The sequence below is a fragment of the Lissotriton helveticus genome, chromosome 3_1 (assembly GCF_964261635.1).
Source record: "Lissotriton helveticus chromosome 3_1, aLisHel1.1, whole genome shotgun sequence".
Taxonomy (NCBI): Eukaryota; Metazoa; Chordata; class Amphibia; order Caudata; family Salamandridae; genus Lissotriton; species Lissotriton helveticus.
This window is the reverse complement of record NC_136061.1, coordinates 706,629,296-706,701,384: the sequence shown is the minus strand read 5'-3', so window position 1 is coordinate 706,701,384 and position 72,089 is coordinate 706,629,296.

Sequence of the window (72,089 nt, the reverse complement as noted above, 5' to 3'; positions counted from 1 at the left end):
AGTTTGTACCGTTTTCCAGTGCTGGAAGTGCTAGGAGATCCTAAATGACTACACACTGGAAATTACTCAAGGTTTTTCCTGCACTTTCAATAATATCCACTTGGTGGCGCTTTGTGACTTTTAATACACATCGCTGTGAAATGCTATTCTGTGAGAAGGCTACTTGGGCGTATTAATTAATGAAAAACGTTGATGATTACAGTCAGTTCTCAATCAAACATTGTCTGTGACGAAATAAAATAACTCATGCTTGGTCAAGCAATTATGTTTTGGAGCACCAGCTCTCTGAATGTTCAGTTTTTCTAGTAGAGGCTGTCCAGACATAAACACGAGTAAAAAATGACCACGGCAATTGGAATACATCAATCGGTAGGCTCCAAGGCGCACGAAGCCCAAATAGGTACAGACCTGTCCGACCTCGACCATGCTGTTCTGTAGAGGGAGCTTTCATGTTACAGACGGCACTTCCTGCAGAAATCTGTATCTTTCCCCTGCATACATTTACTTAATTCTATCATCCTTCCAAGTAGTGAAAGCGAGTTTTATTGAACTGGTTTGAGAGCACCACTTTTCTTTGGCTTGTTAAATCAACTGTTTGTCCTACTATAAAACATGGAAGTATTTTCATTCATGTCAAAACAAAATACATCAAATGTGGTCAGCAAGTCGATTTTATATACATTACAAAATATATGTATTTTGCAAGTTTAAAAACCGACGAATACAAAAATAAAGAAATCCACACTTTTGTTTGTTAAGGATGTATGACATTACAACGCATGCATTTACAAAGCATTCCTTTACAACGTAAGTATTACAACGCAGTCCATTACAACGCATAGTGCTTTGGGGTGCTGGATAGTGAATAGTTTAATTTACTATTCCAACTCCAGTCCCCGTGGACACTAGGGAAGGTTATTGGATAGTAAATTAACCTATTCCCTATCCTAGAGAGCCCCCCAGAGCAATGCGTTGTAATAGTTTGCGTTGTAAAAGTTGCGTTGTAAAGGTAGTGCGTTGTAAAAGTTTTGTTGTAAAGGCTGTTCACGGTTTGTTAAGTACCCAACAAAAAAGCTTTTCCTTTCTGGGTAGCAGGGTTTTGCTATTTCACAAAATTACAATAGCTGCAGGTTGGCACATAAGCTCCTACTTTGTATCTACCCAAGTGTGGTTTCAGCCGATATTGCTAACGCCAAACATAGACACCCGCAGGAGCTTGTACCACTGACATTTATAGGTACTTAAGAAAAAAAGAATATATTAATAAAGAGCCCAGCTATTTGCAAAGTCTCTCCAGACTGAGGTCTATATTTATCAATATTTCAGACACCGCAATGCAGCAAGCCATCTTGATGCACTGTGCTGCGTGGAAGGAATGCGCTGTGTTTACCATTAAATGGCACATTCCTGCTCATTACCTGCACTGATGCACAAACTGTTGCCTAGCGCCAATGCAGCGTTGTAGGCAGGATTGTTTTTGTGCAGGAAGGGATACCTTCCTGCATTGTCAGATTCTGCAGTACACTTAGAAAGAGGAAACAACAAGAAGAAATAAATATATATTTCCTCATTGCACCTCTGGAAGGGAGGTGTACAATTCTGACACCTTCACAGGTTTACCAGTTTTGGCAAATCTGGGAATGTGTCAGAATGCATGGGTGGATGAGTGGGAACATCCATGGTCCACTCATGGCACGTTTCCCTGCTGCAGAGCAACGCAAGGCAGAGATTTGCGCTGTGTTACTCTAGGTTTATCAAGCCACGCAGGGTCATGCAAAGTGGCCTTGTGTGGCTTGATAAAACTCCTTTAGGATTTGCATCACACTTGCGTCCCCTTGTGTGCTGCAAGGGCGACACAAAACCTTGCTTAACATGGGACATAGTTTATTTCTCAATAAACAGAAATAAACAAAAGGAACCAGGACAAAATAAAAGAAAAAACCCAAGTTTCACAAATATTTGACCTTGTATCAAAAACATGAGAAACCAAATCCTATGAAAAACTATGTATTCAACGACCAATTTATATCGCTCTGAACACGTGCCGTACAGCTGATACAGCTGATACTTTACCTAGTCAAATTGTGTGTTTGTTGGACCACATAAATGTCAAAACTGTGCAAGACTGAATCTAAACACACCATCAGGATATGTTGGCCTATGTCCTGCTAGCTCACAGTGCACCACGTGTACCAAATACCTGACAAGGTAACAGATGGATTGTGCAAACTCCGAACATGACAACCATGACTCTATAAGGATATTGTGGTAACATTTCTTGTAATCTTTTCATTTGGTTACTTATGCATTTCCCAAGAGGTCCAGATGATATACACAGTAAAGTGTTGAGGTAGGTCGCTCCCTCACCACACAGCTCCGCCTGTGTTTCCCTGCCCCAGCTGCCTCTGCTGAGGAAGTTCGAGACCCTCCTACACCCGCAGGCTACCACCTGCGCCTCATCCCTGGTGGCCAGTGGTAGGCTGTAGGTATGTTCATCTTCCGCTTTATTGTTTTATTGTATTGCCTGTATTTCATTGTTGTGTCTGCTGTTGTTCTGTCTGTCCCCGCTGCCTGTTCGTGGTCCGTGCCCGTTTTCCTCCCTCTGTTCCCCTTGCTGTCCCCATGTCTCTCTGCCCGGTTTTTCCTTCTCTACCCCTCGCTCCCCCTGTGTCTCTGCCTGGTTTTTCCTCTGTACCCCTCGCTGCCCCCGTGTATCTCACCCGGTTTTCCCTTCTGCTCCCCTTGCTGCCCCCGTGCCTCTCTACCCGTTTTTGTCTTCTGTTTCTCAGCTGCCCCTGTATTCTTGTGCCCTTTTTGTGCCACTTTTTCCCCTGTATTTCTGTGCCCTCTTGCTTCTGTGATACTCATTTTTCCTGTATTTCTGTGCCCTTTTTGCCTTCTGTGCCACTCATTTTCACTGTATTTCTGTGCCCTCTTGCCTTCTGTGCCACTCGTTTTTTTACTGTATTTCTGTGCCCTCTTGCCTCTCTGACACTCATTTGTCCTGTGTTTCTGTGCTCTTTTTGCCTTCTGTGCCACTTGTTTCTTCCCTGTATTTCTGTGCCCTCTTGCCTTTGTGGCACTAATTTTTCCTGTGTTTCTGTACCCTTTTCGCCTTGTGTGTCACTCGTTTTTTTCCTGTATTTCTGTGCCCTCTTGCCTCTGTGACGCTCATTTTTCCAGTGTTTCTGTGCCCTTTTTGCCTTCTGTGTCACTCGTTTTTTCCTTGTATTTCTGTGCCCTCTTGCCTTCTGTGCCACTCATTTTTTCCCTGTATTTCTGTGCCCTTTTTGTCTTCTGTGACACTCGTTTTTCCTGTATTTCTGTGCCCTCTTGCCTTCTGTGCCACTCGTTTTTTTACTGTATTTCTGTGCCCTCTTGCCTCTCTGACACTCATTTGTCCTGTGTTTCTGTGCTCTTTTTGCCTTCTGTGCCACTTGTTTCCTCCCTGTATTTCTGTGCCCTCTTGCCTTTGTGGCACTAATTTTTCCTGTGTTTCTGTACCCTTTTCGCCTTGTGTGTCACTCGTTTTTTTCCAGTATTTCTGTGCCCTCTTGCCTCTGTGACGCTCATTTTTCCAGTGTTTCTGTGCCCTTTTTGCCTTCTGTGTCACTCGTTTTTTCCTTGTATTTCTGTGCCCTCTTGCCTTCTGTGCCACTCATTTTTTCCCTGTATTTCTGTGCCCTTTTTGTCTTCTGTGACACTCGTTTTTCCTGGATTTCTGTGCCCTCTTGCCTTCTGTGCCACTCGTTTTTTTACTGTATTTCTGTGCCCTCTTGCCTCTCTGACACTCATTTGTCCTGTGTTTCTGTGCTCTTTTTGCCTTCTGTGCCACTTGTTTCTTCCCTGTATTTCTGTGCCCTCCTGCCTTCTGTGCCACTCATTTTTCCCTGTATTTCTGTGCCCTCTTGTCTCTGTGACACTCATTTTTCCTGTGCTTCTGTGCCCTTTTTGCCTTCTGGCCACTCGTTTTCCCTCGATCTTGTGCCCTTTCTGCCTCTGTGCCACTCGCTTCCCTTGTTTTTTGTGCCCTTTTGCCTTCTGTTCCCTCGTCGTCCCTCACTGCCCCCGCCGCTGCATCCCCTGTGGCCCGCCCCTCCTGACTGCCCACTGCCCACTCGCTGCCCCCGCCTCCCGCCTCCCAGATGCTCCTCCCTCCCACCTCCCCATATATGGCGGCCGCTGTGCGGTGAGGAGAGCGACCCTTGACCACACCAGGTAGGTCGCTCTCTCACCACACAGCTACGCCTGTGTGTCCCTGCCCCAGCTGCCGCTGCTGAGGAAGTTCGAGGCCCTCCACCACCCGCAGGCTACCACCTGCGCCTCATCCCTGGTGGCCAGTGGTAGGAAGTAGGTTTGTTCATCTTCCGCTTTATTGTTTTATTGTATTGCCTGTATTTCATTGTTGTGTCTGTGACTGCTGTTGTTCTGTCTTCCCCCGCTGCCTGTTCGTGGTCCGTGCCCATTTTCCTCCCTCTGTTCCCCTTGCTGTATCAGTGTCTCTCAGCCCGGTTTTTCCTTCTGTACCCCTCGCTGCCCCAGTGTCTCTGCCCGGTTTTTCCTTCTCTACCCCTCGCTGCCCCGTGTCTCTGCCCTGTTTTTCCTTCTGTACCCCTTGCTGCCCCGTGTCTCTCAGCCCCGTTTTCCCTTCTGTTCCCCTCGTTGCCCCGGTGTCTGTGCCTGGTTTTTCCTCTGTACCCCTCGCTGCCCCCGTGTATCTCACCCCGGTTTTCCCTTCTGTTCCCCTTGCTGCCCCCGTGCCTCTCTGCCCGTTTTTGTCTTCTGTTTCTCAGCTGCCACTGTATTCTTGTGCCCTTTTTGCCTTCCGTGCCACTCATTTTTTCCCTGTATTTCTGTGCCCTCTTGCCTTCTGTGCCACTCATTTTTCCCTGTATTTCTGTGCCCTCTTGCCTTCTGTGCCACTCGTTTTTTTACTGTATTTCTGTGCCCTCTTGCCTCTCTGACACTCATTTGTCCCGTGTTTCTGTGCTCTTTTTGCCTTCTGTGCCACATGTTTCTTCCCTGTATTTCTGTGCCCTCTTGCCTTCTGTGTCACTCGTTTTTTCCTTGTATTTCTGTGCCCTCTTGCCTTCTGTGCCACTCGTTTTTCCCTGTATTTCTGTGCCCTTTTTGTCTTCTGTGACACTCGTTTTTCCTGTATTTCTGTGCCCTCTTGCCTTCTGCGCCACTCGTTTTTTCCCTGTATTTTTGTGCCCTCTTGCCTCAGTGACACTCGTTTTCCTGTGTTTCTGTGCCCTTTTTGCCTTCTGTGCCACTCGTTTTCTCCCTGTATTTCTGTGCCCTCCTGCCTTCTGTGCCACTCGTTTTTTCCCTGTATTTCTGTGCCCTCTTGTCTCTGAGACACTCGTTTTTCCTGTGCTTCTGTGCCCTTTTTGCCTTCTGGCCACTTGTTTTCCCTCGATCTTGTGCCCTTTCTGCCTCTGTGCCACTCGCTTTCCCTTGTTTTTTGTGCCCTTTTGCCTTCTGTTCCCTCGTCGTCCCACACTGCCCCCGCAGCTGCATCCCCTGTTGCCCGCCCCCCCTGACTGCCCACTGCCCATTCGCTGCCCCCGCCTCCCAGATGCTCCTCCCTCCCACCTTCCCATATATGGCGGCCGCTGTGCGGTGAGGAGAGCGACCCTTGACCCCACCAGGTAGGTCGCTCTCTCACCACACAGCTATGCCTGTGTGTCCCTGCCCCAGCTGCCGCTGCTGAGGAAGTTTGAGGCCCTCCACCACCCGCAGGCTACCACCTGCGCCTCATCCCTGGTGGCCAGTGGTAGGAAGTAGGTTTGTTCATCTTCCGCTTTATTGTTTTATTGTATTGCCTGTATTTCATTGTTGTGTCTGTGACTGCTGTTGTTCTGTCTTCCCCCGCTGCCTGTTCGTGGCCCGTGCCCATTTTCCTCCCTCTGTTCCCCTTGCTGTCCCCGTGTCTCTCAGCCCGGTTTTTCCTTCTGTACCCCTCACTGCCCCAGTGTCTCTGCCCGGTTTTTCCTTCTCTACCCCTCGCTGCCCCCGTGTCTCTGCCCAGTTTTTCCTTCTGTACCCCTTGCTGCCCCGTGTCTCTCAGCCCGGTTTTCCCTTCTGTTCCCCTCGTTGCCCCCGTGTCTGTGCCTGGTTTTTCCTCTGTACCCCTTGCTGCCCCCGTGTATCTCACCCCGGTTTTCCCTTCTGTTCCCCTTGCTGCCCCCGTGCCTCTCTGCCCGTTTTTGTCTTCTGTTTCTCAGCTGCCCCTGTATTCTTGTGCCCTTTTTGTCTTCCGTGCCACTCATTTTTTCCCTGTATTTCTGTGCCCTCTTGCCTTCTGTGACACTCGTTTTTCCTGTATTTCTGTGCCCTTTTTGCCTTCTGTGCCACTCATTTTTCCCTGTATTTCTGTGCCCTCTTGCCTTCTGTGCCACTCGTTTTTTTACTGTATTTCTGTGCCCTCTTGCCTCTGTGACACTCGTTTGTCCTGTGTTTCTGTGCCATTTTTGCCTTCTGTGCCACTAGTTTTTTCCCTGTATTTCTGTGCCCTCTTGCCTCTGTGACACTCGTTTTTCCTGTGTTTCTGTGCCCTTTTCGCCTTCTGTGTCACTCGTTTTTCCCTGTATTTCTGTGCCCTCTTGCCTCTGTGACACTCATTTTTCCAGTGTTTCTGTGCCCTTTTTTCCTTCTGTGCCACTCGTTTTTTCCCTGTATTTCTGAGCCCTTTTTGTCTTATGTGAAACTCGTTTTTCCTGTATTTCTGTGCCCTCTTGCCTTCTGTGCCACTCGTTTTTCCCCTATATTTTTTTGCCCTCTTGCCTCAGTGACACTCGTTTTTCCTGTGTTTCTGTGCCCTTTTTGCCTTCTGTGCCACTCGTTTTTCCCTGTATTTCTGTGCCCTCCTGCCTTCTGTGCCACTCGTTTTTCCCCTGTATTTCTGTGCCCTCTTGTCTCTGTGACACTCATTTTTCCTGTGCTTCTGTGCCCTTTTTGCCTTCTGGCCACTCGTTGTCCCTCGATCTTGTGCCCTTTCTGCCTCTGTGCCACTCGCTTTCCCTTGTTTTTTGTGCCCTTTTGCCTTCTGTTCCCTCGTCGTCCCTCACTGCCCCAGCCGCTGCATCCCCTGTGGCCCGCCCCCCTGACTGCCCACTGCCCATTCGCTGCCCCCGCCTCCCGCCTCCCAGATGCTCCTCCCTCCCACCTCCCCATATATGGCGGCCGCTGTTCGGTGAGGAGAGCGACCCTTGACCCCACCACGTAGGTCGCTCTCTCACCACACAGCTACGCCTGTGTGTCCCCGCCCCAGCTGCCGCTGCTGAGGAAGTTCGAGGCCCTCCACCACCCGCAGGCTACCACCTGCGCCTCATCCTTGGTGGCCAGTGGTAGGAAGTAGGTTTGTTCATCTTCCGCTTTATTGTTGTATTGTATTGCCTGTATTTCATTGTTGTGTCTGTGACTGCTGTTGTTCTGTCTTCCCCCGCTGCCTGTTCGTGGTCGGTGCCCATTTTCCTCCCTCTGTTCCCCTTGCTGTCCCCGTGTCTCTCAGCCCGGTTTTTCCTTCTGTACCCCTCGCTGCCCCAGTGTCTCTGCCCGGTTTTTCCTTCTCTACCCCTCGCTGCCCCCCTGTCTCTGCCCAGTTTTTCCTTCTGTACCCCTTGCTGCCCCGTGTCTCTCAGCCCGGTTTTCCCTTCTGTTCCCCTCGTTGCCCCCGTGTCTCTGCCTGGTTTTTCTTCTGTACCCCTCGCTGCCCCCGTGTATCTCACCCCGGTTTTCCCTTCTGTTTCCCTTGCTGCCCCCGTGCCTCTCTGCCCGTTTTTGTCTTCTGTTTCTCAGCTGCCCCTGTATTCTTGTGCCCTTTTTGCCTTCCGTGCCACTCATTTTTTCCCTGTATTTCTGTGCCCTCTTGCCTTCTGTGACACTCGTTTTTCCTGTATTTCTGTGCCCTTTTTGCCTTCTGTGCCACTCGTTTTTTAACTGTATTTCTGTGCCCTCTTACCTCTGTGACACTCGTTTTTCCTGTGTTTCTGTGCCCTTTTCGCCTTCTGTGTCACTCATTTTTTCCCTGTATTTCTGTGCCCTCTTGCCTCTGTGACACTCATTTTTCCAGTGTTTCTGTGCCCTTTTCACCTTCTGTGCCACTCGTTTTTTCCCTGTATTTCAGAGACCTTTTTGTCTTATGTGAAACTCGTTTTTCCTGTATTTCTGTGCCCTCTTGCCTTCTGTGCCACTCGTTTTTTCCCTGTATTTTTTTGCCCTCTTGCCTCAGTGACATTCGTTTTTCCTGTGTTTCTGTGCCCTTTTTGCCTTCTGTGCCACTCGTTTTTTCCCTGTATTTCTGTGCCCTCCTGCCTTCTGTGCCTCTCGTTTTTTCCCTGTATTTCTGTGCCCTCTTGTCTCTGTGACACTCATTTTTCCTGTGCTTCTGTGCCCTTTTTGCATTCTGGCCACTCGTTGTCCCTCGATCTTGTGCCCTTTATGCCTCTGTGCCACTCGCTTTCCCTTGTTTTTGTGCCCTTTTGCCTTCTGTTCCCTCGTCGTCCCTCACTGACCCCGCCGCTGCATCCCCTGTGGCCCGCCCCCCCCTGACTGCCCACTGCCCATTCGCTGCCCCCACCTCCCGCCTCCCAGATGCTCCTCCCTCCCACCTCCCCATATATGGCGGCCGCTGTGCGGTGAGGAGAGCGACCCTTGACCCCACCAGGTAGGTCGCTCTCTCACCACACAGCTACGCCTGTGTGTCCCTGCCCCAGCTGCCGCTGCTGAGGAAGTTCGAGGCCCTCCACCACCCGCAGGCTACCACCTGCGCCTCATCCCTGGTGGCCAGTGGTAGGAAGTAGGTTTGTTCATCTTCCGCTTTATTGTTTTATTGTATTGCCTGTATTTCATTGTTGTGTCTGTGACTGCTGTTGTTCTGTCTTCCCCCGCTGCCTGTAGGTGGCCCGTGCCCATTTTCCTCCCTCTGTTCCCCTTGCTGTCCCCGTGTCTCTCAGCCCGGTTTTTCCTTCTGTACCCCTCGCTGCCCCAGTGTCTCTGCCCGGTTTTTCCTTCTCTACCCCTCGCTGCCCCCGTGTCTCTGCCCAGTTTTTCATTCTGTAACCCTTGCTGCCCCGTGTCTCTCAGCCTGGTTTTCCCTTCTGTTCCCCTCATTGCCCCCGTGTCTCTGCCTGGTTTTTCCTCTGTACCCCTCTCTGCCCCCGTGTATCTCACCCCGGTTTTCCCTTCTGTTCCCCTTGCTGCCCCCGTGCCTCTCTGCCCGTTTTTGTCTTCTGTTTCTCAGCTGTCCCTGTATTCTTGTGCCCTTTTTGCCTTCCGTGCCACTCATTTTTTCCCTGTATTTCTGTGCCCTCTTGCCTTCTGTGACACTCGTTTTTCCTGTATTTTTGTGCCCTTTTTGCCTTCTGTGCCACTCATTTTTCCCTGTATTTCTGTGACCTCTTGCCTTCTGTGCCACTCGTTTTTTTACTGTATTTCTGTGCCCTCTTGCCTCTGTGACACTCGTTTGTCCTGTGTTTCTGTGCCATTTTTGCCTTCTGTGCCACTAGTTTTCCCCCTGTATTTCTGTGCCCTCTTGCCTCTGTGACACTCGTTTTTCCTGTGTTTCTGTGCCCTTTTCGCCTTCTCTGTCACTCGTTTTTTCCCTGTATTTCTGTGCCCTCTTGCCTCTGTGACACTCATTTTTCCAGTGTTTCTGTGCCCTTTTTGCCTTCTGTGCCACTCGTTTTTTCCCTGTATTTCTGAGCCCTATTTGTCTTATGTGAAACTCGTTTTTCCTGTATTTCTGTGCCCTCTTGCCTTCTGTGCCACTCGTTTTTCCCTGTATTTTTTTGCCCTCTTGCCTCAGTGACACTCGTTTTTCCTGTGTTTCTTTGCCCTTTTTTCCTTCTGTGCCACTCGTTTTTTCCCTGTATTTCTGTGCCCTCCTGCCTTCTGTGCCACTCGTTTTTTCCCTGTATTTCTGTGCCCTCTTGTCTCTGTGACACTCAGTTTTCCTGTGGTTCTGTACCCTTTTTGCCTTCTGGCCACTCGTTTTCCCTCGATCTTGTGCCCTTTCTGCCTCTGTGCCACTCGCTTTCCCTTGTTTTTTGTGCCCTTTGGCCTACTGTTCCCTCGTCGTCCCTCACTGCCCCCGCCGCTGCATCCCCTGCGGCCCACCCCCCTGACTGCCCACTGCCCATTCGCTGCCCCCGCCTCCCGCCTCCCAGATGCTCCTCCCTCCCACCTCCCTATATATGGCGGCCGCTGTGGGGTGAGGAGAGCGACCCTTGACCCCACCAGGTAGGTCGCTCTCTCACCACACAGCTACGCCTGTGTGTCCCTGCCCCAGCTGCCGCTGCTGAGGAAGTTCGAAGCCCTCCACCACCCGCAGGCTACCACCTGCGCCTCATACCTGGTGGCCACTGGTAGGCTGTAGGTTTGTTCATCTTCCGCTTTATTGTTTTATTGTATTGCCTGTATTTCATTGTTGTGTCTGCTGTTGTTCTGTCTGTCCCCGCTGCCTGTTTGTGGTCCGTGCCCGTTTTCCTCCCTCTGTTCCCCTCGCTGTCCCCATGTCTCTCTGCCCGGTTTTTCCTTCTCTACCCCTCGCTGCCCCCGTGTCTCTGCCTGGTTTTTCCTCTGTACCCCTCGCTGCCCCCGTGTTACTCACCCCGGTTTTCCCTTCTGTTCCCCTTGCTGCCCCCGTGCCTCTCTACCCGTTTTTTTCTTCTGTTTCTCAGCTGCCCCTGTATTTTTGTGCCCTTTTTGCCTTCCGTGCCACTCATTTTTTCCCTGTATTTCTGTGCCCTCTTGCTTCTGTGATACTCGTTTTTCCTGTATTTCTGTGCCCTTTTTGCCTTCTGTGCCACTCATTTTTCCCTGTTTTTCTGTGCCCTCTTGCCTTCTGTGCTACTCTTTTTTTACTGTATTTCTGTGCCCTCTTGCCTCTCTGACACTCATTTATCCTGTGTTTCTGTGCTCTTTTTGCCTTCTGTGCCACATATTTCTTCCCTGTATTTCTGTGCCCTCTTGCCTCTGTGGCACTAATTTTTCTTGTGTTTCTGTGCCCTTTTCGCCTTCTGTGTCACTCGTTTTTTCCCTGTATTTTTGTGCCCTTTTGCCTCTGTGACGCTCATTTTTTCAGTGTTTCTGTGCCCTTTTTGCCTTCTGTGTCACTCAATTTTTCCTTGTATTTCTGTGCCCTCTTGCCTTCTGTGCCACTCGTTTTTTCCCTGTATTTCTGTGCCCTTTTTGTCTTCTGTGACACTCGTTTTTCCTGTACTTCTGTGCCCTCTTGCCTACTGTGCCACTCGTTTTTTCCCTGTATTTTTGTGCCCTCTTGCCTCTGTGACACTCATTTTTCCAGTGTTTCTGTGCCCTCTTGCCTACTGTGCCACTCGTTTTTTCCCTGTATTTTTTTGCCCTCTTGCCTCAGTGACACTCGTTTTTCCTGTGTTTCTGTGCCCTTTTTGTCTTCTGTGCCAATCGTTTTTTCCCTGTATTTCTGTGCCCTCCTGCCTTCTGTGCCACTCGCTTTTCCCCTGTATTTCTGTGCCCTCTTGTCTCTGTGACACTCATTTTTCATGTGCTTCTGTGCCCTTTTTGCCTTCTGGCCACTCGTTGTCCCTCGATCTTGTGCCCTTTTTGCCTCTGTGCCACTCGCTTTCCCTTGTTTTTTGTGCCCTTTTGCCTTCTGTTCCCTCGTAGTCCCACACTGCCCCCGCAGCTGCATCCCCTGTGGCCCGCCCCCCCTGACTGCCCACTGCCCATTCGCTGCCCCCGCCTCCCGCCTCCCAGATGCTCCTCTCTCCCACCTCCCCATATATGGCGGCCGCTGTGCGGTGAGGAGAGCGACCCTTGACCCCACCAGGTAGGTCGCTCTCTCACCACACAGCTACGCCTGTGTGTCCCTGCCCCAGCTGCCGCTGCTGAGGAAGTTTGAGGCCCTCCACCACCCGCAGACTGCCACCTGCGCCTCATCCCTGGTGGCCAGTGGTAGGAAGTAGGTTTGTTCATCTACCGCTTTATTGTTTTATTGTATTGCCTGTATTTCATTGTTGTGTCTGTGACTGCTGTTGTTCTGTCTTCCCCCGCTGCCTGTTCGTGGTCCGTGCCCATTTTCCTCCCTCTGTTCCCCTTGCTGTCCCCGTGTCTCTCAGCCCGGTTTTTCCTTCTGTACCCCTCGCTGCCCCAGTGTCTCTGCCCGGTTTTTCCTTCTCTACCCCTCGCTGCCCCTGTGTCTCTGCCCAGTTTTTCCTTCTGTACCCCTTGCTGCCCCGTGTCTCTCAGCCCGGTTTTCCCTTCTGCTCCCCTCGTTGCCCCCGTGTCTGTGCCTGGTTTTTCCTCTGTACCCCTCGCTGCCCCCGTGTATCTCACCCCGGTTTTCCCTTCTGTTCCCCTTGCTGCCCCCGTGCCTCTCTGCCCGTTTTTGTGTTCTGTTTCTCAGCTGTCCCTGTATTCTTGTGCCCTTTTTGCCTTCCGTGCCACTCATTTTTTCCCTGTATTTCTGTGCCCTCTTGCCTTCTGTGACACTCGTTTTTCCTGTATTTCTGTGCCCTTTTTGCCTTCTGTGCCACTCATTTTTCCCTGTATTTCTGTGACCTCTTGCCTTCTGTGCCACTCGTTTTTTTACTGTATTTCTGTGCCCTCTTGCCTCTGTGACACTCGTTTGTCCTGTGTTTCTGTGCCATTTTTGCCTTCTGTGCCACTAGTTTTTTCCCTGTATTTCTGTGCCCTCTTGCCTCTGTGACACTCGTTTTTCCTGTGTTTCTGTGCCATTTTCGCCTTCTCTGTCACTCGTTTTTTCCCTGTATTTCTGTGCCCTCTTGCCTCTGTGACACTCATTTTTCCAGTGTTTCTGTGCCCTTTTTGCCTTCTGTGCCACTCGTTTTTTCCCTGTATTTCTGAGCCCTATTTGTCTTATGTGAAACTCGTTTTTCCTGTATTTCTGTGCCCTCTTGCCTTCTGTGCCACTCGTTTTTCCCTGTATTTTTTTGCCCTCTTGCCTCAGTGACACTCGTTTTTCCTGTGTTTCTGTGCCCTTTTTTCCTTCTGTGCCACTCGTTTTTTCCCTGTATTTCTGTGCCCTCCTGCCTTCTGTGCCACTCGTTTTTTCCCTGTATTTCTGTGCCCTCTTGTCTCTGTGACACTCAGTTTTCCTGTGGTTCTGTACCCTTTTTGCCTTCTGGCCACTCGTTTTCCCTCGATCTTGTGCCCTTTCTGCCTCTGTGCCACTCGCTTTCCCTTGTTTTTTGTGCCCTTTTGCCTACTGTTCCCTCGTCGTCCCTCACTGCCCCCGCCGCTGCATCCCCTGCGGCCCACCCCCCTGACTGCCCACTGCCCATTCGCTGCCCCCGCCTCCCGCCTCCCAGATGCTCCTCCCTCCCACCTCCCTATATATGGCGGCCGCTGTGGGGTGAGGAGAGCGACCCTTGACCCCACCAGGTAGGTCGCTCTCTCACCACACAGCTACGCCTGTGTGTCCCTGCCCCAGCTGCCGCTGCTGAGGAAGTTCGAAGCCCTCCACCACCCGCAGGCTACCACCTGCGCCTCATACCTGGTGGCCAGTGGTAGGCTGTAGGTTTGTTCATCTTCCGCTTTATTGTTTTATTGTATTGCCTGTATTTCATTGTTGTGTCTGCTGTTGTTCTGTCTGTCCCCGCTGCCTGTTTGTGGTCTGTGCCCGTTTTCCTCCCTCTGTTCCCCTCGCTGTCCCCATGTCTCTCTGCCCGGTTTTTCCTTCTCTACCCCTCGCTGCCCCCGTGTCTCTGCCTGGTTTTTCCTCTGTACCCCTCGCTGCCCCCGTGTTACTCACCCCGGTTTTCCCTTCTGTTCCCCTTGCTGCCCCCGTGCCTCTCTACCCGTTTTTTTCTTCTGTTTCTCAGCTGCCCCTGTATTTTTGCGCCCTTTTTGCCTTCCGTGCCACTCATTTTTTCCCTGTATTTCTGTGCCCTCTTGCTTCTGTGATACTCGTTTTTCCTGTATTTCTGTGCCCTTTTTGCCTTCTGTGCCACTCATTTTTCCCTGTTTTTCTGTGCCCTCTTGCCTTCTGTGCTACTCTTTTTTTACTGTATTTCTGTGCCCTCTTGCCTCTCTGACACTCATTTATCCTGTGTTTCTGTGCTCTTTTTGCCTTCTGTGCCACATATTTCTTCCCTGTATTTCTGTGCCCTCTTGCCTCTGTGGCACTAATTTTTCTTGTGTTTCTGTGCCCTTTTCGCCTTCTGTGTCACTCGTTTTTTCCCTGTATTTTTGTGCCCTTTTGCCTCTGTGACGCTCATTTTTTCAGTGTTTCTGTGCCCTTTTTGCCTTCTGTGTCACTCAATTTTTCCTTGTATTTCTGTGCCCTCTTGCCTTCTGTGCCACTCGTTTTTTCCCTGTATTTCTGTGCCCTTTTTGTCTTCTGTGACACTCGTTTTTCCTGTACTTCTGTGCCCTCTTGCCTACTGTGCCACTCGTTTTTTCCCTGTATTTTTGTGCCCTCTTGCCTCTGTGACACTCATTTTTCCAGTGTTTCTGTGCCCTCTTGCCTACTGTGCCACTCGTTTTTTCCCTGTATTTTTTTGCCCTCTTGCCTCAGTGACACTCGTTTTTCCTGTGTTTCTGTGCCCTTTTTGTCTTCTGTGCCAATCGTTTTTTCCCTGTATTTCTGTGCCCTCCTGCCTTCTGTGCCACTCGCTTTTCCCCTGTATTTCTGTGCCCTCTTGTCTCTGTGACACTCATTTTTCCTGTGCTTCTGTGCCCTTTTTGCCTTCTGGCCACTCGTTGTCCCTCGATCTTGTGCCCTTTCTGCCTCTGTGCCACTCGCTTTCCCTTGTTTTTTGTGCCCTTTTGCCTTCTGTTCCCTCGTAGTCCCACACTGCCCCCGCAGCTGCATCCCCTGTGGCCTGCCCCCCCTGACTGCCCACTGCCCATTCGCTGCCCCCGCCTCCCGCCTCCCAGATGCTCCTCTCTCCCACCTCCCCATATATGGCGGCCGCTGTGCGGTGAGGAGAGCGACCCTTGACCCCACCAGGTAGGTCGCTCTCTCACCACACAGCTACGCCTGTGTGTCCCTGCCCCAGCTGCCGCTGCTGAGGAAGTTTGAGGCCCTCCACCACCCGCAGACTGCCACCTGCGCCTCATCCCTGGTGGCCAGTGGTAGGAAGTAGGTTTGTTCATCTACCGCTTTATTGTTTTATTGTATTGCCTGTATTTCATTGTTGTGTCTGTGACTGCTGTTGTTCTGTCTTCCCCCGCTGCCTGTTCGTGGTCCGTGCCCATTTTCCTCCCTCTGTTCCCCTTGCTGTCCCCGTGTCTCTCAGCCCGGTTTTTCCTTCTGTACCCCTCGCTGCCCCAGTGTCTCTGCCCGGTTTTTCCTTCTCTACCCCTCGCTGCCCCTGTGTCTCTGCCCAGTTTTTCCTTCTGTACCCCTTGCTGCCCCGTGTCTCTCAGCCCGGTTTTCCCTTCTGCTCCCCTCGTTGCCCCCGTGTCTGTGCCTGGTTTTTCCTCTGTACCCCTCGCTGCCCCCGTGTATCTCACCCCGGTTTTCCCTTCTGTTCCCCTTGCTGCCCCCGTGCCTCTCTGCCCGTTTTTGTCTTCTGTTTCTCAGCTGCCCCTGTATTCTTGTGCCCTTTTTGCCTTCCGTGCCACTCATTTTTTCCCTGTATTTCTGTGCCCTCTTGCCTTCTGTGACACTCGTTTTTCCTGTATTTCTGTGCCCTTTTTGCCTTCTGTGCCACTCATTTTTCCCTGTATTTCTGTGCCCTCTTGCCTTCTGTGCCACTCGTTTTTTAACTGTATTTCTGTGCCCTCTTACCTCTGTGACACTCGTTTTTCCTGTGTTTCTGTGCCCTTTTCGCCTTCTGTGTCACTCATTTTTTCCCTGTATTTCTGTGCCCTCTTGCCTCTGTGACACTCATTTTTCCAGTGTTTCTGTGCCCTTTTCGCCTTCTGTGCCACTCGTTTTTTCCCTGTATTTCTGAGACCTTTTTGTCTTATGTGAAACTCGTTTTTCCTGTATTTCTGTGCCCTCTTGCCTTCTGTGCCACTCGTTTTTTCCCTGTATTTCTGTGCCCTCCTGCCTACTGTGCCACTCGTTTTTTCCCTGTATTTCTGTGCCCTCTTGTCTCTGTGACACTCATTTTTCCTGTGCTTCTGTGCCCTTTTTGCCTTCTGGCCACTCGTTGTCCCTCGATCTTGTGCCCTTTATGCCTCTGTGCCACTCGCTTTCCCTTGTTTTTTGTGCCCTTTTGCCTTCTGTTCCCTCGTCGTCCCTCACTGCCCCCGCCGCTGCATCCCCTGTGGCCCGCCCCCCCTGACTGCCCACTGCCCATTCGCTGCCCCCACGTCCCGCCTCCCAGATGCTCCTCCCTCCCACCTCCCCATATATGGCGGCCGCTCTGCGGTGAGGAGAGCGACCCTTGACCCCACCAGGTAGGTCGCTCTCTCACCACAGAGCTACGCCTGTGTGTCCCTGCCCCAGCTGCCGCTGCTGAGGAAGTTCGAGGCCCTCCGCCACCCGCAGGCTACCACCTGCGCCTCATCCCTGGTGGCCAGTGGTAGGAAGTAGGTTTGTTCATCTTCCGCTTTATTGTTTTATTGTATTGCCTGTATTTCATTGTTGTGTCTGTGACTGCTGTTGTTCTGTCTTCCCCCGCTGCCTGTTCGTGGCCCGTGCCCATTTTCCTCCCTCTGTTCCCCTTGCTGTCCCCGTGTCTCTCAGCCCGGTTTTTCCTTCTGTACCCCTCGCTGCCCCAGTGTCTCTGCCCGGTGTTTCCTTCTCTACCCCTCGCTGCCCCCGTGTCTCTGCCCAGTTTTTCCTTCTGTAACCCTTGCTGCCCCGTGTCTCTCAGCCCGGTTTTCCCTTCTGTTCCCCTCATTGCCCCCGTGTCTCTGCCTGGTTTTTCCTCTGTACCCCTCTCTGCCCCCGTGTATCTCACCCCGGTTTTCCCTTCTGTTCCCCTTGCTGCCCCCGTGCCTCTCTGCCCATTTTTGTCTTCTGTTTCTCAGCTGCCCCTGTATTCTTGTGCCCTTTTTGCCTTCCGCGCCACTCATTTTTTCCATGTATTTCTGTGCCCTCTTGCCTTCTGTGACACTCGTTTTTCCTGTATTTCTGTGCCCTTTTTGCCTTCTGTGCCACTCATTTTTCCCAGTATTTCTGTGCCCTCTTGCCTTCTGTGCCACTCGTTTTTTTACTGTATTTCTGTGCCCTCTTGCCTCTGTGACACTCGTTTGTCCTGTGTTTCTGTGCCATTTTTGCCTTCTGTGCCACTAGTTTTTTCCCTGTATTTCTGTGCCCTCTTGCCTCTGTGACACTCGTTTTTCCCGTGTTTCTGTGCCCTTTTCGCCTTCTCTGTCACTCGTTTTTTCCCTGTATTTCTGTGCCCTCTTGCCTCTGTGACACTCATTTTTCCAGTGTTTCTGTGCCCTTTTTGCCTTCTGTGTCACTCGTTTTTTCCCTGTATTTCTGAGCCCTATTTGTCTTATGTGAAACTCGTTTTTCCTGTATTTCTGTGCCCTCTTGCCTTCTGTGCCACTCGTTTTTCCCCTGTATTTTTTTGCCCTTTTGCCTCAGTGACACTCGTTTTTCCTGTGTTTCTGTGCCCTTTTTTCCTTCTGTGCCACTCGTTTTTTCCCTGTATTTCTGTGCCCTCCTGCCTTCTGTGCCACTCGTTTTTTCCCTGTATTTCTGTGCCCTCTTGTCTCTGTGACACTCATTTTTCCTGTGCTTCTGTACCCTTTTTGCCTTCTGGCCACTCGTTTTCCCTCGATCTTGTGCCCTTTCTGCCTCTGTGCCACTCGCTTTCCCTTGTTTTTTGTGCCCTTTTGCCTTCTGTTCCCTCGTCGTCCCTCACTGCCCCCGCCGCTGCATCCCCTGTGGCCCGCCCCCCCTGACTGCCCACTGCCCATTCGCTGCCCCCGCCTCCCGCCTCCCAGATGCTCCTCCCTCCCACCTCCCCATATATGGAGGCCGCTGTGCGGTGAGGAGAGCGACCATTGACCCCACCAGGTAGGTCGCTCTCTCACTACACAGCTACGCCTGTGTGTCCCTGCCCCAGCTGCCGCTGCTGAGGAAGTTCGAGGCCCTCCACCACTCGCAGGCTACCACCTGCGCCTCATCCCTGGTGGCCAGTGGTAGGAAGTAGGTTTGTTCATCTTCCGCTTTATTGTTTTATTGTATTGCCTGTATTTCATTGTTGTGTCTGTGACTGCTGTTGTTCTGTCTTCCCCCGCTGCCTGTTCGTGGTCCGTGCCCATTTTCCTCCCTCTGTTCCCCTTGCTGTCCCCGTGTCTCTCAGCCCGGGTTTTCCTTCTGTACCCGTCGCTGCCCCAGTGTCTCTGCCCGGTTTTTCCTTCTCTACCCCTCGCTGCCCCCGTGTCTCTGCCCAGTTTTTCCTTCTGTACCCCTTGCTGCCCCGTGTCTCTCAGCCCGGTTTTTCTTCTGTTCCCCTCGTTGCCCCCGTGTCTCTGCCTGGTTTTTCCTCTGTACCCCTCGCTGCCCCCGTGTATCTCACCCCGGTTTTCCCTTCTGTTCCCCTTGCTGCCCCCGTGCCTCTCTGCCCGTTTGTGTCTTCTGTTTCTCATCTGCCCCTGTATTCTTGTGCCCTTTTTGCCTTCCGTGCCACTCATTTTTTCCCTGTATTCCTGTGCCCTCTTGCCTTCTGTGACACTCGTTTTTCCTGTATTTCTGTGCCCTTTTTGCCTTCTGTGCCACTCATTTTTCCCTGTATTTCTGTGCCCTCTTGCCTTCTGTGCCACTCGTTTTTTTACTGTATTTCTGTGCCCTCTTGCCTCTGTGACACTCGTTTGTCCTGTGTTTCTGTGTCATTTTTGCCTTCTGTGCCACTAGTTTTTTCCCTCTATTTTTGTGCCCTCTTGCCTCTGTGACACTCGTTTTTCCTGTGTTTCTGTGCCTTTTTCGCCTTTTGTGTCACTCGTTTTTTCCCTGTATTTCTGTGCCCTCTTGCCTCTGTGACACTCATTTTTCCAGTGTTTCTGTGCCCTTTTTGCCTTCTGTGGCACTCGTTTTTTCCCTGTATTTCTGAGCCCTTTTTGTCTTTTGTGAAACTCGTTTTTCCTGTATTTCTGTGCCCTCTTGCCTTCTGTGCCACTCGTTTTTTCCCTGTATTTTTTTGCCCTCTTGCCTCAGTGACACTCATTTTTTCTGTGTTTCTGTGCCCTTTTTGCTTTCTGGCCACTCGTTTTCCCTCGATCTTGTGCCCTTTCTGCCTCTGTTCCACTCGCTTTCCCTTGTTTTTTGTGCCCTTTTGCCTTCTGTTCCCTCGTCGTCCCTCACTGCCCCCGCCGCTGCATCCCCTGCGGCCCGCCCCCCTGACTGCCCACTGCCCATATATGGCGGCCGCTGTGCGGTGAGGAGAGCGACCCTTGACCCCACCAGGTAGGTCGCTCTCTCACCACACAGGTACGCCTGTGTGTCCCTGCCCCAGATGCCGCTGCTGAGGAAGTTCGAGGCCCTCCACCACCCGCAGGCTACCACCTGCGCCTCATCCCTGGTGGCCAGTGGTAGGAAGTAGGTTTGTTCATCTTCCGCTTTATTGTTTTATTGTATTGCCTTTATTTTGTTGTTGTGTCTGTGACTGCTGTTTTTCTGTCTTCCCCCGCTGCCTGTTCGTGGTCCGTGCCCATTTTTCTCCCTCCGTTTCCCTTGCTGTCCCCGTGTCTCTCAGCCCGGTTTTTCCTTCTGTACCCCTCGCTGCCCCAGTGTCTCTGCCCGGTTTTTCCTTCTCTACCTCTCGCTGCCCCCGTGTCTCTGCCCAGTTTTCCCTTCTGTACCCCTCGCTGCCCCGTGTCTCTCAGCCTGGTTTTCTCTTCTTTTCCCCTCGCTGCACCCGTGCCACTCTGCCTGTTTTTGCCTTCTGTTTCTCAGCTGCCCCTATATTCTTGTGCCCTTTTTGCCTTCGATGCCACTCGTTTTTCCCTGTATTTCTGTGCCCTCTTCCCTTCTGTGACACTCATTTGTCCTGTATTTCTGTGCCCTTTTTGCCTTCTGTGACACTCGTTTTTTCCCTGTATTTCTGTGCCCTCTTGCCGTCTGTCACACTACTTTTTCCTGTATTTCTGTGCCCTTTTTGCCTTCTGTGCCACTCATTTTTTCCCTGTATTTATGTGCCCTCTTGCCTTCTGTGACACTCGTTTTCCCTCCTTTTTTGTGCCCTTTTGCCTTCTGTTCCCTTCATCGTCCCTCTCCGCCCCCGCCGCTGCTTCCCCTGCACCCCCGCTGCCCTGACTGCCCATTCACTGCCCCCGCCTCCCAACTCCCAGCTGCTCCTCCCTTCCACCTCCCCATATATGCCGACCATCTGTGCCCATCCGCCCCTGGACTGCGCCCAGTGCCAGAACCACTGGCCCCCGCACCCACCACGACGACCGCCGCCACTACAACACCAGCACTCTGCACGCTCTCAACCCCAGACGGACCCACACCTGCTTCATGGCTGCCCTGAAATGCACACACAGTCCCTTCACTTGCCATAACTGCAGCTACACCAGCCTCAGAGCCGACGAACCACCCGCCAAGAAAGACCTCAACCAACTTCGATGCATACTACTGATTACCCGCTCCGCACGCAAACACGCCGTCGAGCTCTGGGATCTGCTCAACATAACATCCCAGGACGTCGCCTTCCTGACAGAGACCTGGTTGTACGAATCCTCTGCACCCGACATCGCCATAGCAATCCCAGACGGCTACAAGATCATCCGCAGAGACCGCACCAACGGAGTCGGAGGACGAATCGCCATCGTCCACAAGAACAGCATCAGGGTCTCGACTAGCACCGATGACGCGCTCAGCACCGCCAAACACATGCACTTCCAGATCCACACAGACCCTAACTCCACCCTCAGAGGCACCCTCGTCTACCGACCCCCCGGACCCTGTCCCCAGGCCCGCGACTCCATCGCTGAATTCATCAGCACGCACGCCCTGACGTCCACCGACTACATCCTCCTCGGAGACCTGAACTTTCACCTTGAGAACAACAACAACAACAACTCCACAACCCTGATCGATAACCTCGCCAACATCGGACTGAAGCAACTCGTCACAAGGCCCACCCACTCTGCCGGCCACACGCTCGACCCCATCTTCTCCTCAAGCCTGCACATCTCCGTCAGCCACACCACCGAGCTCCTCTGGACCGACCACCGCTGCATCTACTTCGCCTTCCAGAAACCCACTACACACCACCACACCCAACAGATCCCCCACCGCTGCTGGAGCAAAATCACCGAAGACCAACTACATGCAAACCTCACTCTCAGCCCGTCCACCGAACCCTACAACACTGACGATGCTGCCCACAGCCTCAGACGATGGATCGAGGACTGCGCCAACACCAAGAGGGCCAGCTGGTTCACCCCAGAACTCCTTGCCTCCAAGCAGGCCTGGCACAGTGAAGAAACTCCGGACAGCCATTGAGCGCACATGGCACCATCCGCAACCACCACCACCTCATCAGGGTGGCCAAGAGGACCTCTTTCAAAGACGGCCTCGACAACAACACACACAATAGCAAGGAGCTCTTAAACATTGTGAAGGAACCCTTCAACCCTAGCTCCAACACCAACAACATCCTGCCGTCGCATGCCCTGTGTGACTCCCTCGCCACCTTCTTCCACCGCAGGATAGCAGACATCCATGACAGCTTCAACACCCAGGCACCCCTAACAGACAAGTACACAACAGACCCTCTGCACACCATCAACCACCACCCCCTGCTAGCCTGGGCCAGTGTGAGCGTCGATGACACCATCAAGACCATGAGCACAATCCACTCCGGCTCTCCATCAGACCCATTCCCGCACCACGTCTTCAACAAAGCAAGCAGCTCCATCGCACCCCACCTGCACAACATCATCAATCTCTCCCTTGAGACCGCGACCTTCCCAGAGAGCTGGAAAACACGCCCAGATCAACGCCCTACTCAAAACACCTAAGGCAAACCCACGGGCCTCAAAAACTTCCGGCCAATCTCTCTGATCCCTTTCCCGGCCAAGGTCATAAAGAAAATCGTCAACAGACAGCTAACCCGATACCTCAAAGAAAACAGAATCCTGGACCCTTCCCAGTCAGGGTTCCGCAGCAACCACAGCACCGAGACTGCCCTAATCGTTGCCACCGACGACATCAGGCCCCTGCTGGACAACGGTGAGACCGCAGCACTCATCCTCCTAGACCTCTCTGCTGCCTTCGACACCGTCTGCCACCGCACTCTACGGGCATGCCTCCACGCCGCAGGGATCCGAGACAAGGCTCTGGAATGGACCACCTCCTTCCTCTCCGGCAGAACCCAGAGCGTCCGCCTCCCCTATTCCATTCCAAAGCCTCTGAGATCATCTGTGATCATCTGTGGAGTACCCCAGGGATCCTCCCTCAGCCCGACACTGTTCAACATTTACATGGCCCCGCTCGCACACATCGCCCGACAGCACGACCTCAACATAATCTCCTATGCCGATGACGCTCAACTGATCCTCTCCCACACCAAGGACCTCATCACCGCCAAAGCCAACATCCAAAAAGGAATGAAGGCCGTCGCCGACTGGATGAAGATCAGACGTCTGAAGCTGAACTCAGACAAGACAGAGGTCCTCATCCTCGGCTCCAACCCTTCAGCCTGGGATGACTCCTGGTGGCCGAAGGCACTGGGGGCAGCCCCGACACCCATCGAACACGCACGCAATCTGGGAATCATCCTCGACTCAACGCTCTGAATGACCAAGCAAGTCAAGGCCGTCTCCTCCTCCTGCTTCAACACCCTCCGCATGCTCAGCAAGATCTACAGATGGATCCCGACAGATACAAGAAAGACAGTCACCCATGCCCTCGTCAGCAGCAGACTCGCCTACGGAAACGCCCTCTACACGGGAACCCCAACCAAGCTCATCAAACGACTACAATGCATCCAAAACGCCTCGGCACGACTGATCCTTGACGTACCACGACATGGCCACATCACCCCCCACTTGAGAAACCTGCACTGGCTCCCCGTCAACAAGAGGCTATCCTTCAAGCTCCTCATCCACGCACACAAAGCACTCCACAAGACCGGCCCAGCCTACCTCAACAGATGGCTCTCCTTCTACAACACCAACCGCCAGCTATGCTCCGCCGACCTCTCACTCGCCACCGTCCTGCGCATCCGAAGAACATTCACCAGCGGGAGATCCTTCTCCCACCTCACCACCAAGACACTGAGCACTCTCCCACTGAGCCTACGACAGACCCAAGACCTGCTGACCTTCAGGAGGATACTCAAGACCTGGCTATTCGATCAGTAGCGGCCCCCCTCCCCAGCACCTTGAGACCCTCGCAGGTATGTAGTGCGCTTTACAAATAATTGATTGATTGATTGAACCATTGTGATTCTTGAGTAAAATGTGTGCACTGTAATAATCAATAGAAGGAAACAGAATAATGTGATTAGCATTACAAGAATAGTAATGAACAGTTCAACCATTTGCTGATTACAGAGAATATATGCTTGAGGTAAACAGGAATCAGCTGGGCTGTAATTCCGGCATGGTTGACCTATCAATGCCAGCGAAATGCTCCTCTAGCTAAACAAGGGACAACTGTCCCTTTACAAAGAAAATCAATCTAATTTACCAACCAGCGTGGTAGGGCTACTAACCGCCGAGCACAACGCACAGCGGCTTAATCCTTGGTCAATTCCTCGCCATGATGTTATCGGTTACACCACCAGCCTAATTCCGGCTCGGCCTCCCAACAGGACTATTACTTGGTTAACGCAACAACACTGTCTTCGCCCAACTCGGTATGATACTTCACATGGATACCATGCCGGTTCGTTGATATGGGCATACCAGCTATGCAACTGTAGCCTATGTATCTATTCAAAACAGTTTTTCCTCTTATTCGCGCTTTATGTGGAACCCCTGGCACAGAAGATTCGAGACAATCCCCGCATCAGTGGCATCTCCTTCGGCCACGAACCCCATGTAGTGGGACTCTATGCTGACGACATTATAGCCGCACTGGACCGACCGTCCACATCCGTGCCGGCTTTCCTGGAGGAATTGGAAAACTTTGGAGCGGTATCTGGCTTCAAGATTAACCGGGGGAAATCCCTGATATTGCCCTTAGGTAGCTATGCCCATCCTAACACCCCGGCGCCTGATTTTGGCTGCGATTTGCAAACATCCGCGCAGCTCCCGTACTTGGGAATCACCCTTACTCCCTCCACGGATTCTACGATCACCCTCAATTACACCAGGCTGTCCTCCCAGATCCGAGCCGACCTTGCACGCTGGTCGAAACAACCTCTCTCTCTACTAGGCCGTGTAGCGGCAGTGAAAATGTCTGCTCTACCTAAAATTCTGTATGTTTTTCAGACTCTTCCAGTAATGCCGCCACCTGGTGTGCTCGCCGACTTACAACAGGCTATTCACCAGTTCATCTGGAAACAGAAACGCGCGCAGTTGAACAAACGAGTGGCGCATAGAAATGTCGACGAGGGGGGTCTCGGAATCCCTAACCTCCTACAATACTTCTGGGCCTCACAGCTTCGATACTTAGTGGAATGGTATAGGCCCGAGTCCGAAAAGAGATGGTTGTTCCAGGACAGGGCAATGGCTCAGACCTCGCTGTGGAAGATCCCGTTCCTTCCTCGCCAACATAGACCGCGATACCTCCTCCGCTCCCCAATCACGCGTACTGTCATGAAGGTCTGGGACTCGGTGGCTGTCCGGAGCGGACTAACAACCTTCCCTTCCCCACTTACTCCACTCTTTGATAACCCTGAGTTCCCGCCGGGAAACGACCCCCGTGCCTTTCTGCAATGGCGATCCACAGACTGTCGCTCGGCCGGCCATCTCTTTGACGTGGAGGGGTTTCTCCCTCTCGCCGACATTGCACAGGGCTATGGCATCAATAAACCTCACATGTACCAATATTTCCAACTCCGCCATTGGCTCCTAGACCCAGAGCGTACCCCCCTGGTTGGCCGGCGGATTACACCGTTCAAACAATGGCTCATGTCTAAGAACTCGGACAAACACCTCATATCGGAACTCTACAAAATGCTCTCCCCCGAGGCAACCTTGGCTACAACGGCAGGGCAGAGACGCTGGGAGTCGGAATTTGGGAGGGCCCTTTCACCCAAAGAATGGGGACTGATATACTACAGAGCAGCACACACCACTCGCAACACTACTGCCAGGGAATCTGCAGTGAAACTAGCCCTCTACTGGCATCTTACTCCGGCACGACTCCATCAGGGCAACCCTCTCCGAAGCGCGCTGTGTTGGAGGGGCTGTGGTGAACGGGGGACTTTGACCCATCTCCTGTGGGAATGTAGCATGCTGCAGGGATACTGGAAAGCAGTCTTAGACGACATAGACTCCACATTCACAACGGAAATCCCACGCTTCCCTGCATACACTATCTTAGGTCTGCCCAAAGCTCTCACGTTTCCCTTGCGCTCGCCTCGTGGCAAACAGATGGGTATTGCCATGCAGGCAGCGTCACAACATATCCTGTCGCTATGGGGCTCCGCCACGCTACCTACCCACACTGGCTGGCTACACAAATTATGGTTCACGCTGGGAATGGAACGCATGCAAGCCACGCTTACTCACACTGCTGATACATTCCAGATGACCTGGCAACCACTCCTGTCACTCTTGTCCAGGGAATTTCATGAAATCACCTGCCCGAAATATATTCGCATCATGCGACTCACGCACCACTTTCGGGACCCAGCGTGATCTTGCACGTCTTGAGGCACGTGCTTCTGTAAGTGCCACTGAAGCAGCTTTGGATTACAGGCATACCGGTCGGGGTGGAGGGAGGGAAGGGAAAGTGAACTTTGGGAGGGAGGTGGGGTGTTTCTTATTGTTCTGTTTGTTCTTTACTCTCGAAGGCCCACTTTCTCGGGCTATGGGCACTGCATTCCTGCTTGGGCATGATTTATTTGCTTATTTGCTGACTCGTAGAGAAGACATGTCTGTCTGTCTCGTTCGCCAAATATGCCTGATGTACGTCTACTGCATTGTGTTGCCCATTCTTTGTGCTCTTAAAAACTCAATAAAAACACATTTGAAATTAAAACTGTTTTTCCTGAACGCTGAGACCTGAGCAACATGGCTGATGCCAGGGGGAGCTGCTAGACAGCTATAGAGGAGATTGGCCCTGGTTTCCCCCTCGACTGTCACCTACCCAGCCAGACATTGGGCACAGTTCTTCCTCGTCTCCCTGCTTTGGGTCCTTCCTCCCCTCCTTCCTACGAATTCTTGCAACATCGTTTTTGTTTACTGTACCTTCCTATGCTATTGTAACTGATGTAACCTGTAATGCAAAGATCGTCAGGTAAAGCACTCTGATACTTCCGGGTCTAGCCAGCGCTATAAAACTTTTCAAATCAAATCAAATCAAAACTGTTTTTCCTGAAAGCTGAGACCTGAGCAACATGGCTGATGGCCTCCCTCCTATGAATTCTCACAAGATCATTTTTGTTTACTGTGCCTGTATCTTGCTCTTGTAACTGATGTAACTTGTAATGCATCAATCCTCTGGTAAAGCACTCTGATACCTTCGGGTCTAGCCAGCGCTATATAAAACTTTTCGAATCAAATCAAAACTGTTTTTCCTGAATGCTGAGACCTGAGCAGCATGGCTGATGCCCAGTGGAGCTGCTTGATAGCTATAGAGGAATTTGGCTCTGGTTTCCTCCTCGACCGTCACCTACCCAGCCGGACATTGGGCACAGTTCTTCCTCGTCTCCCTGCTATGACTCCTTCCTCCCCTCCCTCCTATGAATTCTCGCAACATTGTTTTTGTTTACTTTACCTTACTATGCTCATGTAACTGATGTAACTTTTAACACAACAATCCTAAATGTAAAGCACTCTGATACCCTCTAGGGTTAGGTGCGTGCTATATAAACCTTTCTAAATAAACAAATCGCCACATTGGACATCTATTATTCCAATACGTTTCAGCCCGGGTACACGGCTACCCATCGGCCACCTAATTTCCTCACTACCATTACTCCGTGTTGGCCCACGTTAGTACGATCTATCAGACTCCACCGTATGATCACTACAAGCCTACTTCCCAGGCATTTATTTATTGCTTAGTCTTGATGATGATCCCATAACCCTGTTGGGGATCGAAACATCTTTGACACTTACATCTTAACTCTAAACTGTAATTCATTATATATGTGGAGTACAAGATGTATTTCTGATTGTGACTTCTGCTAACTTAAATTGTTCTACCTAAAAGTCACTTTTAAGTCACTTGCTTGTGGTAAGGAAATCGGCTGATTTCTCACAACCCTGTCACGTCCAGCTCACTTACCTTTTAATGTATTGTTGTGTTTTCATTATTTGTGAACACATTTCTCGATACTATAAATTAAGATACAAACAGAGCCAATCTTGATTGTGATATTTTGGCTACGTTAGATTGATTTTCTTTGTAAAGGCACCGTTGTCTCTTAAAACAAACTACTACCCTTGGTCCCTTTTTGACTCTAAGGCTTTCCTTGTCTCTTTTTCTGACCTATAACTAAACAAGGCAGTGATGCTGTCTGTTTATATAATAAATATCGCCCATGTCGTCAAGCCGAAGTCTCAGTCAAGCTGCTATTGATGATTTGACTGTGATAGCTTTCTCGCTGAACGGACAACATTTTGCATGGTGAACTTAGCACTTGCACAGAATGTTAAAGGTAATATGATAATGTGCCTACCAAGTGGAAATATAAGTAGTGCTGTTCAGAGAATAATATCCTGCACAGGCATGCAATTTAATGTGTGTCAAATGTCAACGTGTTTAAGAAAGAAGGCAACTTAAAGATGTGATAATGTAAAACGGTGGTGTTCCTGCTCGGGCCTAGTGTGACTACATGACACCCATTCCATGGACGTGAGTTGACTGAAAGGCTTCCTTAAAAGAATGATAACAATTGAAGTAAAGGTATACAACCCTAAAATTATAAAAGGCAGTGTGCATCTTTGAGAATAAAAGCATTCAGAAAGCCAAATGCAAATTAAAAAGTAATGCAATTTAAAAACAGATAAGAATGTTAAAAAGCATGGCCAAAGAAAAAGTTCCCAGAGCCTAAAACTGTCAGATTGTTTATATGTTCCGAGGAGTAGTCAAAACATTGCTGTTCCCAGCAACTGCAGCTGATGTTCCCAGAGGCATCCAACACAACAGATCCATAGAACAAATATGTTCCAGTCTATCCCTCCCAGCGGCCACCAAGTGAAGCGTAGTAGGTGCTGAGTAAACAGAAGAAGAGACAAGTATTCAAATTACCTTGAGCTGAAGCACCCCAGGAGGGCTCATAGTATGTACTTAGAAGGAATGGCAAGTGCAAAGGACAACTGTGCAAGTGAGCTGTTAACATACCCACCAGTAGGTCAATGTCTGGAGTTGCTTTCCCAAGCGTATGTCCAGGGCACACTGGAAAGTGCAGGGCAGTCAGCTGAAAACAGGCTGCATGCAGTAAGGCCAGACAGGCCAAAAGGACAAAAACCAGTGTCATTCAGTTCCTGAAGTAAGGGTGAGCCAAAGGACTGTATCATTTGATCACGTAACCTGAGCATGCATGGTAGTGCTATCCCCATTTGGCCTCATGATGGGACATCCATTACTGAGTAGAAAGAATAAAAGTACAGTTCCGACAGTTAGAAACAGAACAAGTGTCAAGCCTCCAAAAAGGCTTCTAAAGCACGGAGTGTATGAATGATGGAATAACTATGAAGATCGTCTGGAAGGAACTAACCAACCCAGAGCCGATAGCTTTAAAAAAAAGTGTGCTACCCCAGTAAAAGAAGACATGTCACTCTCTAGCCATTAGGATAAACTCCTTGAGTAACATTGTGTCATCTTCTATTGACATCATAGAGAGTGACATGTCTTCTTTACAGCATGGGAAGTTGCAGCCTAGGGCTATTATGTTACTGAGTTGAACTCTACAGACACTGCGTGCTTGTCACATTCCATGAAAACACCTTAATGCCACTGGTTTGTTTGGCTGAAGACGGCTGTAATGCCAGAAACCGGTCCTAGGAAGCTTGATTCCGGTCCAGGGAAGGCATGGCTTGGCAGTTCGGGCTGGACTGTTCCCATGAGGCACAGGGTCAGACTGATTTGCATATGGCCATGTCTGAACTAGGGTGGCAGAGTGGGCTAAAGAACGGTGATGGATTAAACCCAGATCTTTTGACTGGGTGTGAGTGTTTGATTGGTTCAGATGCTCCGTCCATCACCACCCCCTTTTGTACCGCTTTGTTTGCCATAAGTTGGCAGGGTAGGCTCAGATGTGAGTCCGTTGCTCACTTTGCCACTGGATTCAAGTAAGCCTGGCTGAAGACGGCTGAAATGCCAGAAACTGGTCCTAGGAAGCTTGTTTCTGGTCCAGGGAAGGCATGGCTTGGCAGTTCGGGCTGGACTGTTCCCATGAGGCACAGGGTCAGACTGATTTGCATATGGCCATGTCTGAACTGGGGTGGCAGAGTGGGCTAAAGAACGGTGATGGATTAAATCCAGATCTATTGACTGGGTGTGAGTATTTGTTTGGTTCAGATGCTCCGTCCTTCACCACCCCCTTTTGTACCGCTTTGTTTGCCATAAGTTAGCAGGGTATGCTCAGACGTGAGTCCCTTGCTCACTTTGCCACTGGATTCAAGCAAGCCTGGCTGAAGATGGCTGAAATGCCAGAAACCGGTCCAAGGAAGCTTGTTTCCGGTCCAGGGAAGGCATGTCTTGGCAGTTCGGGCTGGACTGTTCCCATGAGGCACAGGGTCAGACTGATTTGCATATGGCCATGTCTTAACTGGGGTGGCAGAGTGGGCTAAAGAACGGTGATGGATTAAACCCAGATCTTTTGACTGGGTCTGAGTGTTTGATTGGTTCAGAAGCTCCGCCCATCACCACCTCCTTTTGTACCGCTTTGTTCGCCATAAGTTGGCAGGGTATGCTCAGACGTGAGTCCCTTGCTCACTTTGCCACTGGATTCAAACAAGTCTGGCTGAGGACGGCTGAAATGCCAGAAACCGGTCCTAGGAAGCTTGTTTCCGGTCCAGGGAAGGCATGGATTGGCAGTTCAGGCTGGACTGTTCCCATGAGGCACAGGGTCAGACTGATTTGCATTTGGCCATGTCTGAACAGGGGTGGCAGAGTGGGCTAAAGAACGGTGATGGATTAAACCCAGATCTTTTGACTGGGTGTGAGTGTTTGATTGGTTCAGATGCTCCGTCCATCACCACCCTCTTTTGTACCGCTTTGTTCGCCATAAGTTAGCAGGGTATACTCAGATGTGAGTCCCTTGCTCACTTTGCCACTGGATTCAAGCAAGCCTGGCTGAAGACGGCTGAAATGCCAGAAACAGGTCCTATAAAGCTTGTTTCCGGTCCAGGGAAGGCATGGCTTGGCAGTTCGGGCAGGACTGTTCCCCTGAGGCACAGGGTCAGACTGATTTGCATATGGCCATGTCTGAACTGGGGTGGCAGAGTGGGCTAAAGAACGGTGATGGATTAAATCCAGATCTTTTGACTGGGTGTGAGTGTTTGATTGGTTCAGTTGCTCCGTCCATCACCACCCCCTTTTGTACCGCTTTGTTCGCCATAAGTTGGCAGGGTATGCTCAGATGTGAGTCCCTTGCTCACTTTGCCACTGGATTCAAGCAAGCCTGGCTGAAGACGGCTGAAATGCCTGAAACTGGTCCTAGGAAGCTTGTTTCTGGTCCAGGGAAGGCATGGCTTGGCAGTTCGGGCTGGACTGTTCCCATGAAGCACAGGGTCAGACTGATTTGCATATGGCCATGTCTGAACTGGGGTGGCAGAGTGGGCTAAAGAACGGTGATGGATTAAATCCAGATCTTTTTTACTGGGTGTGAGTATTTGTTTGGTTCAGATGCTCCGTCCATCACCACCGCCTTTTGTACCGCTTTGCTTGCCATAAGTTGGCAGGGTATGCTCAGACGTGAGTCCCTTGCTCACTTTGCCACTGGATTCAAGCAAGCCTGGCTGAAGACGGCTGAAATGGCAGAAACCGGTCCTAGGAAGCTTGTTTCCGGTCCATGGAAGGCATGTCTTGGCAGTTCGGGCTGGACTGTTCCCATGAGGCACAGGGTCAGACTGATTTGCATATGGCCATGTCTTAACTGGGGTGGCAGAGTGGGCTAAAGAACGGTGATGGATTAAACCCAGATCTTTTGACTGGGTCTGAGTGTTTGATTGGTTCAGAAGCTCCGCCCATCACCACCTCCTTTTGTACCGCTTTGTTCGCCATAAGTTGGCAGGGTATGCTCAGACGTGAGTCCCTTGCTCACTTTGCCACTGGATTCAAACAAGTCTGGCTGAAGACGGCTGAAATGCCAGAAACCGGTCCTAGGAAGCTTGTTTCCGGTCCAGGGAAGGCATGGATTGGCAGTTCAGGCTGGACTGTTCCCATGAGGCACAGGGTCAGACTGATTTGCATTTGGCCATGTCTGAACAGGGGTGGCAGCGTGGGCTAAAGAACGGTGATGGATTAAACCCAGATCTTTTGACTGGGTGTGAGTGTTTGATTGGTTCAGATGCTCCGTCCATCACCACCCTCTTTTGTACCGCTTTGTTCGCCATAAGTTAGCAGGGTATACTCAGATGTGAGTCCCTTGCTCACTTTGCCACTGGATTCAAGCAAGCCTGGCTGAAGATGGCTGAAATGCCAGAAACAGGTCCTATGAAGCTTGTTTCTGGTCCAGGGAAGGCATGGCTTGGCAGTTCGGGCTGGACTGTTCCCCTGAGGCACAGGGTCAGACTGATTTGCATATGGCCATGTCTGAACTGGGGTGGCAGAGTGGGCTAAAGAACGGTGATGGATTAAATCCAGATCTTTTGACTGGGTGTGAGTGTTTGATTGGTTCAGTTGCTCCGTTCCATCACCACCCCCTTTTGTACTGCTTTGTTTGCCATAAGTTGGCAGGGTATGCTCAGACCTGAGTCCCTTGCTCACTTTGCCACTGGATTCAAGCAAGCCTGGCTGAAGACGGCTGAAATGGCAGAAACCGGTCCTAGGAAGCTGGTTTCCGGTTCAGGGAAGGCATGGCTTGGCAGTTCGGGCTGGACTGTTCCCATGAGGCACAGGGTCAGACTGATTTGCATTTGGCCATGTCTGAACAGGGGTGACAGAGTGGGCTAAAGAACGGTGATGGATTAAACCCAGATCTTTTGACTGGGTGTGAGTGTTTGATTGGTTCAGATGCTCCGTCCATCACCACCCTCTTTTGTACCGCTTTGTTCGCCATAAGTTAGCAGGGTATACTCAGATGTGAGTCCCTTGCTCACTTTGCCACTGGATTCAAGCAAGCCTGGCTGAAGACGGCTGAAATGCCAGAAACAGGTCCTATAAAGCTTGTTTCCGGTCCAGGGAAGGCATGGCTTGGCAGTTCGGGCAGGACTGTTCCCCTGAGGCACAGGGTCAGACTGATTTGCATATGGCCATGTCTGAACTGGGGTGGCAGAGTGGGCTAAAGAACGGTGATGGATTAAATCCAGATCTTTTGACTGGGTGTGAGTGTTTGATTGGTTCAGTTGCTCCGTCCATCACCACCCCCTTTTGTACCGCTTTGTTCGCCATAAGTTGGCAGGGTATGCTCAGATGTGAGTCCCTTGCTCACTTTGCCACTGGATTCAAGCAAGCCTGGCTGAAGACGGCTGAAATGCCTGAAACTGGTCCTAGGAAGCTTGTTTCTGGTCCAGGGAAGGCATGGCTTGGCAGTTCGGGCTGGACTGTTCCCATGAGGCACAGGGTCAGACTGATTTGCATATGGCCATGTCTGAACTGGGGTGGCAGAGTGGGCTAAAGAACGGTGATGGATTAAATCCAGATCTTTTTTACTGGGTGTGAGTATTTGTTTGGTTCAGATGCTCCGTCCATCACCACCCCCTTTTGTACCGCTTTGCTTGCCATAAGTTGGCAGGGTATGCTCAGACGTGAGTCCCTTGCTCACTTTGCCACTGGATTCAAGCAAGCCTGGCTGAAGACGGCTGAAATGGCAGAAACCGGTCCTAGGAAGCTTGTTTCCGGTCCATGGAAGGCATGTCTTGGCAGTTCGGGCTGGACTGTTCCCATGAGGCACAGGGTCAGACTGATTTGCATATGGCCATGTCTTAACTGGGGTGGCAGAGTGGGCTAAAGAACGGTGATGGATTAAACCCAGATCTTTTGACTGGGTCTGAGTGTTTGATTGGTTCAGAAGCTCCGCCCATCACCACCTCCTTTTGTACCGCTTTGTTCGCCATAAGTTGGCAGGGTATGCTCAGACGTGAGTCCCTTGCTCACTTTGCCACTGGATTCAAACAAGTCTGGCTGAAGACGGCTGGAATGCCAGAAACCGGTCCTAGGAAGCTAGTTTCCGGTCCAGGGAAGGCATGGATTGGCAGTTCAGGCTGGACTGTTCCCATGAGGCACAGGGTCAGACTGATTTGCATTTGGCCATGTCTGAACAGGGGTGGCAGCGTGGGCTAAAGAACGGTGATGGATTAAACCCAGATCTTTTGACTGGGTGTGAGTGTTTGATTGGTTCAGATGCTCCGTCCATCACCACCCTCTTTTGTACCGCTTTGTTCGCCATAAGTTAGCAGGGTATACTCAGATGTGAGTCCCTTGCTCACTTTGCCACTGGATTCAAGCAAGCCTGGCTGAAGATGGCTGAAATGCCAGAAACAGGTCCTATGAAGCTTGTTTCTGGTCCAGGGAAGGCATGGCTTGGCAGTTCGGGCTGGACTGTTCCCCTGAGGCACAGGGTCAGACTGATTTGCATATGGCCATGTCTGAACTGGGGTGGCAGAGTGGGCTAAAGAACGGTGATGGATTAAATCCAGATCTTTTGACTGGGTGTGAGTGTTTGATTGGTTCAGTTGCTCCGTTCCATCACCACCCCCTTTTGTACTGCTTTGTTTGCCATAAGTTGGCAGGGTATGCTCAGACCTGAGTCCCTTGCTCACTTTGCCACTGGATTCAAGCAAGCCTGGCTGAAGACGGCTGAAATGGCAGAAACCGGTCCTAGGAAGCTGGTTTCCGGTCCAGGGAAGGCATGGCTTGGCAGTTCGGGCTGGACTGTTCCCATGAGGCACAGGGTCAGACTGATTTGCATATGGCCATGACTGAACTGGGGTGACAGAGTGGGCTAAAGAACGGTGATGGATTAAACCCAGATCTTTTGACTGGGTGTGAGTGTTTGATTACTTCAAATGCTCCGTCCATCACTACCCCCTTTTGTACCACTTTGTTCGCCATAAGTTGGCAGGGTATGCTCAGACGTGAGGCCCTTGCTCACTTTGCCACTGGATTCAAGCAAGCCTGGCTGAAGACGGCTGAAATGCCAGAAACCGGTCCTAGGAAGCTTGTTTCCGGTCCAGGGAAGGCATGTCTTGGCAGTTCGGGCTTTACTGTTCCCATGAGGCACAGGGTCAGACTGATTTGCATATGGCCATGTCTTAACTGGGGTGGCAGAGTGGGCTAAAGAACGGTGATGGATTAAACCCAGATCTTTTGACTGGGTGTGAGTGTTTGATTGGTTCAAATGCTCCGCCCATCACCACCTCCTTTTGTACCACTTTGTTCGCCATAAGTTGGCAGAGTATGCTCAGACGTGAGTCTCTTGCTCACTTTGCCACTGGATTCAAGCAAGTCTGGCTGAAGACGGCTGAAATGCCAGAAACCGGTCCTAGGAAGCTTGTTTCCGGTCCAGGGAGGGCATGGCTTGGCAGTTCGGGCTGGACTGTTCCCATGAGGCACAGGGTCAGACTGATTTGCACATGTCTGAACTGGGGTGGCAGAGTGAGATAAAGAACGGTGACTGATTAAACCCAGATCTTTTGACTGGGTGTGAGAGTTTGATTGGTTCAGATGCTCCGTCCATCACCACCCCCTTTTGTACCGCTGCTCAAAGCTGGCCAGCGATTATCGTCGTTTGCTGCACCCGAGCCTAAGGGACTTGGGCCTCAGAACTTGCAGAGAGGCCACGGGCTGGTGTTTTTCAGAAAGCACAACTTGTTTACTTGCCAGGGTTGGCAAGTTTACCCATCAAATTAGAAATGCACTTGATTTCCATCAAAAGGCCACAGAACTCTGGCGTCCTATCATTCTGCAATGAAAATGATCTGGTGCCCTAACCCTGTTAGACGTCACCTAATTCAGGGGTTTCTTGCAAGGCCACTGGAATCAGAAATTAAACTCTGGGCCAAACAGGGGGCTCGTTAAGAACTTTTCTTAATGACAATTATGACCCTGTTGGACTCTTATATAACCATTGATCCTTAGAGGTGCAAAACATTTTTTTTTTAATTCTTTTAATTGAAGTTTTAAATGGACACAAAGTTGTAAATGGGGCCTGTGTAGCCATGGTGCTATTTTAAAGCTGAACACCGGGTTTTTACTGGGGGAAGGGAAGTTGGGAGGGGGGTGTTGTTTATGTGTTTTATACTGTAAAGATTTTAAGTAATCGCACAGTTAATAATAAAAAAAAAGTGTCAGTGAGCAGAACTTTCTTAGCCCTTGAAGGTGTCAGTTTATAATAATAGGACTTGGGGTCAGCTGGATTATAACCAGAAAAAAAGCAAACCTCTGTGCAAATGCTTTTGAGCTACTCCATGGTGATGTAGGATAGTGTCCCCATTGTGTATATTTGAATACTGCAAGTGGAGTACTTGCTTTAATAATAAAAAAAATGATCATAATGGAGAAAACTGAACATTTCATCATAATTATCAATGCCTTTATGCATTTCTTCAGAATTAAAAACAGTTGAATGCTGTAGTTCATCTAGCATTTCATGCATTTTTCAGTGTCCCAACCATCAGAGGTAGTGCTAGGAGTGATGATAACCTGTAAGAAAATGTTAAATACATATGGGATTTGCAACATTTCAGTCGAACAAAAAATCATACAATACCCTATCACAAACAATTCAGGCAGGAACTGGGACAACAGAAATGTTCACCAGGGAAAGGTCTCTTCACTCTTTGTGTGATGAAGAATGGGGTGTTAAAAATCAAATGTACCAGTTCCACAGCAGAGGGTTCTAGGAGATAGTGTCCAATGAGGAGCAGGAAAAAGACTGCCACAAAACCAATACCAAACAAAGAGAAAAAGTAGCAAAATAGTAATCCAAATGTATATCCACGGAGGAATAAAATATGTATTTCTCAGCGAAATGTAAAATTCATGCAATCTGCCTCTGGACAGTAGTGGTGGTGGGTCAGAAGAATTTAAAAAGAAGGTATCAAAGTCGATGAAGTTGCCAGAGGCAGTTTGATCTATTTTAGGCAAGTCTGGAGGCTATGTAGAACTGGGAGTTGACTCCAACGTTGTTACATTGCAGTAGATACCCTCTTTGTCTGTTTGCAGAAGTGCAATCTGTGTTTCTGTACATGTTAATAGTAATGGTAGTTGTTGATGTAACAGATAGAAGTGATACTTCAGTGTTAGTTGTCCCCAGCCAGGGGGAAGAAGTATAATAGCTGATCAAACCTTCCATTGGGAATTTATGTAGGGTAGTTAGAGGAAGCAGGTAACTACAACAGAGGCCTCTTAGTCTGCTGTGCAGACTGGCAACATGATGTGTTTTGATGAGATCTATTGACACAAATCTCTTTTTTTGCAACCAGCAAGGGGCGGTAAAAATACAGTTCTGGTACCTTCAACTGCCAGGACAAAGACAGGTGCTCTGTAGGATGGCCCGAATTCCTTCTTGTCCACTATCTTCTCCCGGACTAGATCTATGATCTTTGGAATTCAACCAGGATTTTCTGCTGCGACCTTCACTTTTCCAGTGGTGGTACATTTCTGCTCAATGTTGCTCTGTGTAAATTGGAAGTTGTTCAGTTCTTGTAAAAGATCCAAACATTCATTGATGTCATATGGTGATTCTGTTGCCACTATAATCAGACTGTCAAGGTCTGGAACCCACATCTTAACCCCAAACAGGATCTCGTAGAAAGCCCAACCACCCAGGGATTTTCAAGGCAGATTGTTGAGGGCTCTCTAGACCTCATGCAAGTGGCGAACCCAACTGCGACCTGAATCTAATGCCGTAGCTGTTAAAGACTGCTTTAGGTCCTGGCTCATCCTCTCCACAACCACATTTCCCTTGGGATGATAGGGGGAGGAGTATCTCAGAGTCACCTCCAATTGTCCCTTGGTGTCTCTGTAAACCCTGGAGACAAACGCCGGACCCTGGTCCGAATGAAATCTGGCTACTGCGTATGTCCTGATAAAGACTTGCAGGTCTTTTATAACAGTTTGTGTGTCAGCCAATCGCTGTGGCCAAACCCATAGGAATCTAGAGGAGGAATCCACTGCTACTAAGATATATTTATAAGCTCCATCAGACTGTAAGGGGTCAAAGTGGTCCAGATAAACACAAGTGAGAGGCTTGTCTGAGATCAGTGAAGGTATATGTGATGGGCGAGCTATGGTGGAGACCTTTGTCTATTGGCATATGTCATATTTAAAGACAGTCTTTGGCCTGTTTGTATAAACCTGACCACCAATAGCACTGCTGCAATAGTGAAATTGTAGCCGCCACCCCCGCATGTGCTGATCCTAGGACCTCATATGCAGCTAGAATTACAACCTAACCTGTGGTCCAATTTAGGTAGTACCTGATCCTCTACTCTGGGCATCTGACTAAACAAAATGTTTTGTCCACCTAACTGGTATTCCTACACGCTGATGACTCAGTGATTGTATTACATGAGTCAGTGGCAAACACGGTTTGAGTTTTGCCACCTGTCTCTAAAAGCAGCGTGTGCTTTATTGTATACCCTTTAGAATGTCTAAATCCATTCTGGCTCCAGTAGTGTAGGTACTGATTATAAGGCTGGACACAATAATACGAATCACACACTCTGAGTGTGGTGAATCTGGGATCTGTATTTTCAAGTGCCAGAATTAGAGCGTTCTGTTTGGCCAGCTGCGCTGTGCTGTCACCAAGTGACTGTGTGTTGGTCTTGTGAGGCTTGAATTCTCAATTGTACCCTTCACAGCGGCTCACGCTGCAGAGTATGGGTGCTTTGTCTCTAGGACAGGCTGTGCAGAACCATCAGAATAGAGGATGTAATCATACTAAACCAGAGGCATGACTTTATTAGCCCGAGGATATTCATGTTCGTACTGCAGATATGCTTGTGTTAGTAGTGTAGAGTCAAATTTGTAATCAACATCTGTTGCTGTAAGTGAGTTGGCCCGTTGTATCCATCGAGGATGTAATACTTTTGCATTTGCATTCCTAGCTTTTGTGGCAGCCTCTAAGGCTAGAGCCAGAGTCATGACAATAATGTGTTTTATCTGAGCCAATGTTCTTTCTCTTACTACAGCAGTATGTACTGTCATCAGAATCTTCTCTTTTGGTACAAAAAGCATTTCTGCATTGGTGTATAAATGGGATCTATATGCAATTGGTGGAGTGTCTCTTTGAATGAATGTGACACATGTGTACCCTAATGCACCCACAATTATACTGTTCACCAGGCTGGTGGTGTTTAAAAGTGAGTGTAAGTGTTTGGATGCTAGTATATCAGCTTGTAGTTAACATAGTATTTGTGTGTCTTTCTTCAGTTGTCCAATGTGCCTTGAAACGTCTGGATGAATCAAGTTGTAGAACGGCTCTGCGTAGTCTGGAATGTATGTTCTGCCAAATATCAGGAAACCCAAAATAGATTGGAGTTTCTTCAATGTGTTAGGTGGTTGTAGAAGTGCACACTTCTCAAGGAAATGTGGTGCATGGCTTCTTCCTCCACTGGACAGCTCATATCCTAGCAATAGGACATTAGGGTAGGCTCTTTTAGATTTTTCAAAACTGAATTTTTAGCCCATGTGTACCAATCCCAGCACTATACAACCTACTCTAGCCAAATGACTTGAAAGGTCATCATCCAATTGGTATATGTCATTGACGTAGGACAATGTCTGGTTGTCAAATTCTTGCAAACGTTCTGTAACCTGGGCTCAAAACAACCCTGGGCTATTCTAATACCCTTGAGGCAATCAACAGAACTGCTTTTAAGACCTGAGTGCACTAAATGTGGTTAAGTACTTGCTTTCAGGCACTATATTGTGGCAGAAAAATCCATTAGAAATGTCTAATGCAGTTTGGTATTTTTTACGCACTATGTTATACATTAGTGCCACGCTATGTGCATTTTGTACAGCAAATGATGTGTAGCTGTGTTTAGGTGTGGGCTGATTTCATTACTGGAAGCAAAGAATTATTCAGGGGAGGTTCAAACTTTCCCTTACCCCTTGGTATTCAAGTTGTGTGAGTATCTCTCTAACTTGTTTTTTGGCCTCATTTTTAATGTGGTATTGTCTTTGAGGTTGTGGGTTGATCCCACTGGTATGATGTGATAAGGGGAACCGTCATCCCACCCCACATGGTTGTGGTACAATGCAGGAGCTTGCGTTAAGGCCCAGTCCTTGGCATATGAATGTTTTACTGTATCTGTGGACGAGGTTGGAAAAAGCAGGTAAAATTGTCGTTTCTCCCTCGGGGCTATCCATGACAAATTCTGGTGGCCAATCTTTTTTGATCAAGAGAATGTCATATCCAAATAACACATTTTCTCAAAAGAGAACATTTATTAGACATTGTATAACCCCCTCCATTTGGAGTTGCATGTTGTGTAAGTGATGAGAGACACTCTTCTAGGTGTTTCCAACTGAATGTAGTCACTCTTTGCTACTGCCACCAGACACACCATTAGATTCTGGTGAACTATTGTGGCATCTACCGCACAGTCTAGCATGGTCAGAGCCCACACCCCGCTGAGAAGCAGTGTCCTCAATATCTGGGGCATGCTTAATTTTGATGCCAGCCACCTTTTTATTTTTTAAATGAGGCTTGGAATGTTTTGGTTTGTCTTCCTGTTTTATGAAGTCAGATTTGTGTTTTAAGCCCATCTTTGGTTTCACATACTCCTCTGATCTGTGCTCTGACTGCCCACCTCTCTCTGTGTGTTTTAACAGATGATTACTGAAAGGAACGAGATGAATGTGTATCAGTATTCTGATATCTGTCAGACATTTTAGCATTATCCTGGTGACACAAATATAAGCATTTTTCAGTGGACTACTGTTGGGGAGATCCACCCTGTGTTTTAGCCTTTTCTTTATTTGTCTTTTTATCCGACTTATTCTTTGAAGATTTGGGTGCTTGCGTCCAGTTATCCTTTTCAGATTTACTCTTAATTTGTGGCTCGCAATGTCTGCTCCCAAATTATCTCTATCTACTGTTGCATAGGTTTCCTCAATAATTTTTAGTTCTTCTCACTCCTGTTCAAACAGATGCAAATTTTTGACATACTGCCAATACTACTGCGTTCCCTTTAATGTTACTTAACAGTATGGCGGATACTGCGGCAACATTGCACATCAGTTTCATCCCCAACTCCAGGGCAGGGGCTGTCCCATACTCATTTTGGATCTGTTTAAGCACCTCTGGCAAAACAATGAGGGTGTACTGTGTATTCTGTAATATTCTGCAGCAAAGTCTGTACCCCAAGATGAGCAATCTTCCTCTGGGGAAGACATCCCTATTGGCAAGAATATTGTGAGAATTCTATGTTTTTCCTGCGGTCCCTTATGGGGAGACAGTGCTTCAAGCTGATTGTTTTTTTGTGCAATCCAGAACGGAATTTCCTCCCATCTGACGGAAATGTAACCCATGACGGCATTTACTGTTTGTGGACTAATTCCAGGTGTAGCCAATTGTGGGTGTGCACCATGAGCTGTCCTTGCAGAATTTATTATCATTGTTCTCCTGACAAATTGTGTCAGACATTTTTATGCTCTGTCTAGATCATGTATATAGTATGCATAGTTCTGGTGCTGTCAGATTTGCAATGTCTGGGTATGGTGTATAACCGGCTAAGCATGGCCATGTTGCTCCCTCATTGCTAAGGGGACCTTGTCAAACATTATTGTTTATATGTGGTTTGGTTCCTTCAAACCAATATTGGTGTTCTTGGTATGTTAGTAGTATTTCTAGTGCTTCGTGAGCTGTGTAGTGGTTAGGAACTGCAGCTGCAATTTATGTGTGTAAAAGTCTTTAAGTTGCATTTGCAGCTGGGAATGTAACCCATGAATAGAATACCTGGGTCCTAAATGTTTCATGGTCCACAACCACAAAGGTAATGTCTCTACCCACAACATGGTATCCATGTTGTAACAGCATCTGAGTAACTGCATGTCTGCAGATAACTGTTATGCTGATTGCTGCTTCACCTTAAGCCATATCAATATGTAAGAAAGAGAGGGTACCTCTATGGGGTGATCTTTTGAAAGGTTCAAGTTTGAACAACCTGCAGCCAGTACGTAGGATTCACCTACTCATCCGAGGAGAATTTTCCCTATCATGGCTTGGCAGTTCGGACTGGACTGTTCCCATGAGGTACAGGGTCAAGACTGATTTGCATGTAGCTGTGTATGAACTGGAGTGGCAAAGTGAGCAAAAGAATGATGATAGATTCAACCCAGATCTGTGACTGGGGCGAGTGTCTGAAAAGTTTCAGCGCTCCATCCATCATCTCCTTCTGTTTGAATTTTCCCTAACAGCATGATGTCTCCGGTTAGGAGGTGACTAGTGGTCTTTGGGCATACAAAAGCAAACTTCCCAGGTGAATTATTGAATAAGAACTCAAGCTAGAACGTTGAAGGCACGTTGAATGCACCATGTCCTACAGCTTATACTTTCCTAAATAAAACTGTGAATTTGTTGCACAGCATAAACTTCAAAACTGTACAAGACTGATTCTGGGCACCATCAGGCCATGATGGCCTAAGTCCTGCTAGCTCACAGTGCACCCTCTGAACCCCTAACCTGACAAGGTAACAGATAGATTGTGCAAAATCAGAACATGACAATCCTGACTAGCCAAGGAAATCATGGTAACAGATCTAGAAACCTTTTTGTTTGGTTACTTATGCATACCCAAAGAGATACACAAAAAATAAACAGTAAAGATTCCGCCATCTATTGAAGCATTGTGATTCTTAAGTAAAATATGTGAGTTGCAAAAATCAATAGAAGGAAACAGAATAATGTGATCAGCATTACGAGAATGGTGAATAAGATACACAGTCCAACTTTTCCCTGGTGGTCACATCCTGTATATTTAACATTGCGGCAGGTGCTGCTTGAAGCAGCACCTGCCGCAAGGTTAAAAATGCATGCTTTGCATGTGCATGCACAAAGCGGCAGGCACCGCGCGGTGCCTGCCGCTTTGTGCATGCACGTGCACCCCCCATGTGCATCCCCCCTCCACCCTGGGGGCCCGCAACGGGCCCCCAAAGGAAAGACCGTATGCCTTTCCACGGCGGCATTGAAGTCATGGGACCGCGGGCATCATAATATGGCTGGCGGTGTCTCGCAGACACCGCCACCATATGTATGCACTATTTCCGCCGGTCGCGAAGGTGACCGGTGGAAAAGCGGCGGACGGTCTTGCCGCCCGCCGCGGACTCCCCAGCCATCCTAATGTGGCGGGGGGTCTTTTCAGTCACCGCAGCGGTGAATCCGCATCCTCCAGGCCGGCGGTGGCTTCCGCCGGCCCGGAGGATGCGGATTCACCGCAATCGTAATTGGCCCCCATGTGAGCCTAGGGTGGGTGAATCTGCCAAATCCTGTAGGGTAATTTAACTCCCCATTATCTGTGGCTAGTGTCATCAGGGTGCATGTTTTGGTGGAGAGCTGGGCCGAATCCCTCACCTGAGGTAAACCTTCACCTAAAGTAATCAGCTGGGCTGGAATTCTGGCATGGGTGACCTCTCAGTGCCAGCAAAATGCCCCTACTACAAGGAAGCGATGCCGTTTATATAATTGTGATAGCCTTGTGGCTGAACGGACAATAATAATAACAACATTTTGCGTAGTGAACTTTGCATTGTGCTGGGGTTTGTTCCTTGCTCAATGTATGGTGATAATGTGCGTACGAAGTGGAAATGTAAGCATCACTATTTGAAATAATATTATCCTGCACAGGCTCGCAATTTAATGTGTGTTAAATTCATGGTGCTTAAGAAAGAAGGCAAATTAAAGACATGAGCATGTAAAATGGTGGTGCTCCAGCTGGGGCCTTATGTAACCTCAAGACACACGATCTACAGTGACCTGGCCGAAAATACATGGTGACAGTCAGTTTTTCTTGATCAGCAGTCATTTTAGAATGAATTTTTGAAATTTGAAACTGCAAGATCAACCGTTCTTTACTTCTTCCTTAAGGAGATACATCATTAAGTGATCCTGAAATCAGTTGTTCTGAAATTGCTCAAATATAGCTTTCATTTACTTTTCGCATATGAATTTGCTTACCTGCCTGAAGATCAGTAATGTGTATAACAGGGGATGAGATAAAACTGTATACAACTGTTCATTAACTGTTGTGAAAACTAAACTGTTGAATGACAGAGTTTCAAGTCTGAATCTGGTGAATTTTAGGACTGATTTTTTTATAGCTCACTTGTAAACCAACGTTACTTACTTCTTTTGTTACAAAACAGCCTCTTAATAAAACTCAGGTGATCAATGTACATCCTGTAAGCACGATTCCGATAGCAGATACTGCTATTTTACATTCAATAGATCGTTTAGAGATATCTGATAATAGAACTACTGTTTTAGACAAGGTTGATGATGTCAGAATGGTTAGTGAGCTCACCTGGAGAACAGCAAGCATCTTGAAACAAATGTTTTTCCTCCAACCCCAATAATGATGACATTATTATTCCACTTAAAAACACGTGACAAATTATTTTATCGGATTAACGTGGTAGTATTCCACAAAATTCAATCAAACAACAACAGTATGTGCTTAATAATCTTAATGGTGCCAATGTTTTAGATTTTAAGCCCTATGTCACAGGTTGGAATATTGCCACAAAATGCGAATGACTATATTGATGCACTTTGGCATTTTAGAGGTTCACATTTCCAGTAAACTCAAAAGGATCTGACCATGTTATTTATGACTACGGTCAATGAAAAATGGACAACTGCTTTTAGATAGCTTTAGCTGATGATACTGGTGAACAGACTTTCTTAACATGCAGACTTCCAGTGATTACCTATCCTGTTCAGGTAGACAACTTTGGTCAAACAACAGGGCTCATAAACCAGATTTCTTTTTACATGGCAGACCCACCACCATAATCTTCAATTGAACGTGTTACCAAAGGCAGATCTGTCTATTGCCTGCCAGAGGCCTGAAGAGACCAGGCGTTGTCACCTAACTGACACTTGCTACACCCGGAGTCCAATAAAGGGGTTCGACTGAAACAAAAGGCCTCGTACTCTGTGTGCCCCCGGGGTAAATTGTTACCCTACTTATTTGTATTGACAGTAATATGCATATAAATACCAGTTGCCTGTCAAATTGTCATGAATATTTGTCAAATAGTGACACAGCACAAAATCCGGCAATTCAGAAGCGTAGCATGCCAAGCTCGGTAGCCAGCAGGTGTGCAGTGCCGTGCAGGTGAAAACAAATTAAGTAGGGTGAAGAAAATAAGTATTTTCCAATTTTTGTAAGAGGACATTTTGCTTGGGCTACTGCAAAAACTGTTAAACTGAATGATCTCAATTTGTCAGGAAAGAAAAACGTTATTCAGAAATAGTAATTTGTTGATATAATATCAGACTGTAGTCAGATCCCACTTGAAGGAACACAGATAACACTGGGCTACAGGGATACAACCGTGGTGATAGGAGTTGTTTGCACTGGTGTCCAAGGGCCAGTCATGCTATACGTCTGCAATGTGGGCTGCGAACAACCTCTGCTGCACTTGACTCTCAGGGTAGTGAGGGCAAGCAGTCACACACTTCCCAGAGAGGTGGAGCGAGAGTAATCAAGCTCACATCTCAATGATCAGTCACCAAACATAATAAAGTTAAGGTACATTACAGTGATTATCTTTAATAACACAGTTGTACTACATACTTCACACTTAAACGAACATGCACAATTAAGTCGTTCTGGGCACTATCTCATGTAGGTGCTACACCAATCACCCTCTCTGTTCCACTCCAGCTGATCTCCAGGGCCTACTGTGCTCAGCAAAAGGCAGTTGCAGCCCTCGTCATGACTTACTGTACCCACGTAATTGAACTAGACTTGGCCTTCAGAAACCATGTAATGGCATTGTTGTGAGTCCCTAAAGGTTCCCTCAAAATCACTTTCATGAATTCTACCTCTTCCTAGGTGCCCCTCAGCCACAGGTGATGCACTGGACCTTGCTCTTTCCTGGATACTCTCTCCCTCTGGAGCGCAAGTCAGCCTCCTTCCCTCTCTCGGTAAGCAGGCAGCATTCTAGGTGCTTTAGGGCAGGTACACAGCACCTTCAGCAGAAATTCCAGACTTCAGGTGAAGTCCCTTTAGATCTGAGGGACTGTCTGTGAGGGAGACGCCATCCCTGGTTGCACAGCAGTCCTTTGTGGACTTTGCAAACCACCTCCTTCCTTGGTTATAAAGGATTTGGAATATTAGGAAATTGGACTGTTGTAGGTCCTACTTTGATATACAGCTTCTAAGCAGGAATGTGAATGTACTGTCTCAAATTGCAGAGCTGGCTTTAGGGTGGTTCTTCTATCAAGTGTCAATTCCAGGCTATTTTCCAGATGTAGCATTTGTGCAGAGTGAGGATTCTCACATAGCACTGGGCTTGTCTCCAACCTAGAGCACCCACAATATAGGCACAAAAGAGATGTGAAGTATCTTGCCTTGGATGTCACCAGCCAACAGAAGGAGTAATCAGGAAAAGACAAACAGGTAGGCCTCATATACAGATTTCCTCATCAGTGCTATGTTTTGTCATATCATGCTTATTTGCAGGGCATATAATACCACTACAGAGAGTATCCTAGTATCTGCAAAGTAGCAGACTGTTCAACCGAAAGGATGGCTTTTGGAAGTGCAAGATCTTCATTTTCTTGCGGAACTTGAGGGCAGAGCTCTCCTAGCTTGCTAGCAGGGGAGTTTCTTCCATGCTTTGGAGGCGATGTATGAGGAACAGCTTTCACCACATTTAGCTCACATGATGCAGGGAATATTGGCAAATAGTAATCTGGCCAAGCAGAGGTGTCTAGTGCAGGTGTAGAAATGGATCGGGTTTTGAGGTAAGCCGTGCCTAAGTTGTGTAGAGCTGTGTAGGTGTCTTTGTAGGTGTGTGTGGGGATCTTGAAGAGGGAGTGTTTTTAGATCAGGAGCCAGTGGAGGTCTTTGAGGTTCTTGGTTATGTGAGTTTGGTGAGTTAGGATGAGCGTGAGTATGGTGGCTTTGATCTTAACCATTTGAAGACTTTTGGTGAGGTGTTATGTGATGCCTACATAGAGGACTTTGCCATAGTTGGGCCTGCAGGTGATAATGGCTTGCATCAAAACATGGCGGCCGCAGGCTAGTGCGGTGCGCTCGTTTCAAACAGCCCTCTGATGCATCGTAGTACTGCCGGCGCCGAACGGTTATTTTCGATGGAATCTGCCAAGTGAAAGTGAAGTCGTAAGGGGTAACAAAAGTCGGACTTATTCCTCCGCGAGAGGGGCCGCTGCATTGTTTTTTGTCCCGGCCGCTCGCCGATATCTTTGGTTTATGCCCGCGGATGTGCCTAGCTGTGGACTTGCAACCCCTCCCCCCTGCCTCCTTGCCGCAGTGGAGGCGAGCAGCCGTGTAGCTCAGGCGCGGCGGCACAGCGGCGGCTCGGGGGCTCCTCAGAGTGAGATCGGGCAGCAGTAGAGGAGCTGTGGCTGCTGGCTCTCAGTTAGCGCTCCCCAGCATCTTTCTTGCAAATCCCGGCGGGGCTCCAGTTGAAAGTATTGACACCGAAGAAGTGCCTGGGGTGCTGGAAAACCTTGAAAATCCCGGAGAACCGGTGGAGGACTTTGGCAGTAAGGTTGGGGGGCGGGAGAGGGGCGCAGGAGCTGCTAACGCCAGTAAAGCGATAAACAAGAGGCAGGCCCCTAAAAATACAAATAAAAAACAGGGGAGAGGCCAGAAAACTGGTAAAAAACTACAGGCCCCAGAAAGCACAGCTAGGGTGGAGGAAGGGACAAAGAAATGAGCAGCAGCAGATAAAGGCGTAGAGGTGGAGGTTGAGGCTGTTACTAGGGAAGGAATAGGAGGTATAGGAGTCAACCAGGGGGCTAGAAGTAAGGAGGTAGGCAAAGGTACAAAAATCAGTGGTAGCTCTCAGAGGGGGTCTAACAACAAGCACTCTAAGAACAGCACTGTACGTATCACTCCCTCACTGCGCTCTTTCTTTAAAGTGCTACTCCAAGTATTAGATATCTTACCAGCCATAGTTACACCCACACCTATACCCACATCTACACCTACACCTACACCTTTTGAGCCTATCTCTATTATAGAGTCAGGGATGGCTGAGGCCTCTCTCGTCCCAGAAGCAGCAGCTGAGTCTGCTGGTGTTGGCGAGAATGTACTAACGGTGCTGGAAGAGGTATCAATTGTTGATAAAGGTGGGGATGATGTGGACGGAAAGGGGGTTGGAAACATGCTTGAGGCCCTCATAGCATCAATTACATCAATGAGGGAGGAGATAAGATGCAATTTTTTGGTTTCTAAAGCTAATCAGAATGAGATAAGGGCATCATGTGAGATCCTCGAGAGGAAAGTGGACGGTCTCTGCGAATGAACAGTAGTGCTTGAGGGTTCTGTGGGGTTGTTGAAGTCTAACCTAGAGATCGCTGAGTCCAAAATCCAAAACTTATCGAGAGAGGGGGATGCTATGCGGGAGAGGGTCGAATCGTTGGAAAATTATTCACGGCGTAATAACCTTCGGCTCTTGAAGATCCCGGAAGGAAAGGAAGGTGGGGATGTCAAGGCCTTTGTGATTAAATTATTGAAGGACTCCCTTAATCTCGAAGAGACAGCCGAGGAGCTTGAAAAAGACATACAGCGGATACATCGGGATCCCTTCCGTCTAAACCCTGGCAGAACTAAACCTAGAAAGATTTTGGTTAATTTCCTCACATACTCCCTAAAGGAGAAAATTTTAAACCTCGCACTGAAATCAAAAACGCTAAAAGGCCCAGACTTCTCTTTCGAGGTACGGTCTGACCTCTCTAAAGCTACATTAGATAGGCCGTGGGAACTCGGCCAGAGAATGGACAAGTTTAGGTCATTTGGTGCAGCGGTGCAGATGCGGTTTCCCGCATTCTTACGTGTGATGTATAACAACAAGATGTATAATATTCGATCTCCTTTTGAGGCTGTTGTTGGGATCCATAGGAACTCACTCTCAGGGTGGAAGCTAATATAGTAGCATTTAGCTCTAGTTCTAGCTTTTGCTTTAGTTTTAGTCAGCACTTGTACTACGTACGCTAAACTATTAAGCCTAAATGTAAATGTAGTTGAGCTTATATAGCGCACAGCTACCCGCAGTGGGTTTCCCGGCGCTTGCTTAGGGAACCCTTCCTGGTATTCCCCTGTGAGATAGCAGGGTATCCACAAGGTGAAAGTCAGGAATCCCGCCGCGAGGGGCCGTTGTGGAGATTAAGCAAGCTATTGCCCAGAGTCGCAGAGTGTGAACCCGTGAGTCGAGGAGGCACCGGGGCGAGAATTATCGAGTCTGTGGAATTTTTAGCCCAAGACCCCGCCGAGGCGGGGAATTGAACCCTGGTCCAGGACCGATCTCAGCTTCCGGGTCTGCTGCCTCTAACCCCTGAGCCACACTTCCCTGGTTACATGTTACTTTTTCTCAAAAACCTTTTTTAGGAACATGGAGTAGAGAAAAAAAAGTGGTAGAAATGAAATCATTGGGTAGGAATAAAATAAAATATAGAAAAAAATAATAACAGGAAAAGCTATCACAAAGAGGTTATAATAAATAATAAAAGTACACATACAAAGAGGAAAGGTAAAAAAAAAGGGTGGTTCCCTTTCTAAACACTAGGCATGCTTTTCAGTTGTGTCTTCTTTGGCAGGCAAGTTGATTGGTCCCAGCAGTACAGTGCGGTGCAGGAGGGGGAGGGCTGTTAGAGGATGTAAATCTGGCTATACATCTGGCCGGAGTAAGTGTGGGAGGGCGTTCCGGGGGGGGGGGCACGAGAGGGGGTACTTTCGGGTGGGGGGAAAAACGTCAAAAAATCCTCATGAGGTAGCCCTTTTCAAGTTCTTAGCGTGTCCGAGTTGGGCATATATTCAGTCTCAGTCTAATAAGATTGCCAGGTGGTTGAGCCCAGCTTTCTGCGATCATGGGAGGAGTTGTGCAAAGGTGAGGGAGACGAAAGCAACATCATGACTTCCATTCAATATATGTCCTGGAATGTCAATGGTCTGCGCATGAGGAGCAGAAGAGACCGAATTTTACAATATTTGAGAGACTCCCCCGCACAGATCATTGTCATACAGGAGACACACCTCCTCAAAGTTGACGTCATTGCACTACTAAGAAAGCAGAGATGGATCGATACATTTATATGTACGGATCACAATGCAAACATCAGAGGGGTCCTCTTTATTTTTAAAAAATCAGCGAAAGTCCAGATTCTGGACTATATAGAGGATCATAGTGGGAGATGGGTTCTACTGAGAATTTCAGTAGATGGCTGGATCTGTACATTGGTGGGCTATTATGGCCCTAACATAGACGATCCTTCTTACTTGGATATCATTAAGAACCTTTTGGTAACCTCCCAGGACCCCGTAATCTGGGTGGGTGACTTCAATATTGTGCTTAACCCTAAATTAGATAAATCTACCAACTCGAGAGCCTGTATTTCTTCCAAATCAAGGCAAACCCTTATAGCAATAATGGCACAGCTGGGTCTGGCAGACCTGTGGAGGGAAAGGGTTGGCAATAAATTGGGGGTTTCCTTTTGGAATTCTAAATATAACCATAAATCGATAATCAATTATGCTCTACTTAGCTATTGCCTTAAAGATTCAATGACTGCGATAGAATATCTCCCCTCTCATTTGTCCGACCACTCGGCTCTTTTGTTTACTTTAAGATCTGACCCACAGATTAAACATTCGTCCTGGTCTTTTGATCGGACTATTTTACTGGAAGACGATGAGGTCAGTTATCTGGTAGCAGAGACTACATTATTCTTGGGGATCAATCTCGAGTCTGCTGCTTTAGCCATGGTGTGGGAGACATTGAAAGCTTTTTTGAGAGGTTGTATTACCAACAGAGCCTCTCATAGGCGGAAGATATATAAAGAGAAGATAAAAAGTTTAGAACAGGAGATGAATCTAATCGAGCAGAAACTCGGTACCTCTATGGGGTCGTCAGACGAGCAAAGGAAGCTGGATGAGTTGAAAAAACAGCTGGAGAATATCTTACAAGAAAGGGTGGCCAAGAGATGGGAGGCAAGTAAGATTTCCAACTTTGAGTTCGGGGAGGCAGCAGGCAGGATTTTGCGTGGAAAGTCAAGGCCGACCAAGCTAAAAATTACATCAGAGAAATAAAAGTAGAAGGGGAGGCTGCTGCCAGGATCTCTAACTCGGAGATAGGGAGTGCCTTTTTGGATTTTTTTGAGGGGATTTACAGGGAGGATATTCCCAATGACCATGTGGCAAGGGATACATGGCTTGATGGGATTCCCCTTTCAACCCTCTCAACAGGGCAGAGTAACTGTCTGCAGATGGAAATATCGGAGGCCAAAGTGAGCAGATCCATTGGGCAACGTAAATGAGGGAAGGCGGCAGGCCTTGATGGCCTACCTGGAGAGTTATATCGAGCATTGGGCGGTGTTATTGTCCCAATACTGACGGCCCTTTTTAATGAGATTCTTAGGAAAGGGGAAGCTCCCCCAAAATGTTGGGGAGAGGCGACCATCGTTCTGATCCCCAAGGTAGGGAAGGACCAGACCGAGTGCGGGTCCTATCGACCAATCTCGCTTTTGAACAGCGATTATAAAATCTTTGCTACCATCATGTCTGCGAGATTGGGGAGCGTAATCGGTGCAATCGTACATCAAGACCAGAAAGGGTTTATTAAAGGTCGTCAGTTATCAGATCTAATGCACGATTTGGTGGGGGCAATAGACATTGCTTCAGCCTTCTCTCTTCCACTGGCTACCCTCACTTTAGACACAACAAAAGCCTTGGATAGGGTTAACTGGCCCTATCTGGCCGCAGTCTTGAAGAAATTCAATTTTGGTGAGGGCTTTTGTCGAACTATTACTCTTATGTATGGGGCTCCATCGGCTAGGTTGTTAATTAACGGTGTCCTGACAGAATCTTTTAAAATCACGAGGGGTAGGAGGCAGGGTTGACCGCTCTCTCCCCTCCTCTTCAACGTGTACATTAAACCGTTTGCCCAGGTTGTTGCACTTTATGCAGACGACATTCTTATCTTTACGTGTGACCCGGTTGTATCATTTCCCGCTGTTATTAAGAGGGCGGAGGAGTTTGGGCACATTTCGGGGTACGAGATCAACGCCAGTAAAACAGAGATCATGGCTTGCAATATTCCCAATCTACATTTGGGTGTGACCACCTCTATGCGATACCTTGGAATTCGGGTTATCCAAGATGTTGGAAACATCGTACAAAATAATCTAGACCGAGTTTATAATGAGTGTAGGAAGCTATTAAAATCTTGGGCTCACCTTCCACTCACCATAGTGGGTAGGGTAAGCTTGATAAAGATGACTATCCTCCCCAAATTTACATTTATTTTTAATACCATCCCCCTGGCTTTTGATGCTAAAATCCTGGATAAGTGTCAGCGAGAGATCAACTCCTTTATCTGGAACTATAAATCAACCAGACTGGCATGGATGAAGCTGAGGAGGAGGAGGGAAAAGGGGGGGCTTGCACTACCTGATTTACAGTACAAAGCATGGGCTTTTCAGTTGTCCCACTCTAGAATGCTTTTAAAAACACCATCTAGTTCATCGATAGGGACAATGTTCAAAGCCATGCTAGTTGGAGCGGACCTGCCAATTGATGGCTTCCTGTTCAAATTCGGGGACCAGAATTTTTTTTAAAAAGTCAAGTTAAAAATCCTTCAGTCCTTGGCGAAAGCCTGGATACAGATCAGAAAGAGACTAGGGCTGCCTTACTATTCAAACTTTGCTCCAGTGTGGAATTCCCCAGGCTTCCCATTATGTTTAAAGGATAGCTTATCGATTCCAGTGAAGGATGCCGGGATCACAAGATGGGGAGAGCTGCTGGTAGAAGGGTCAGTGAGGGCATGGGAGGAGCTACGGGAGCAGGTTGGCCCCGGTCTTTCTAGATTTAAGTTTATGCAGCTGGATAGTTGGGCTAGAGCCCTGTGTCGGAAAGGGGTATCATTGGGGAAAGTCAGAAACCTGGAACAGCAGCTAGTAGAGCGACTAGTTGAAGGCAAAGAGGTAGCTTTGTGGTATTGGAGTTTGTTGGATGAGATTGATGGGGAGTTTTCTCTACCTGACGAGCTGTGGGGGGAAGAGCTAGGCTTTCAGTGCGAGGAGACATGGGTAGAATCTTTTACTCTCCTTTATAAAACCGTTAAACCGACATAGTTGAGACGTAATCATTTGTTCACAGCACATAGGGCTTACCTCTCGCCCCTGAGACTTTCCAAATTCCTCCCAGGAAAGAAATGCAATAAATGCAATCTCATCGAAGCATCAGATGTACATATGTTTAAGGACTGCCCTTACATCGGCAGGTTCTGGGAAGAAGTGAAGTCAACTCTGGACTCTATCTTAATACATCACTGTCCATCACTCTGCCACTAATAATTTTTGGCTTGGATGCTGGCATCACCGGCCAGGCAAGGTCCTTCTAGTTCTATGCAATTCTCCTGGCCAGGAGGCAGATTTGTAAAGTCTGGGTGGAAAAAACGGCCCCATCACATTCAGGTTGGCTGATGTCCCTATATGAAACATCTTAGGTGGACTTGGCCAGATCTTGCAGTAAACGTAACTTGGCTTTTTGGGATTTGTTGGTCCAGTGGAGATAGTGCTCCGGGTTTTTTTTTTCCCAGGGTCTTATGATTATGCCTACAACACTCCATGGACCTGGTTTCCCCGGTTCTTTGTCGGTCCTACAGGTTGAAAAATACCTTGATGGAGTAATTGCAAGCCCACTCCCACACCCCCAGCCCCCTCTTGTTTCCCTCAGGACTCTTCTTCCACCAATGTTGCTAAATCTTGTCTTGGTGCGGGAGATAATCAAAATCTTAAGTCTCTCAGTGATGGACACGCAAGGTGGTTGGCGTTTCTTGAAAAGAGGGCAAGGCAAATGAGGACAAAAAAAAAGATAATGGCTTGCATCACTGATCTGCCTAGTGTCCAGTGTAAGTAAGTAAGTAAGTAAAAAATTTATTGTTTTTGATTATTTAAAACCATAACAAAAATACATTAATATAAAACATTTTGATAAAATGACTTTTCAATCAGTGCTCTAGTAAAAGATTTTTAAGCATTGATGCACGCGTGCAAAAGTTAAAAAGCACAGAGTGTCCAAGTTCATTTTGCTGGGAGCCTGTGGGGAATTATACGCTGGTTGTGCTACCAAGTATCTTTTGCTTGGATGCTACTAGAAGTAAGAACTTAAGAAGCTTCCCATTTAATTGTGGATCCACTGGGTTGAAGCATGCAAGTACTGCTTGTCTCCGGATGGGTATGCCTCGTTCGTTAAAATGAGTTTTTAGCAGGCCAGCCCTTTCCTCATTTAGCTTAATGCAGGAGCATATTATGGGCCAGATGTAGGTGGCCAATTACAGGTCGGTAACGGCCGAATTCGGCCGTTACCGACCGGTAATTGGATTTAGAGATGTAGGGGGAAAAAAACAGGCATTTTCGGTAATTTTACCGAATCGGTAAATATACCGGTCGGTAAAATTACCGAAAATGCATTTTCGGTATGTAGGTGCCAAGTTGCACATTGACACAGGGCTTTGAAAATCGGTATTTTACCATGCAATACAATTGCATGGTAAAATACCGATGCAGGTGTACATGCACATCTGTGCATGTACACCTGTGCCATGTGGCACACATACATGCCCTAAGGGCATGTATGTGTGCCACATGGCACACAAGCCTAAAACAGGGGTGCCAGAGGGTGTCAAAGTGACACCCCCTGCACCCTTGCTAAAATCGGTATTTACCGATTCTGTAATTACAGAATCGGTATTGCCCATGGATTCCTATGGGCTTCACAGCCCATAGGAATCAATAGGAAATACTGATTCGGTATTTTCAGATTCGGTAAATACCGAATCTTAACGATTCGGTATTTCCACATCTGGAAATACCTACATCTCCCCCCTTCATATTTACCACTTCTTAAATACCGAATCGGTAAAATTCGGTATTTAAGAGGTGGTAAATATGAATTACCTACATCTGGCCCTATGTGTTTAATGTCCTCCTTTCCAACTCCACATAGCAGGCAGTATCCAGTGGGAGCCATTTGAAGGTTTTCTTGAACAGGTTTAGTGTGTGGAAACAGACTGATGCAACAATGTTGACCTGGTTGATAATAAATATTTGGCTGTCAATCAGAATGCACAAGTTCCTGGAAATATTGGTGGGGTGTGGGGTGGTCCTAGCTCGGTGGGCCACAAGCCTGGAACCAGCATGAGGTGTATTTGCTGATAAGAACAACTTTGGTTTTGTGGCTGTTGAGTTTAAGAAAGTTCCTGCTTATCCATTCTGCTACAGTGGACATGCACCTAATGAAGTTGGCTTGGGTAGTAAATGGGATTTCTGAGAGGGAGAAAATCAACTGGGTTTCATCTGTGCAGGAGAAAATGCTGAAGTGTGAGAGCAGATGATGCTGGCAAGGCGGGCCACATAGACATTGACCAGGGAGGACCTCAAAGAGGACCCCAAGGGTACTTGGTAGTTGAGCTTGGTGGCATCATAAACATTCGGAGCTAATCTGACCGACTCAGTGCATCCAGAAAGGAATGAGCTTTACCATAGTAGAGTCGGACCAGGGATTCTGGCCTCATGGATACATTGGATGAGGATGGGGTTGGAGGCAGTGGTGAAGGTGGCCGAGAGGTCTATTAAAATGAAGGCTGGTGTGTCTCCTTTGTCTTTAATAAAGCGAATGTTGTTGGTGGCTGCGATGAGGTGGCAGGTGGGAGTCTGGGAGGTAGTTTGAATTGAGGTGATTGGCCAGACGAGAGTTGATGAGCCTCTCAGCACTTAGGCTGGAAAGGGATAGATGGAGATGGGTGTGTAGTTGGCCATGGTCTGGGGATCCACCAATGATTTCTTCAGGAGGAGTTGGAGGGTATTGTGTGTCCAGGAATACTGACAGGTGACGGTGGCAAGCTCCTAGTTAAATATGAGGGTGAGGGCTGTGTAGATGGGGTTGAGACCTTTGACAAAAATTTAGTTGGGTCAGAGGGGGCTCCTGAGTGGATAGAGCACACAGTGTTGGTGGCTTCTGTGGTGGTGAAGGCCAGCCAGGTCAAGGTGGTTTCCAAAGTGGTATTGGATTTAGTGTGGAGGAAGTCACTAGAGTAGAGGTTTGGTTGTGGTTCGAAGTTGTAGATGGTTTTTATTTTATCAGCGACATACTTGGATAGTCAATTGCAGAGTTCCCGAAAAGGTGTGATGGTCGTGGTGCTGATAGTTGAGGAATATAAATTATTTGATGGCAAAGATTTATTTGGTGTTTTTTTGAGCAGTCACAACAGTGTCTGTAGTCCCAAACGTCAGCCCTGACGTGTGGACTCATAGAATTTCTAAAGGCAGACCTCCCTCTATTCCGCAATTCAGTGCTTTGGTCCCCTCTATCCATCTAGCAACACGCTTCTACTGTCTGGAAGCACAGTCCTTGCCCTCTGTCTTCTGCTAAGCCAGGCCAAGGTTATCCAGAATGATCCCACTGAACCACATCACTCTGGTTCACTCACGGCATGCATGTGGTATTCTTGCTACACACACAAACACCCCTCATAAACACTTGAGATGTCAGCACATGGGTTTGAGCATGTATATAGAGGGGGATCTATATACAGGTGAGTCAGCAGGCCTCAACCGATAAGACACATATAACATGCACTGGCAAAGCCAACATGTTTTGCCTATGCTAGATCTATTGGCTTTGCCAATGTTATTAGACATGTTGCACAGCACTGTGGGCTGCTGTTTAACACGACTTAAAATAAAGAAAAGTAAAGAAAAAAATGCTATAAGGCAGCCAGCATTGACTGCGTCATAGCATTATTATATCCTTTATTTTCAGCCATGTTACACAGCAGCACAGTTGCTGTTGAGCAGCATGGATAAAAATTAGAAATACAAGTGCTGTGATGCAGCCAGGACTGGCCATGTCATAGTACTTTATTTTATGTCAGATGGGGAGGGGGTTAAAAATGACGGACACTGGAGGGGGTGGAGGGTGTGGGGGCAAGCAAAAAGGTCACAGGAAGGAGGGATGGGGCATGCAACAAGGTTGCAGATGGCAGGGATGGGGCAAGCAAAAAGCAGATGGATGGGAGGGACGGTGCAATCAACATGCTTGCAGGAGGGTGGGAGGGACAGGACAAGCAACAAGGTTGAAGGAGGGAATGGGAGTGAGGGATAGGGCAAGAAACAAGCATGCCAGAGGGGGTAGATAGTATCTGCTAACACATGCACTCTTATGAGTGTTAGACTAAAAATAAAAAAAGTTCCTCTGTAAGCAAACAGACAGTGGAAGGACACTGGCCACAGTCAGGAAGCTCTACATGGTCCTTGTTCCAAGGAAGACAGGAAGACACAAAGAGAAGGAGAAGCAGGAGTCACTGACCAATAAGAAGCAAAGAAATGAGCTAGACTTTGAAGCCAACCAATGGTAAGCTTTTAAGCTTTTTCCGAGTTTGCTAAGGATTGTGCAACAGTGCATACACTGTCTCAGGTAAAACCTAGAACGATCGGTCACATTATTAATTCTCTTAACCATGGGATACTGTCATCACCTCTCCATGAGCAACACTCATGATAGGAACAGTAGTCCACTGTCAGTATGCTTGGTGCATCCCATCAGGATACAGGACACGTCCAGGACCTCTCATAGGCAGGGACAAGGCCTAGTCCTCTGAGCACACAGCTGTGTGATACCAGGGACAAAAAAAAAAGTCAGGATGCTAGATATACACACAGTTGGACTGTAAAGGTAGAGGAACACTCCCTTATACCAGGACAATGTAATTTCCATCCCAACGTGCTTTCAGTTGTTTTTGAACAATTGACATTTAAAAAGGTGCTGGGTGGGCTTGAAAGGCTCAACTCTTTTGCATATCTTGGCTGTTTTAGTCCTTGCATGTCCACAGACTAAACGTTTAAAAATAAAGACCTCCATTGGTGAAATATATTTTTTCTGGAAAAGAAGAGGCTGCTGACTGATTAGCTGGTCACAAAAGTAAACTACTCTTGCAGCCACCATTACAAGACATGAGGCACTGTCCCCCATAAAAACACATGGCACATAAAGGAACAGGGCAAGCAGACACTGTCATCTGAACCATAATAGTGGGCCCACTGAGACCCACCCCAAATGTAAAAGTTAAAAAAGTGAGCATGTGCAGTAGTTCACAGACTACTTCACTAGCCTATGCACTTAGCACACCTAAAATAGAGGTGATTTTCTGTGTCCTTGAAAATAAGGCCACAGACCTAATACATCTAAGATGGTGCACATCATCTGCAGCCCTTCCAACTTGACTGCGGACTACTGCAGCCATTTAAGGTGTATTAAGATGATTACCTAATTTTTAAGGTAGTGGAACACTGATGCCATTTTGGGTGTGTCAATCCCACAACCTAGAAAACTAGTCCATGGACTACAAACACACTGGTAACATTTGAACATGTTATTCTCTAAGAGATAGGGAACTACTGTCACTCACCAAGTTTCCACAATGTGCCTAAGACTGAACTTGGAGAAATCAGGGCCTTGGCTGATGACAAAGAAATTGCGATCAAACAGGCTGGTAAAAGGGAAGGACTACTATAAGTATGGCCACCACAGATTCCGAGAATGAATGTTCATGCCAACTCGCTGATTAACAATACTACACACCCATCAGACAGGACCCTAAAAAAAGGCTGAACACACAAATAATCTACATGACATCCACAGCTGAAACACAAGGGTGGATAACAAAGAATGAAGCAGATGTTTTAGTAAACAAAGATCCCAGGATTCCATACTTCTAAACCCTGCCAAGAATTTACAAGGGAATTTCCCCATCACAAGTCAGACCCATAGTCTCAGGGATTCATTCCCTCTTGGAACCACTTTCTGAATTTTGTGACCACTTATTACAACCCTACATCAAAAAGACTCCCTCTTACATACAAGACACAATGGATATACTAAATATAATCTCATCCCTCAACGACATGCCTCAGATAGACTTATTGGTCACCTTGGATGTAGATTCACTCTACACAAATATACCACAGAGAGCGACCTTGGAAGTCATCGAACATAGGACATCACACACACCCATCAGTTTCATCATGTAATGTGCCACTTTGGTCCTCACTGAAACAGTTTTCCAAAATGAAACACAACTATACCAGGAAACACAATGCACTTCTGTGGGAAGTAATCAAATCAAATCAAATCAAAAAGCTTTATTCGATTATCACAAGGATATCATAAAAGCGTACATTACATTAATCAATTTATAATTAAAATCCAAATAAAAAATGCCAGAAGAAAAACATATCTTCACAGGGAACGGATGAATTAACATTTTTCATACAAACAATTAAAAAAGTTCAAAAAGCAATCACTAAATATACAAATTCATATATCACATCATAATGAGTTAATAAGTATCACGTCCCTAATCTCCAGTTGTTGTAACCTGAATTACATCATAGGTCAATTCAATAGTTGATGAAATAAATTGATTCAAATGATTAACTAAACACGGGATATCACTACTAGAAGACCCTTCATAAAAAATAATTTCGGGTGGGGATGTTGGAGCCATTCTGTACGTAGTTGATACTTTCTGGGAAGTAGTGTTTTCTCTCTGGTCTAGTCTCTAAGGGCCGAGGATAGCGGAACCTGGGGTAAAAATCTTGGAGACCCCAGACAGAGATCGGGCCATCCCTTAGTTGTGGAAGCCAAGATTGTAGATAAGGCACCACCCGATCGCTCCAGAATCTAACTAGCACCAGGTCACCTGAAAGGGCCTTTGGAAGGGGGCCAAGCCATCCCACCCTTCTAACGCTTCGAATGGCACCATCAATGTTCGCTGGCAAGGGTCGATTCCTAGACAGCCAATGGATGACCTTGTGTTTTAAATCCTCCGGTCTCTCGGTTTTTCCCTTTGTAATTGGTAAAACACCAGTGAGGACACAAACAAAGGGGGCAGCAATTGGGGGCAGATGTATATGCTTAGTGTAAACTGGGTTAGTACTAGATTTCTCCTCATATAGAGGGGGAACATTTAGCACCCCTACATCAGCGAGGATACTCTTCGTGGTAATGGATTCGGTGACGGGTGGCGAGGAGGTACATGGGCAGTTCTGTGGGAGCATAGGTCTGTTAGGAGAGATGCTTCCTCTTTGAGGTGTTAACTTGGAAACCTTGGTAGCGGATAAGGGCTGTGATGGACCCACTCCTGTCAGGTTCTTATTAGGTTGAGTCGGTGCCCTAAATGAGGTCTCAATATCGCTTAGCCTATCCCCTAAGGAGTTGATTCTTGTAGTCAAGGGGGATAGTAGAGAGGAGACCACTCGCTCAATCAGGGCCAGAAGGGCTGCCTGATGGGGAGGTGCAAAGGATTCAATACTATCACTGACCTGGGGTACTGTAGATGACATGCTGTGGGACGGTAAGGGATTTATACAAGGCTTAAGTAGTTTAGCTTCCCTCCCCATGCTGTTTTCCCCGGGGCACATTCTTGTAACCATAGGAGAATTGGGGAACCCAAGTTGTTTAATGTTTACTTCTACTAACGGGGATAAGAGTGGGGCAACCAGGATATTATCATTTGCGTTCAATAACGAATTGGTCGGCAGTTGTACGGGAGGTGCAGAGCTGGATGAGGCTTGAGGTGGGTCGGCTATACTCTCAACTGGTACATATTGAATGTGACAAAGTGCGTTCAGTTCCTCCAACCAGGACACACTAGATGTAGTGTTGAGTAGCTGCACCTCGGGTTGTTTCGGGTCTACGCTGTGAGAGGGCAAGCGAGTTTCTAGATCTTCCAACTCACGAATAACAGGTAATAATGCCCTGTCTATCCTTTCTACATAGCAGTCGAACCTCCCCCTACTAAGATCACTTGGGAGAGTACAAGGATTAAGAGCCCCCTTATGAGACATAGCGACAGTGCAGCAGGAAAAGCCCCGCATAGAGTCAATGGTTGTCAATAGAAGTACTCTGCAGTGGTTGTAGAAGTGTAGGTCAAAGGCACACCATACCTTATTCAGTAGAGGCCAAGGGGGGTAGCCCACCCCGACCTTCTCGGGCCTCTGAGGGCCACAGAGGGCCCGCCCTTTGCCCGGGCTTAGCCCGGCGTGTCCCGCGCGCGTCCTCGCGGGACGAGAGGCGTTCCGCTGTTTAGTAGCGAACCCCGGGCGCAGGCTGTGATGTCACCGGTGCGCCGGTGAACTCCGGGGCACCTGGGAGGTGGAGTCTTTGGCCGTTGCCCTCACGGCACTGCTGAGGGAGCTGCAGTAATCTCGGCTGTTTCCCTCACGGCGTTCGGTAAATGATTTAGCCGTTTCCCTCACGGCGCGGTCTGTGTCCACTGCTATTGGGCTTGCCTTGCCCCCCTCTGAGCGCTCGGCGCTCCGCTGTTTAGTAGCGCCCCCGGGCGCAGGCTGTGATGTCACCGGTGCGCCGGTGAACTCTGGGGCACCTGGGAGGTGGAGTCTTTGGCCGTTGCCCTCACGGCACTGCTGAGAGAGCTGCAGTAATCTCGGCCGTTTCCCTCACGGCGTTCGGTAAATGATTTAGCCGTTTCCCTCACGGCGCGGTCTGTGTCCACTGCTATTGGGCTTGCCTTGCCCCCCTCTGAGCGCTCGGCGCTCCGCTGTTTAGTAGCGCCCCCGGGCGCAGGCTGTGATGTCACCGGTGCGCCGTTGAACTCCGGGGCACCTGGGAGGTGGAGTCTTTGGCCGTTGCCCTCACGGCACTGCTGAGAGCTGCAGTAATCTCGGCCGTTTCCCTCATGGCGTTCGGTAAATGATTTAGCCGTTTCCCTCACGGCGCGGTCTGTGTCCACTGCAAATGCACAGGAAATCGCTAGTCTAGCAGCGTTGAGTTTACAAGTCGATCACAATGTTCTGAACTTTTTCAAGAAGGAAGAAGTATCCAATACTTTCTAAGGAAACACCATTGTGTTGGACAAGTAATAGAAAAATACACCAGTGATCGGCACAATATATCTTTTCAAAGTTTCAAGGTCTTCTGAGTATCTCGATTCGACTCAATAGGAGTAGTGTACACTCTGATATGTGACATTAAACGAAGTAGAATTACGTTTCCGACCCGGTCCTACATTGGACGCTCAGTCGTTCTTCCCGTCAGCGGCAGTGTTAGAAAACCGCGCGAAAAACCTGTGGGAAGTACCTTTGCTCGAAATCTGGCCTGCCTTTTCATGTCTCACTTTGAGGAACAACTCATCTATAGTACCGACAACCGATATGATTCCAACAACCTTCTATGGCGACGCTTTATTGATGATTTTCTCATCTTCTGGAAAGGAGACATGACCACTTGTGAGACTTTTTGCTTCTGGGTCAATACTTTGGACCCCTACTACTTTATAGCAGTCATCATCCAAAAGCCCTGAGTGATAATTTATCGTATTGGCAATTCTTAAATTTTATGATGTAATTGTAATACAGTAACAGGATTTTGACACACAAGCACAAGGACTAGCAGAAAATGTGGAGACTAGACAATTCCCTCAACACTGTGCAAAAACAACACGTAAACATGCAGGGAATTGTAACAGAGAGACACTACTCGAACCAAGTATAAGACAACAAGAAGACACACTTACTTGTGTCACTACTTTCACACCACAGTCTATCCAAATATGCAAGATCATTAAAAACATTTGTCTATCTTGCAAACAGGACAACTGTCCTTCCCGCCACCTCGTTTTGCATTCAAAGAGACCACCAGTCTGAAAGATATATTAATACACACATGTCCATGAGATATGAAAGGGACAGACCAAAGACCACTGTGGGATCATCCCCCAGTAGTAGGACATTTTCCCATGTGGATCATGTGTGGCCTGTAGCTTTACAGCAATTACTACTAAAGAGGTGCAAATCATGACAAAATAGATATGGACACAAAAAATATGTACCAACTGTAACACAAAACATTATGGGCCTCATTTTTATGAAAAGTGATGCATCGCTGCGTGAAAACAGTGCTGCATCACTTTTCATTGCGCCCTCCTTGCAGCATGCAGGATGCGTCATATTTACAGTATGATTCATCATGTCACAAGGAGTTACAAATACGTCAGTATTTCTGACGTATCTGTAAGCGCAAAAATGACGCATTGCTGGAGTGTGTCACGAAAGTGACGCAACTCCATCAATGGGTCATTTGAAATGGGCAAGTCCCATTTCAAATGTGCCTGCATCTGTCTTACGCCTGCTGTGAGGCAGGCGCAAGATATTGACGCATTTTTGTCCTAGAAATGAAGCAGTGAAATCTCATAGATTTCACTGCGTCACTTCTATGAGGCTTACTTGCGTCAGAACGCTCACGCTACATACATTATACCTGGTGCAGGTATAATGTGGTACAGGGGTTTACAAAGTGACGCATCTACCTAGATGCAACACTTTGTAAATATGATGCAACTTGTCGCATTTTTTACTCTGCTGGCGATCACAAAAAGTGATGCACCGGCGGCGCAAGAGTGGTGCAAGGGCTCATAAATAAGCCCCTGTGTCTATTTGATCACCTGCCCATGTGATAAACAATATATAGGAATGTAAAACTAAGAATCAATGAACACCGCAGCACAATTCGCTGCAAAAAATCAAGCTCAAAAAGGAGTATGCACCTCCTGACCAAAGGCCCCAGAGCAAATGATTGACCTTGGACTATAGCAGAAGTCAACCCAAATAAGAACCATAAAGCCCTCTATAGAAGGGAACAACAATGGATATTTCATGTTTATGCATATACCATCGGCCTCAACAATGATATCCCTTGGCATGAGATATAAGAAAGTACCGACCCCCATATAGGACATGACACATGCCCTGGATATTACTAACCAATATGAAAAATTGCCTTTTTTCGAAGAACACTCTAATTATCACACAAGAACATAGCCCTTTGACAACATTATTCAAACATACTTTAATGGCCACAAAAATTAGTTACACAATATATTAATTGCTTGACGGCACCTACTCATATTCGCTGTATAGCTTTTTAGGACTACTAACAATATGGCCTCTATGGGAGACAACCTTTACAACACAACTTTTACTACACAGTGCCATTACGATGCAACTTTTACAATGTAAACCATTACAACGCATTGCGCTGGGGGGCGCTCTAGGATAGGGAATAGGTTTAATTTACTATCCAACACCTACCCTACTATCTACGGGGACTGGAGTTGGAATAGTAAATCAAACTATTCACTATCCAGCGCCCCAAAGCACTATGCGTTGTAATGGTATGCGTTGTAAAAGTTGCGTCGTAATGGCATGCGTGGTAAAAGTATGCGTTGTGATGTCATACATCCGGCCTCTACAGTTCCCCATGTAAGGAAACATGTTTACGCTCTCAACTTCAACAGATATACAAATCCATGATTAAAGTACCTGTTGGATTGGGTATACCCCCTCTCCTTTAACTTCTTGAGCTATGCTTTGTATTGCTTGTCTGTCATTTGATTAAAAATAAACATGCCCCTCGACTACACCGTCCCAAATCGGGTAATAAACTACCCGTGAGAAATAAACCTTTGTCTATTTACACACGAGGACCCATACAATTGTTGCTGGTCTTTGCATAACACTCGGTCGTCAGATGGTCTAAATCAGACACCATTATCTTAACTATGTCCAACATCTATTGACTATTTAGGTTCACCATTATAGTGATAAGATGGCTTAAGTGGACCCAATAACTTCATTCAATGGGAACCTTTTACAGGGTTAAAAACAAAGAGAACTAGGGGTTATTAACAAATATACCCCTACTAGAGGTCAGCTTGTTTCTGCCCTCACTTGACTCCAACCGGAGTTCATGGGCATCCCTCAGGACCAAAATGAAAACTAGTCACTCTCCAAAAGTGAAAGTGATAAAAGAAAGAAACATAAATTGTTCATCACAGATGATTACACTGGCCGTCAAAGGTTTGTAGCCCATATATATGGCGGGTCGATGAATGCACCGTCTCATCTGGTAGGAGGAATTCTATTACCTCTCTTTAGCCATAAGGTACCCCATGTCAAGCTCAGCTGTCATCCAGTCTGAGCAATTGTCTCTAAAGCGGGTTCTTCCAAACCTGTAAGTGCGGCATAGCCAACTGCACCGAAATAATAGAGAGGGTGAATATTCACCTCTCTCCAACAGATTGTAAAAACGAAGGTCTAATGATGAGCCACATTGGTGTTCTACAGCACGTAAATAGCGTGCCGTCCCGTATGACTCGAGGAGTCTTGAACATTACCCTAGTGGGATAAGTTTTACCAAAGTCGACTGAATGTGGTGGAACTTTAAGAAAATATGTCATGTATTTTAATATGTTGTTTGTTATATTTGTCTCTGTGAATACACGGGACACAACTGTGATTAAACAAAAAACACAAAGCATGCCTTGGCGTCTCATTTTTATCATTTTTATTACTCATCCTCAATACTGCAATGTAAATTGTTGTTACTGTTTATCTTCATGCTACAGGTCATTGCCAATGTTCTTAAACCAATGCCTAAAGAGGTATGTGTGATTGGAAATAGATTCATGAACCTATATATTGAAACTAGAATCACAAAGAAGATTAGGTAACACTGGTCCTGAAGAATAGCTACTAGATCATTGAAATGACTAAATTAAGCTTGAAACACGTTTACCTACAGCTTTCTTGGATAATTGCTTCTAGTAGATAGCATCACATATTTTAATATAGGCAGGAGGACTTGTTCATTAAAGTTTTTCCTTAGAAGTACTTCTTATCCAATTTTTAACCTCGCATCTCTTGCACTTAAGCACCAATATACATTTTAAACCCTCATATCCACACTTCACCAGACAGCTTACGAGATGATCTCTGGTAAAGAGCCTCAATTGAGGGTGCCCATCGGGCATTGCAGCGCCGGCCCGACATGGAGCAAAAGTCCAATATTAAGGCATGACAACTCCCTATGTGGGTGAGGGCATTTGTTCCTGCAGAGTCATGCTCCCAGCGTACTCTGTGGAACCGAATCTGACCTGAACAGACAAACAAACTTCACTAGAAACCGCATACCCTTCGTACCTTGCCCAATTATCTGGAGCATGCATGCTGGACCTTGATGCACTCCATGTCCCTCTCTTTTGATATACTTGAAAATAAGGCCACAGACTCAATACATCGATCGATGGCGCACACCATCTGAAGCCCTATCAGCTTTACTATGGACTACTGCAACCATTTAAGGTGTATGGAGACAATGGTCTAATTTTCAAGGCTGTGGTCCACTGACACTATTTTGGGTGTGTCAATCTCACATCCTAAAAAACTAGTCTACAAACACATTTGGTGGCAATTTTAAAATTAAAAACTAAATTTAATTGAAAAGTCGTCTTAGGTGCGGCCTGGGACCACATTCCAACTTTTATTTTCTTACTCAATGTTTTTTTTCCAGTGCGCTGCACCATCAAAGCACCTCACGAGGACATGGACCAGGCACAATTTGCATCAAATTATGTACTCCCTGTGACATATGTGGATTTGAAGACCATCCTTGTACTCTGATTTGATGGCAACTTAGGTAATCTTGTTCCATAAGAAAAACTCCAAGTCCCTTGGTAACAAGAGAAACATCAACAATTTGGTGATAAGCAACAAACCTTATACAAAGCTACTGAGTCTGAATGTCCCTGCTCCAGAACTTCAGAAAATGTAACCAGGGAAATGAGACTTTCCCACAACATCCTTTGGACCTGCACAGGAGGAGAAGGTAGACGGCATCATCTTAGAGACACATAGTGACTGATAGTGACAAAACAATCAATGCCTTGGATATCTGAGAGTTCTTCTCCTATCCACTCAGAAAGAAGAAATTGAATGCCCAATAGATCACATGTAAGATCTGGGTCCATAAACCAAGCCACAATTTATTTGGATCGTCAATAATGAGGAGACACCTCAAGGGCAAAAGTGAAAAAGGTAAACAGGGTGATGGAGGGAGATAAGAAGAAGAAGAAGAAAGTTTGTCAAATATACCTGCAGACATTGTAAAAATGGAAATCATGGTGTACAATTGATAAAGTATATGCTCTTTTTTGCATGGGGTGTAAGGTTCAAATATGGTGTGGGGACAACACCCCCAAAAAGGGGGGGAGTTGATTGAAGAACATTATGAGAAGTACCATCAACAACAAAGAGATATACAATGGCTGCGTGCCACAAAGGATGTTCTAAAAAAGCAATTTCACCAAAAAATGCAAATACATAAAAACACACAAAAAAGGTTTTTTTCAGAATCACAACCACACATCAAACTAAAGTGCTTGTCTTTAATAAGCCTTGAACTTCTGCCTGCGATGGGGCAGGTACAGGTCTTTACTGCAAGCCAGCCCTGCCATCAACTCACCCTGCGCATGACCAAAGGCTATCTGCAGCAGGGGTTAGCCACCCACAGAGTATTGTGGCCAGCCCGGCTGGCCACAGAGGACGGTTGTGCGCTGAAGAAGAAGCCAAGCCAAGCAAGAGGACTTCATTTTCCACCACCCACCAGCAGAAAGTGACATCACTGAATCTCTGATAATTCACCTAAACAAGAAGCAACATCACTGAATTTCTCATCTGGACAGGAAGTGACATTACTAGTTTTCTTGCCAAAACATTTTTAAAAGAAAAAGCCAAGCCAGAGTACTTCGTTTTTCATCACCCATCAGCACAGTAAATAACATCATGACACCCTGGAATCTTCCCCCATACCAGGACCTACTTAATGATAGCTACATTATGGATGTGCAGAGGATGCGTGCTACTGGCTTGCTGCTGGCGCGCCAAAGGCAAGGCTGTCTGCTCCCATCCACGCCTGGATAGCGCCTAGCACCAGGAAAATCTGTTCCAATCACTGCCCAGCAAAACTTTGCAGCACTCCTTAGGTTGCTAGACCTCATACGCCGTTCTCCCAACTGCTGCTGCACTAAAACTTACACCACGGTAGGAGCTTTTACCTATACCCACTGCCGGTTGTCCAGCAGCCACCCACCCACACTCCCTACACAAATTCTAACAATGCCCACAGCACTCCTTCCCAACACACACACCACACAAGCACCAACAACGCCACACATCATAGCAAACCCGCACATCAACTCCCACTTGCGTGAATGCTCCTCAACACATGATCACTCAGCAAACAGCAACCTATATATGGGACCTCCATACATAGGAGCAGCTATGCACCTGACATCTTCTTCATCACAGTGACCTGGTTCAACCTATCATTGGCTTTCAACATCGCTACAGCAATCCCTGTGGGCTACTCTATCACTTCACAGGGCCGCCTTCACAAGCCCAGAGGAGGACTCTCTATCATCTACAAGGAATCCATCAAATGAACAAGACCCACTGAGAACTAACCCTGGGGGTCGTTCGCGAAGTAACGCTACGCGTAGCTATGCGAAGTGCACTTCGGACTACGTGAGCTACGCGTAGCACTAGGCGAACTGCGTAGTATCCTGTTCGCGATGATTGCACAGTGCCGGATGCTTGTCCGCAATGTGCAATCATTGAAAATGGCATCTTGCACAGTGCAAGCTGTCTTTTACTGCCGCTCGAGTACATTTTTTACTCGAGCAGAAGCTTTCTCAACGCGGACTGGTAGTTTCTCATCGCGAGCGTTCGCGAGCATACGCGACCACTCGCAATGAGAAATCTGACTTCCCCGCTTTGAGAATCTCGCCGGAAGGTTTATTTTCCACGCTCGCGATTGGCAACTTGATGTTGCTGATCGCGAACGAGGAAAAAGTCTCGCCGGGATGTAATTTTGCTTGCTCGCGGTCGCCAACTTGACATTGAGGATCGTGTGCCGGCAAAAAATGACCGCTGCACTACGCTACGCTACGCATGTTTGCACTGTGCTACGTGCAGTTCGAGTAGTGTGAAGTAGCGCAAACTTCGCAAACTAGGCGAGCGTAGTGTAGTGCTTTGCCCAGGGTTACTGAGAACGCAACCCCATTCATGGAACATCTGCACTTGCGGCTGAAAATATCATATAAATTCACCCTAATTGTAACCCTCGCCTACTGGCCACCCAGACTCCACGCCACTTTACCAACTTCATCACTGACTTTGTCGCTCCGCTCAGCATTGTCTACAAAGCCTACTTTCTCCTCGGTGACCTTAACTTTCCCCTGGAAGAAGGAAACAACCCCTGTTCCACAGCATTCCTCAAAATCTCACCCAGCTCATCACAGAACCAACACACCTCAGGGCACAAAGTGGACTGCATCGTAACCACAAGCAACAGCATCAAATGCAACTCCAGCACACAGCTCATATGGATTGACCACTCCATCACCCACTTCAAAATCAACACACCTCAAGTCAATATCCCTACCAGATTCAGCACTCCAAACCACAGCTGAAGCAAAATCACAGAGGCAGACTGGCTCAGCACTTTCAGCGCTGAGCCAGTCTGCTTGCATTTTCTATTTGGCTCTGCCTACTCCTAAATTATCCTGATGTGGCTGCTTAATATGACAATTATGTTCACCATGGTGATACCAACTAGTCTATGTTCTGCACCTACAGATTGTTTACAAACATATCTGCTCCTTTATTATGTCAGGGTCCTTGAATCTACCCTTGCCTATATCTTATCTTCCCAGAATACTTTCCCATAAATGTTTGCCTCTTTTTTCTCTGACACCATTGCTTCTTTTTTCCCTTCTGAATCCTGCACTGGCATGCCTGACCAACACTATGTATGTACATACCTCACCATCTTTGACCGACACTTTCCCTCACTTCTAGATTCTTTTACCAAATATGCCCTTGTGCCCCACAGTCACCTCCCCCCTACGTGCTCTAACAACAACCCCAATCCTTCTCATCTCCTTGCCTCCACTGACCCGCTATGCACCACTGCTGCACCCTCTGACAAGATGAGCAACCTGACTGCCCCCTGAATGTGTGCCTTCAACAAGTCTTATCTAAAATAACTTCAATTGATCCTACCTTAACCAACGAACACACAGCAACTCAACTCGCTTACTCACTCCATGAGCCAGTTACCAATTCGAGACCTTCAACAACTGAGTCCCCTTTGGACTCAGCCCTCTCTCCTAATGCAAACACGACTCAGCCTACACAAACTGACTGCCTTTCCAACCTCAGTGGAACTGACCCTCCCTATAGCATAGCACACTCGCCTTCCTTTAACACGAGACCCAACGATTATCAGTCCACTTTCAGAACTGAAACCTTTACTGACAGAATTACCTAGCTCCTGAAATGACTAGAACATAAACTAGATTCCCTAGCTATAGACTTCTCGCAAGTAAAGAAAGACCTCGCGATCCAGGCCAAGTGTACCCACTACCACACCCTCGGCATGGAGAAGTTGTCTCCCCTTATAGGCTCTCCAACTGTCAGCCAACATACCTACTGGACCTCTATTCCCTTGAGTTGATCGTCCCACAGACCCCACCGAGCCCTTAGCACCGTATCAGCTAGTGAAGCTGATGCACTCTGCGAATCCTACATTACAATGAACCAGAAAATGGTCTACAAGCTTCCGTCTACAATTTGCATGCTCCTTAACTGCAGATCAGCAGATAAAAATGCCACAGGTACTGCCAAATCTATTCTTATAAAGAAATAGAAATTGCATTCATCACTGAGTAATGGCTTAATGAACACTCAACCCCATACGTGACCTGCTAGCACCTCCTGGATACTCCATCATTAGACAGGACAGAAAAAAGAGGAAAGGTGGTGGACTAGCAATCATCCACAAAGATGGAATCAATCTCTCCACTTTCAAGACCACAAAATATTCTACTTTTGAATACCTTGGAGTAGAACTCACTGCCAAGGGCTCCTCTCCCATCAAATTTCACACCATCTCCCACCCTCCTGGTAATCGCACCCTCTTCTTCGAAGAAATAACTGACCTACTGACACAGTTCTCCCTAGCTGACTCGAAGGATGTCTTCTTGGGCGACTTCAACATTCACTACATCAATGCTGTAGATACCACAGTACGCAATCTGACTAACATTTGTGAAATTAACAATATCAACCAACTTTGCAATGAACCAACCCATATTAAAGGCGCCACTCTAGATGCGATTATCACCAAAAACAATCTTGTCTCACTTCGATCCATCACACCCATTTACTGGTCAGACCACCATCTCATACTGTTTAATATAGAGATCTACCTCAAATCCCAAATAACCCCCTTTGAGAGACCCAAGAACAGGGCCAGGAACTTAAAGCAATTATCAGTGACAGAACTGGAGACCAAGATCTGTGCCCAACTACAGAACCATCCTCCTGCTCACACAGTTGATGACCTCACTGCCCTCTACAAGACGGCGGTATCTTCTGTTCTGGAACAAATGGCCCCACTCAAACTGAAGCAGTCCAGATCTAGCCAATCTAAATCTTAGTTCAACTCGGATATTAACAACGAGAGGAGACAACTCAGACAGTCAGAAAGGTGGTGGAGACAAAACCCCTCTACAGTGAACCTCTCTCTCCTAAGAACGGAACAGCTTTCCTACAAGAAACACATCTTCAGAGGAAAAGCCACTTTCATTTGCAAACCAACTTGACCACGCTAAGAACAGACCCAGAGAGCTCTTCAACATTATTAAATGGTAAACTACCCTTTCCTCCCCACAAGAAACAAAAGCCACCTCTGAACGCTGTAAAGAAGTTGACAACTTCTTCACTGATAAAGGTACAAAAATTGAACAATCCCTCACCCAAGTCGCAAATCTGACATCCCTATCAACTTTCCCCTCGGCCTCACTCCTCTACATGGCAGAACCCCCTCCTGATGTAACCAAAGACCGTATGGCCTCTATAAAAACTAATTTCAACCTTGATCTCCTTCAACTGAAAAACAAATCGAATTGGTCTGATTTTGAACCAAGGACTGAAAGTGAAGCCTTCAATATGATTGCAAAGTTGAAGCCCACATCCCACACTTTGGATCCTATGCCTTCCACAATAGTTCAAAACCTCAACCATAGAATTGCCCCATTCTGGACTAAAATCATCAACTCATCTCTCTCCTCAGGCAGTGTTCCTGACTGCCTCCAACTAGGCCAAATCACACCCATACTCAAAAAACTAGGTGCCGACCCCAATGACTTCAATAACCTCAGACCTATCACCAACCTTCCCTTTCTAGCCAAAACATTGGAGAAGTGCATCCTACAACAACTAAATCAACACATAGAAGAATTCCACCTCCATGACACCTTCCAATCGGGGTTCAGGAAAGGCTGTAGCACTGAACTGCTATGCTCAATATCTCGGATGATATTCGCAGATCCTTGGATGAAGGTGATGCATGCCTCCTAATCTTACTTGACCTATTGGCTGCCTTCAATACGGTAAATCACCCTGCTTTACTTGAGACACTCAAGACCTATACTGGGATAAATGGCACAGTCCTTAGATGGTTCACATCTTAACTGCAACATCGCTCACAACAAATAAAAATCAACAAATGTTCTCAAAACCAACACTAGTTCCTCATGGTGTACCCCAAGGCTCAACTCTATTCCCAGCCCTTTTCAATCTCTTCATGGAACCCCTTACGGTTATCCTGAACCAAGCAGGGTTCAAATATCACCTATATGCTGATAACACCCAACTCTATTACAAGATTAAATCACCCAGTGACATCCTACATCTGAATATCACACTAATCAAGATTCAAACTTGGTTTAATATCAACCACTTAAAGCTGAACCCCCGACAAAACTGAACTACTACATTTATCCCTGAAAAAGAACATACTACCAATTC